Here is a 59,559-nt window from a genome sequence, read left to right as displayed (position 1 = left end):
AAGATTGTTAGTATCCTGTGCTTTATTGCGATAATTATGTATATTGGATTAGTTGTCTATGAAAAACATTTCATGAGAAGTGAACTGGACAGAATGAATGAAGAGGGATATGCATATTGCAATAATACTAATACAGTAACGTTACATATATAGTTTTATTAGCAAAGTTTTCAAGAAAACATGACTGAAATATATATTGACGAGAGTCATTAAACAATATACAATTAAAAATTTAACAATGATTAAAATTATAATAAAAATAATAGTAATTTGATCCGACATGCTATATGAACTGTATTGAAAAAAACTGTAAGCAAAAAAATGTAATACGTTTAACAAATGACCTATGACCACCTGAATACCCTAATCCTATCTTTTTGTCAAATTTTTTTTTTTAAACTGTTCCTTCTTTTTACTATAAAAATTGCTCGAAATGTACCAGTGTAACTTATTATAATTAATGTATTAAAAAAAATCATTTGCATATATTAACATTTCCATTTCTAAGTCTTAAATATTCCATACAACAAAAGCGTATTACTGCAACTTGCTAAAAATTTAGCGTAAGTCATACGTGCGAGATACTAAGTCGTACGTACGATATAATTAGTCCCTCGTACGATAAGTACTAATAATGCGTACTAATAATTAGTCGTAAGTACGACATAATAAGTCGTACGTACAAGACAGTAAACGTACGTATAAAATGAAATAAAATGTTAATAGGGTCACAGTCACACCTCGGGTATTTGTTTATCAGAAACCAGTCTGCAACTATTCATAGGTAGTGCTTGGGGTCTAATTTGGGGTTTGGAATCTTCTTTGCTGGCCGCTGGGCTCAAAATGGACTATACACTTGGTGTTTTCCGATGTTATTCGTTACATGACAGCCTTAGAACTATTTCCAGTATACGTATCAATCCTTGTATTGCACCGATGGTTATCAAACAAACGCATATTTTCCACATATGATATGGCGGTTGTACAAGTCATCAACACATTGACATTTAAGTCAACTAGGTTAATGAACATTGTCAGAAAACCTGTTCTTCTTACTTTGCAACACATCACAATTAAAGCCAAACACATCCCAACAAAACTGAACAAAACAGCTGAGGGTATTTCTCATTCACAGTGGAGAAAGTTTCGCTACCTGGCTCCAGAAGCAAAGATGTGGCCCACACAGCTTCTCAAGCAGATATCGAAGGTTTCATAGATTTCTCAAGCAGATATGGAAGGTTTCATAGATAAAATCCAAACGTCTTATAAATAGATCTCCATCAAAAAACCCCCAGAAGGCCTAACGGGCTGTACGGAATGAATTCCTACCATTTTAAACATCTCAGGCTTTCAGCAAATCTGGCTCCTACACAGTAACACATTACTACATTTTAAAAAAGTCACCCAATTCAGTGTCCCTTTACATCAACGCATTATCATAATTCCACATAAGTACCCATCTACCTGACCCTACCAAGTCCTTGCAAACCAAAAAGCGCTACAAGGCTTAAAACGCAGCAACATAGTGGCCCGAGGAGTTGTTTCTCAATTACCATACTAATTTTTAAAAAGGTCGTCACATCGCTACAGTTAGTGTGTCACTCTACCTATGAGGTCAAATTGCACACTTGTGCATTTTCAGTAGTCAACCCAAACACACCAAATACCTCCCATTGCATACAACTTAAACATATTCAAGCTCATCAACGCAAGCCCTATTTAATGCTAACAGTACTACACTCCAAAACCGACAAGGTTTATTAGAATACCTCCTTCATTATCCATAACTAGCCGCTGGCTACCCTGTGACCAGTTAAAGCTACTTTGGATTATATCGAATGTAGGTCCCATATCCCTATCAAACACAGCTTCCTGATTTATCTTGATACAAAAGCATTAAATAGATACCAATTCAACCAGGTTATTAAAACATTATACCGACACCAGGTTATTTATTTTGGCACACACAGCTTTCGAAATGGGAGGGCAACAAAACTGGCATTACAGTGCACGCTTGATTCTGAAATTCAGAAGTTTGGTAGATGGAAACCAGTAACTTTTCTGACATACATAAGGATTATGTACAGTGTAACTTGGATCACAACCACATCCCCATACCTATGTAGAAATACAGACACGTATCAATCTATGTGGGGGATATTTGAACATGAATATAGTCAATTTACACCCAAAACTGACAAACCCAAAGCATTGTAGGTTTAAAGATATGGATTGTAGGAGCAATCATTCCTTACTGGGCAGGGAAAAAAGCCGAACACTGCCCAGGGGGACAAAGCCTGAACCTCCCTTCCACACTGCTATGGAGAACACACAGGGGGATAAAATTGCAGGAACGAGATCCATAAATCCTACTGATCATCAAGCAAGAATCACCCCTTAATTACTTAATAATTAATTTAGGATCTAATGATTTGGATCATGTGTAACTCCAAACCTAACTAGCCAAAAATTAATGCAAGAGATTTAATGCAGCTTGTAATGCCCTTCTCCCAAAAACTAATTTGGTGTTGTAACACTTCCTACCACGCCGTTATTAGCACGGAGCCCCGTTGAAAAATGGTAAAAAGATAGACAGGAAGCACAAAAGAATCAACAAAAATACACATTTATCTAAAAATTTGTAAAAGAACTGGGTGGGTGTGTTATTTCACATGCAAACATATCCGTCGCCAATATGGACTTGTTTAGATTTGACAGTACCCCTCTCTCTGAGCTGGAAGTTTCTTAAATAACATACACAGTTCATTGTGGTCCATCATTCAAAGAAGGAAAAAGTATCCCCTAATGTAAAGTCATGGATTAATTGATTGTATATTGTTTAACGTCCCTCTCGAGAATTTTTCACTCATATGGAGACGTCACCGAATGCCGGTCAAGGGCTTCAAATTTTGACCTTTACTCGGCACTCAGGGCTTTTTAGCAGTGAGGGATCTTTATCGTGCCAACGCCTGCTGCTGACACGGGGCCTCGGTTTTTAAGGTCTCATCCGAAGGACCCGTAACTTTCACTTCAAAGTGCCAAGCGCTGGCGAAGGAACAGTCGCTACCCATTTTATCGACTAGGTCAGTCGCGGCCGAGATACGAACTCACGACCTCCCGATCACGGAGCGAGCGCTTTACTGACTGAGCTACCCTGAACGGTAAAGTAATGGAGGAACATTATATCGATGTCTGTGGTGGGTCCAGAAGTATAAGTGGGAGGGCCTGTGAACATATCTGGCTCATTGTTTCCCTGCTCAGCCACCAGACAAGTTGGTTGACACATTATCTGGTAGTTTGTCTAAAAAGTATCCAACCTATGGCAATGTTTAATGATAGTCAAGTAAAAAGTTTTTCGATTGGGGTTGTAGCCATGTCTGCACCTTGGGCCCCCTCCACCTTTTGTAATAGGAGGAAAGGTTTAGAACTGGAATACTTGTATGCTGACTAGAAGCAATCACCGGGCGCGGAAGCAGGATATACAGATGTGCTCGCAACTCTTCCGGGTCCAAATGTTTAGTGCCTAAATTTGGGATCCCAGGCATCTGTGAAGAATACAGGACCACTGGTTTTGCATGGTACTCTTGAGTGCCAGTTTTCATTCCTGGACCGTATTTTTGATTGTACATTTATGAATTGCGGTCATTTGACGCTTATACTCCTTTTAGTTCATTACACGTATGAATAACGCAAGATTGCACATGATTTTTCAAGTCTTTAATAAATGTAATGAAAATCATAAAACTGTTGTCTATTGTTAACCTTACATCAGGAAAGGTCATGGTGACCCTATGTGCATAAATACTCAAGTAAAATGCATTTCAGGTCCTGCAGGGCATTGATAACCTGACTGATCAATTAATTACCGGTGTTGCAATATACAGAACATAGCTGTTTTTATTTCTCATTCGCTCATCAAAATGACGATATATATCACTATCTGAAAAACAAAAACGAAAACATCATTCAACAAGCTTTTTGAGTAAGATAACGACGGTGGTACAAAACTTTATCAAAAAAAAAACTGTGTGGTAAACCTATGTGTTAACCCTAACAAAAATACTATAGTAAACTATACTTTACTCATATCTGTAATTCTCTGGGTAAACATTTGGATACTTGTGGAAATAATCAATTCACTTTATTTCCTACAAACTTTCAAGTGAGTGATATTCGGAGACGTAAAAAAACAAAACAAATCATGTTATACATATGATCAAACATAAACTAAACAATTGAGCATAATTTAAAAAAAAATGTATTAATTTTAATTCTTCAGTTGTTCCGCTCAATAATGACGTATTATACATGTAATGTATCTGAAGATTTAAAATGACAGCGCTTAAACTATGCAAAAGGTTTCCGTTGTTCTTTCTTTCAATGTACCTGTTATTTACCTTGCATTGTGGATTTTTTCTGTTTGTGGCTTTTTTGTTTGTACACGTACCAAATTATATGAATGTTGACTCTTCATTCTCTCGGGCATGTTTTTTCTGAGTTGTCTGATGACCTGATCTCTTTTTACAGTATAGTAATGTACATGTAACTGCACCGGACAAAATCACAACGATGGACACAGTTGAAGTTGTAATCACAATAATCCTTAACAAAAACAAGGTATTTTAATGTCGAATGAGAGAAAAAATGAAGCAAGTCTTTGTTTTTATCCTTTTTTTTCACAATTATTAAAGCATACATGACTTATAATTGAGAAATTCAGACAACAACAAATAGAAAACATCCTTCTATTTGTGTTAAAACTTAAAATAAAGATCTTTTTATGAATTAAATAATTTGATCAATTGTATTTCAAAGATTTCAAATTTAAAAACAAAAACGAATTATTGACTCCAAAAACAGGAAAGAAGATATATGAACGGAAAATTAAGTTAAAACACACTTTAACTACAGAAATTTCAGATTATCTTACTTCCAAAAAAATTAAAATTTCAATTTTTACATACGTTTACATAAAGTAATGTAGGACTAGCATATATCATGCGTATATACAAATTTCAGATAAAGTTCAGATACGTCATTTGTAAGTCCGCAGTACATTTACTGACAACATTTGAAAGGAGCTTACGTCATTTCTATCTGTTACAATCAAAACATTCATGATATACAATTAAATGGACAGGTAGAATTCAACGCGGACGGCCGAGAAAACATTGAATGTTTTGATTGTAACAGATAGAAATGACATAAACTGCATATTTCCAATCTTGCCAGGTAATGTTGCACGGTCTTATCTTTAAAGTTTGATCAGATAGGGACAAAGTGCATTTCATAATATATTTTAAAAATATACACACTCAGACTGTTATTTTTTACGCATTACATGTGTTTAGACATGCAGATTTTAACAATTCAGGAGATTGTATACATGTAACATACAGAATTGATAACAGAATGCATTAGTCAGTGTTTACCACATACGAATACCATGGTTTATTATGATTGCCCGGGGTGATTTGTTAAAAAAAACAAAACATTTTTTGGAAGATTAAAAGGTTGTTGAAATATTTTTTCAAAAGATTTTTTTGTGCTTTTATCAACTTATGTGCTTATTTTACTTTATTAGCAATTAGCCATTTGTATGCTTTTTTCGGCATGTGTGAAAAAGAATAATAATAATAGAATTTGTTTTGTTACTTTTGTGCCATTGATGTCGGTGCAGCAGTTGTTACACTATCGTTGAAATAAATTGACGGGATTGTTGACTGCATATCATCCAGTAAAATATTCATGTAGCACTCTTTGTCTAAAATAAAAAAAAGAAGATTGTGTGTTCACAACATTGTCATGCATCCTCTTTCAGTAGATTTATGGTACATATTAAAGTATTATTCACAGACAATTTAGTTCCATGGTTAGTCATGTCAGTAAAACATTCTCTTTCACACTCTCATTCATCTCTATCTTTCTCATTACATTTGTATGCTTCAGTCGACATATACAAAAATGGACAGGTTGTGCATTTAACACCACTTCTGTAATGTTCTTGAATAAACTGGCCTCCCGTGTTAAATTCTGCACAAGCAGCACCTAATGAAAATAAAGCAAATATTCTGAATCATCTACAAGTTTATTAAGGCAATATTCTGAGCAGGTTAGATCATGTGAAAGAATTACATAAATATCAGAATATTGTATAATATTCTCTATCTCTCTCTCTCTCTCTCTCATACACAAACACACCCACCCTCCCTCTCAGGAACACTCCCTCACCCTCTCAAACTCGCAATAGTCATGATGTTAACTAACTTCTGCAATTTAATGAGATTCAATGGGGACTTGTTTAACATCATATTCATCATACGTCACTAAGTAATCGTAATCAGAATATAGCTTGGATAAAAAAGGACCTTACATATATACTCGTATGCACTTGTTTCTAAAAGTATATTTTCAAAAATGGATTATGCTCAACACTTTTCATCCTTTACAATGGAATTGTTGGTTCTAATTCTGTATTGTTTTGTCTAGTGCTACAATGTAAATCTGAAATAAAATCTCGCCTTTACCTATGATATGAGTTTCCGGGGCACATACTTCTACAGTCCGGTTTCCCCATTCATTTAAAACACAGTGATATTTGAAGTTTGTTTTTTCTGTGCAATTTTGTTCCATTTCGACACAATGGAATTCATTTGCTCTTGCTTCCAAGGTTGTTTTATCATATGGGCAGGATATACCAGTTTTCAATGTCTTTAATGATTTTCCACATGAACTTCGCTAAAAGAGAGAGTTTACTAAGTATTTTTTTTTTAATTTTTCGGTCTTTTTGGTCAATGTTTTAGATTAATTGCTATATTTCAGTTTATATATATAGTATCTACTATGCTAAAGGTTTCGTGTTTCTTTTCTTAAAATTTACCTTTTATCTACGGAGCATTGTCATTTTTTTGCTGTTTCAATAAACATTGATTCATCTCGACAGGGAATAAAAACTAGCTAAAGAAATGTTTAAAATTCAACGATTCAATGAAATAGAGTAAGCTCTCTTTGTTTGTGACCAAAATTGTTTGGGATTTCTTATCATAGTTGTAAATCTGCATGTACATCATAAGGTATTTAGTTAGCCTTCGAGTTAATGGAAATCTCTCTCTTTCTCTGCGTGTGTGTGTATGTGTGTGTGAGAGAGAGAGGATGTATGAGGGAGGGTGTGTGTGAATGTGTAAAGTTTTGTATGTGTGTCCTTTTGAGTTGTTTTATTGCATGTATGTCTGAGCATCTCCTTACTATAATGGGGCACTAGTTAGAAATGAAATAAAACCTCAATCTTATCAATTTATAAAATATGTACTTAAAGGAAATCCAGTTGTTACAAGTAAACATGTACTAAAAACACCAGCAAAAAAAAAAAAAAAAAAAAAAAATCATATAAAATAAATAAAAAAAGATGAATATATAAAAGTTGACAGAAAAAAAATAGAAAGAATAAAAATTCAAGTTCTTTAAGTATTAGAATGTATACCTGTATTCCTCTTTCTCTTCTGTTCAGATTTGTACAAACAGGCAAAGTGACATTTATAATAATGAATATAAGTTTAGAGTGTTCCAAGTACCCCTGACGCATGGTTTCTGCGTTTCTGGCTTAAACGCCTTCATCAGAGGGGAGAACTATAAAAAAAAAATATATGCTAAATCAATTCTTTTAAATAAAGAAACAGTTGTACAATTTCTATTTTAAAAGTTCGATTGATTATGTGTAAAAACAAGCAGTATTTAAATTAAAAGAAAAAATATCATAAAATTATGGAAAAAAGGAAATGAACATTATACCTTGTAAAAAGTCACATCTCTCTCTCTCTCTCTCTCTCTCTCTCTCTCTCTCTCTCTCTCTCTCTCAACAAATCTAGTATATAAAATACTCAACACCTTTTTTTCAATGCACATTTTACTTGGTGATAAATAACAACCATGATGCATATCTGTATTACAGACACCTTTTAGGAAATATTCTTTTCTTAATCAATTTAAATCTCCTTCATCAAGGTGTATTTAATCTTCATAACATAGGAAGGGGTGCATCACATATTTTTTTCTGTTTATAGATACATGTATGTCCTTTTTCATCCATAAAAATATGACAATGATATTTAATTGGCAATGCATAGAAATACTTATATTTAGCAAACCAGTGAATAAATTTTTTTTTATCAAAGAATAATTTTTCTAAGGAAGAAGAACAATCCTTTTTTCTTTAAGCAACAACCTTCATATGTAATCCATACGAGCAGTTTTAGGTCCAGTTTTCAGAAACATTTGTAATTTTACAATTGGTATATCCATTAACGGCCATCAATTTTTTTCCAAAAAAAAAAAATCCAGTCACATTTTGTAAAAAGAGTATGGAATAACAATATATTTCAGGTGCAATAAACGACTTTGTTTTTTTTTTAAGTTAAATATCCTTCAAGGAACTATTTCTTTATTGCAAATATGGCGCACATCAAATCTAGACGCGCAGTAAGTTTGTTTATATGTAACCATGAACACATTGTTTTTTTTTTTTAATCTATTTATTAATATTTTGAAGTTGATAAAAATGAAATTGTGGGTTTTCTAAATGATATTTTTTTATTCATTTTTTTCCTTCTGAGTCCTATATCCGTTTTTTTTTGACGGGAATAGCCGAAAAAAATAAAAGAATGACTGTAATGATACAGGACACCATATATTAAAGCTCTTTTTCCTGTTCAATCCGTAGTAGGCACACGAGAATTTCTTCAAATAGGGCGCAGAGAACCAATGAAAAGGACAATGATATTCAATCCGATTCCATGCAACATTAATTTTCACAGACTGTTGAATGTGGTTTTCAATTGCTTTAGTGTCTCAAAGGAAACACCCTAATTACACATAAGAAAATTAACCAAACAGAGTCACTCAGGCTTTGATTATATAACTGAAAGCTGGTAAGAAAGCGAATATGCCACATTTGTGTGACAGTTTTGATATGACTGAATGCAGAACAAGGGACCTTCGTTTTGTGTAACAACATCCGGAAAAGGCAAACATTCTATGCGCACGCCATGCATTGCTTTTTCTAAAAATAATTTTTGTGAGGTATTTCAGTGATGTCATTTGTCACCATGTTGAATACCTAGTGACATTGTTACTCGTACAAGTACGTGTAAAAAAGGATAAGTAATATTTATTTTTGGATTATATATTGTGTTTGTTTTGTGTTGTGTGTTTATTTTCGACTGTGTTTGCAGCTCAACACATAGCTTTAATTGTGTTGTCCATCTCGACTGTATTTATATTAATTTTTTTTGGTGTATAAGTGATGGATCTAACGCATTCTAAAGTGATTAAATCCCACTCGGATTTCTGCTGAAATCATCAGTAGATGGCTTACTCTTTATTTACATTTGTACCGGAATGGAAAAGGTAGTTACACTGGACATGTACATGCGTTATACAGAATTATTTATTTATCTTTTAGTTTTCATGTATATCAACAACACAACTTGAATTTATCCCCCATATAAACTGACATTGATCTCTTATTTTGTACAACCGTGAGAATTCAGGATTGAGGAGACCTTTTATGGAACAAAATGTACATGTTATACTTCTATCTATCACTGTTAAGTGATTCCATACAATCTAATTATTTATGAAAACCGATCGATTTTTTTAACAAGTTTTATTTTACCTTGTTTAAGGGTATCAAAGCTACCGTATTGATAGTGATTTCAAATAATAATTATAAAAAACTAAAAGGAATTTGAATGCGAAAACAATGTATTTTCCCTGCAAAAATATATTTGCACCAGTTAAGATCTTGTGGTATTGTAGCCCTCTTCTGAAAGCATCTGTGGTACAAATAATGGAGAGATCGCTATTATCGTGATTATCGTAGCTACTTAGCTACAAGGTGAACTGTAAATACATGAATTTTTCTAGGTATTTAACCCCTCATGACTTTTATTCTAATAATTAGTTTTTTTAATTAAAGAAAAAAGATTATTAAACATTTCCTTGAAGAAATACTCATGTTTATATTCAGGTAACAATTAAAGACTGGATTAAGTCTTTAGATAAATGAAAAGAGATACGTGTTTGATTACAGGTATACTGCTTCATTACACTAATTTTGTATTTTTGGCATTCGGTGCCGAAATACAGGATGATAATTTTTTTTTCTTTTTGGTACTTTCATTTTAATGAAGCATTAACTTTTTTCAGCAGGAACAAATTCCGAATGTTAAAATGCTCGATTGTGGACTGAGGCTTAAAATCTAGGTCGGTTAAGAGCACAAAAATTGATTTCATTAAATGTTTTCTTTATATGACAAAGATTTTAAGGATATTTAATATGATTATTACTAGTCTAATGATGCAGTATATTTACGTTTTCTGACCCACCATTTAAAGCAAATAAATTCTTTTATAATCCACACAATCCACATATCCACATGTTCAAGTCATACACGTATGCATGTATACTTTTCGTGTATGGATGCCCATACAGATCAAATATCATGTTATAATTGCCTATCTGTCATAAACTTACAAAAAGTGTTTTAAAAAAAGGAACGATTAATAACCATGAGACCTTTTGGAGGAGAACAATTTATATAAGAAATGTAAGTGAGCTTTCAATGTGCGGTTTGAGAAGATGTATGTATCGAAAAGTAAATTTTGTGATACATTTATACCCTCCGTTGCGAAGTAAGAGGGTATATAGTAATCGTTATGTCAGTCCGTCCGTCTGTACGTCCGTTTAGCTGTCCGTCTGTACGTCCGTCCGTCTGTCTGTTACGCTTTGGGGTACACATCTCTTATCCGCAACAGTTTACTCCTCTTATACCACTGTGTAAAATTTAATAAAAGTTTCAAACAATCTTTATTACATATTGCCATTGTATGATACAGCTCCTATTTTACTTTTTGGTCAAACACATACATGTATTTATGGTTTCCCACAGCAAAACATGAACACTGTATTAAATCCATTTGGGAGGCGGGGATATCATTTAATGAGCTCATTACTCACAATATACGTAGATAGATAAGTGATACATGTAGTCATTATTTACAACGTACGAGGAAAGTATTTGAAAAATTAAGACCTTTTTTATAAACAAAGATCCTTTATTTAAAGAAATGCCTGGAATATTTGTTATTTCATATAAAGGGTGAATTGTGTTGTCAACGCTGTTATGGTCATATAACGTCATCATTACACTGTATAGCTAATGCGTATAAATTGCACATTGATGCTTCAGTCAAGTTCGTCATTTATAGGAACATTATAGGTCAAAAGTTTAAATTAAGTTAAATTTTTAATTTAACTGAGTGTCTTTTTACATGCCTTCTTATTAATAAGTAACATTCACGTAAAAAAAAATTTTCCATCATAATATGAATATTCATCGTGATATCGAAAGCACCTTTTTGGTACATATTTACAACTTGAATCTGACATGATAGCAGGTTGTCATTTACAGAGAGATTAATAGAAAATGCATAGAAAGCGGGACAACTTTAACTCGCATTCTGGGACATCACACACAATTTCATTTTTTTTATTTGATGGAATTAAATGAAATAAAGAGAATTATCTATTGAAAAGTTATTTTAGACGTCACGTTTCCTTTAAAATCGGTGCACGATAACATTAACGGACTTCCATATTTGATTTTTACTAAAGGTTTTGTTGGCAAGTTGTGATTGGCTAGAAATGTGGGAAATATTATATTGCTCAAAATAATTCAAAAGGAGTGTACAAATTTGTATCTATTCATTATTTTTTTTATAATGCGGTGTTCTATAAACGCCCATAATATATGGAGCGATTATACCAATATGTTTACTTTTTCAACGATCGAGGTTCTTTCTCAAAAACAATCTCAATCTGATATTAGATATACATTGGAGTACAGTTGTACAAATGCCAGCAAACTGACAAAGAATAAAAATTTTATTTCGATACACAGAACAAATAAGTTATAAGTCAATCAGTTATAACATGAGGTTAGAAACTTTAAATAACCAGTGAAACAAAACATGACCAAAGCTTATTTGCTAAATGCAGATAGTGTTCGTCGAATGAACATAAAACTTTGTAAAGAAACTTCAAATGAATAAATTTTGCATTGTTGTAATACATTTTATGAAGCACATTTTACGCATCGTGAACACTTAGTGAACACGTGTATACGGTTTACTGTAGCATTCCGATAAGGTTACCTACCATGCATAATAACCTACTTTTTTTATGAATGAACTCATCTGGAGGGAAATGCGCCTGTGCTAAATGTTTGCGGGTATGTGTAAAACACGAAACGAGAAACAAGGAACTGAGATTCACATAAAATAACAAATGACCTTAAAAATGTGAACAAAGTGGGGGAAGCTTGTGCCTTTGATTTCATTTTATTAGAGAACAGATGCAGAGTGAAATGAAAATATCTTACCTACGTCTGATGTAATTGATAGTCTGATTGTTGCGCGTGAACTTTGTTCTGATAGGCTGAAACAAAAGTATCAATATCTTTCTTGTTTTTCGACAAAATCCTTTGAAATTTTGAACATATTCATACAGTATAAAGATCCAAAGCAAGATATATAAGAATTTTCATTAAAACATCCGCATGCACGTGTGCTGCAATCTGATTGGCTGAAACTTTAAATGTCTGTAACTTTCTAAGTTCTCAACGAATCGGGATGAAATTCAAAATATGAATAGGTATAATTGATTCCTACATTATTCTTCTATCGAATTTGAATGCAAGGACATGCATTCATGCACGTGCGCATGTGCAATACGTAAAATCAATAATATCGAAAAATTGTAACATTTATATTTTTATGATATTTGATTGATTCTCACGATATAAAGAAAGGTTAATGGTTTAAACAACATGCCTTGATCATCTTGCATGTGCGTGCGCGTGCAATGCGTTAAATGGGATATAGTTGATATCATTGCAGTTTTGATGAAATCCTTTGATACTGAGCATAGTTTTTAAAAAAGTCTTACAGGAAAATGGAACAAGACGGGAGTTGGGGAGCGTTTGCGGAACATCTGTAACGGCCCCCGTTACAATTAAAACTAGTTATTAGAATATGTGTTTCAACATATGAATAAAAAAGAAGTATAAATGTTCTTAGCCTATATATATAAAACAGATGTATAGATAATTCTTTTACAGATATTTTATGTTTTGTTTATTCTTTGATTATTAAACAACCAGATAATAATTTGAGGAGAGTAATTAAATCATCATCTTCGCTAGCCGGGGTTTTCTGTCCATTCCGCTCCCCAAACATTTATTTATGGGGAGCGGAGTGGACCGAAAACCCTTGGCTAGCGAAGATGTTAATTCACGTGCTTTTCAGCTGTTGATATTTAATTAAATTTATCATGACTTTATGGGTTTAGCATGGCCCGATCGCTGATGTTTTATTTGGCATCTGTTTTCTAAGTGAATGAAACCACTGCAAAAACTGCTCCCAAAGCAAACGCACATTCTCGAGCATTTCCGATAATAGCGGAAAAAGACCTCGAATGCATATGGTAGACGCCATGACAACCTTCCCTTTTCACTGTCTTTGAAATAATTGCTTGGGGACCTTTTATTTATGAAATATGGAGTTTAACTTTATTCAGTTCCATAGATGATGCGATTGCTCCCTTGGTTGACATTTGTAGGTTTTTTTTTTAATTCTGTTGTTTTCCGTTTCTTGTCTCTTGTTTCTCATTTCTCGTTTCGTGTTTTACACATACCCAATGTTTGCACAGCAAAAGGAAATGGATTTACAACTTCTTCAGATATCTTTAAACTTGTTTTTTAAAAAATCTGGTAAAGTGCGCTCTGTTAACAAATATCTCATGTACAACTTTTACGATACATACTTGATTAAACAGGGTCGATGTTTGATAGTGATTTTGGTTATCAAGTCTTATGATTGTTATTGTTAGCACTACACTCTAAGAATTGTGTAACGAATTGAAACACTTTTCTATACACATTTTTTGTTTTTAATTCCTAAATATGAAAAAATTTCTCAATACAAGGATTGTTACAACCCTCGAAAAGTTTGTGGACTAGCGCCATAAAATTTAAAACCGCTTAAGATACATCAATTAATCTTTCAACGTTTAGTAAGCATCATTTATATTATTATGTTCCCCAAACGAAGTTGGGAAACATACTGTTTTTAATCTGTTTCTTTTTATTATTAAGGTCTTCCGCTCAGGCGGAAGACCTTCTACTGATTCTGATGGTTGATTAAGGTCTTCCGTTTCCAACGGAAGACCTTCTCCTGATTCTGTTGGTAAAGATTATTATTCTTTTTTTTCTTCTACTTCCTAGACCGCAGCTTTGAGGCCTCATATCTCACTCATTTCTCAACGGATTTCTCTCAAATTTTCAGAGGTTATAGACGTTAATATACTCTATCAGAATGCTGACTAAAATTTCAAAAAGTCACTTCCGGTTTTGAGTTATTTCCCTTTAAACGAAAATTTATAGGCTTTCGTTTCCAAACAAAGGCTCAGAGACGGCTAAAGCTGGAGCAGAAATTCTACTGATTTTAGATAATGGAAGAATTGAAGTTGTGCACATCGGTTTTTGTTTTTCGATTTCTCTATTCAAAATGGCGCTATATAGGGGTCAAAAATTAGAACGCTTAAAAGAACCAAAAATTTCTCATATTTTGCTTTTTACCTTCTAAACTAAAAATATTTTGTTAAAATATATAGAACATAATTTGCGCAGAATTAGAAGATCTTCCAAAAGATATGTCGGAAATTGAGTATTGACCTGTATACATTAGTGAGGTCAACATAACCGCTCTTTGATTTTTACTTGAGTCCTAGATTTAAGATCAAGAAAATATGCCATTTGCGCTTATCGTAAGAATATTTCTATACACAAATATAAAGGTTTTCTTGAACATGATTTAAAAGTGTTGAATGTCGGATTCTATTCTTTGCCGAATGAATAAAATGTGCTGCGTTACCCGCGCTTTTCTCATCTGCTGAGGTATCTATGGACGAGTTCATCGGTTACACTGAAGGGTGACACAGGATGACCTATCGATGATTCTGCCAAATTTGATAGTGATTTTAATTGCACATGTACATAAATTAAAGTTAAATTCTACCCTTGTGAAGTCCATTATAGTCTCGTTATTTACAAAAATGGGGATATCAATACTGCAACTTGTTTTTGATTTGTACGGATGATTCTATTATTGGAAAGGTACACATGTAGTACGAGGATTTTTTAGACCCCATCTCCCCCTCCACTTTGATGTAATTGCAATCGTTACATGTATACATGCCTATATCAAGTTATCAAAGACCTATATATAATAAACAAATGCTAAGTATTTAAGTTTACTGTTTTATTCGAGTTGGCAGGTATTGTCCACAGTGGTCTACACAACAGTGGGGCAGCCGGCAAAATGGCATACCCCCAACATCAACATAAGTTGTGCCCTCCCTGACGGGAAAAGTAGCACGCTGGGTTGACCTCAATCGTGCTACGGACACATTTCAACACAAATTGTCTTTTAATTATATTATTTTGCTTTATATTTACATTATATAAGATATAATTTTCAAAGTCAACATCACATATATCAACATCAACCATCACATATATCAACATCAACCACAAAAAGTCAACAAAATCAACAGTTCAATGGTTAAATTGAAGGTGACGATTTCGCCAATACGACCACTGTGAAGTATAGTCTACTGTCTTTCCCCGAACTCCTTGAAATCATGGATAAATCGCCAAGTTGACACCTGTCACGCATGGTATTCGGTCAGAGATCATTCCAAAGGTCCTAGAATACGGAAATAGCGGGCAATTCTGATCAGCACCGTCAGTCTCCTTCAACGAAATCTCTAATACCTGAAAAGACAAAAACAAAACCCCACAGCAGAAAAAGATTCTCAATAACATTTCCATAACTTTAATAAATTGGCTATACCTAACCCATGTAAAACAATGTAAACGTAAATTAAACAAACAAAAGAAGAAAGAGTATATACTTAACACCTAGCTCAAGGGTTGAGGTGGGAGGGTATTTCATAATACAGAAAAATAAATCGGATACTTTCATCACCCACCTTTCACTTTCATTGATGCATAGAAAAGGGGAGATAACCCGTAAACCTAGTAACTACGTACTGACACTGCATGGATGGATAAATAAATTCCGGCTTATCTCATTTATTCAATTTTTCACAAAAAGGAGGTGAATGATGACATATAATTAAAGGATATAGAGCTTTGATAACGACGCATATTGTGAGATGAACTCAAATATGCGGTATTATCCAAGACCTATATATAATAAACAAATGCTAAGTATTTAAGTTTACTGTTTTATTCGAGTTGGCAGGTATTGTCCACAGTGGTCTACACAACAGTGGGGCAGCCGGCAAAATGGCATACCCCCAACATCAACATAAGTTGTGCCCTCCCTGACGGGAAAAGTAGCACGCTTGGTTGACCTCAATCGTGCTACGGACACATTTCAACACAAATTGTCTTTTAATTATATTATTTTGCTTTATATTTACATTATATAAGATATAATTTTCAAAGTCAACATCACATATATCAACATCAACCATCACATATATCAACATCAACCACAAAAAGTCAACAAAATCAACAGTTCAATGGTTAAATTGAAGGTGACGATTTCGCCACATGGGCACCGTAGGTGCCAACCGCCACCTGGTGGGGGTAGGCAACTTCAATTTAACCACCCACCATGGACTCCTAGCCTACTCAAAACCCTCAGCAACCCATCTATCGTGAACATCACTCTCTCTCATTTCCAACCCATTGTAGATTTATGCTGCATTAAAATAAATCTGGTTACCCTTCAAATTTACCGTGCTTTATCCCCCCCCCCTTTCCCTGATTTTATATCTTTCGAAGTTGTATTGCTTTGGGTCTATATTTCTATTACTAATATCCAGCTATTTTACTCAGTCAGAAAGAAAGAACTAACTGGACTAATGTCAGAAAATAAAGTAGAAAATATGTCTTATCTAGATTTATCCCCCCTTTTTTTATTTATTGGTTAATTCATTTGAATTTTATTTCTTGTTCATTTTTAGGTCATTTGAAAGAAAAATTTGTAATATACTTTCATGCAAAGATTACAAACAAGATGAATGAGATGAGCAGCTATACTCTCTACCCCCCCCCCCACCCCCCTTCAGCATGATTATGTTGTTCCTGTATTGTAGACAATAATTTTAAGTGTTCACATTCCCACTCTGTCAAGTGCAGAACATGTTTTGTGATATTTTGTAATGTTTCTTGCCAGTTCTGAAGAAATGAGCTTATCTAAGTACTACTTATTTTTTAATCCAAGCTCTTCCGAAGACCATGTAAAATTGATTAAATCTTGTATATACTATTTACCTTTGAAGCCAAGAAACACAATAGGGTACTTTGTATTTACCCCTAAGCATTTGTTAATGTAGATGGACTGCACAAGACATGTAAGGCACATATGACTAAAACCTTTATTCTAAATCCCTTTCCAGCTAATACTCTATCAAATAGGCATGATTTAACTACACCTTAAGCTTCCTACGTTGGGAATTTTGGGGAGGGACCCCCCCCCTTTCCTCCTGCAAAAATATGCTGTGGAATGGGTTATTAAAAATATAGACTTCAAAATTCTTTTTAAGGCTGTAAAAAATAGCTTTATGATAGAGAGCATGAAAATTAATATGCTAAGTTAGTGTAAACCTATCCTTTCTATAATACCCTAAAATGCTGTCGAAGTTTATCTAATCTTAGCACTATGAAACGTTAACTCCTACTCACTTGTGGATTTGTATTTGTATTCCCTAGCTAACCTGTATTTTACTCCAGCATGCTAGAGGTTCACGACGAGATACTTTTGACTTGGCTCCGAGGTACATAAGGAGCGTAGGGACGTTAACCGAGGCTCTTATACATGTAGGAGTAACCTGTATTTGTACCCATTAGCTGATGCATGGATGTAAACTACATGTACATATGCAATTATGCACCGACTAATGCATCTTAATCCCATATGAGATTAATGTGTAAACAGAAAATAATTCAGCTAACTGCTAACATGAGGGATAAACACATACCATATTACATGCGAATGGCAACTGGGTTTGAACTGATATTTTCAATGAAGAAATGCCCCTAAGATATGCATATGTGTCAGCTAACAGTAAGCGCCTACTATTAAAAAGAAAATATTGTAGGAAATGGATCAGATTATAATCTAGCCTGTGGTACAATATGTATCTAACCCCCCCCCCCCCACCCCCCCGAATTTGTATCTCTATGCTGTTAGGAAATCTCGCCTTATGCGGTTCTTTCATCTTATTTATTTATTTATTTTTAAATCTTATAATTCCACATGAATAAAACCAATTACCTAAACAATTTATCCTTTCTGAGTTTAAAATCTGTGAATATAGAATTTTAACTGAAGCAAGTTTTATCTGTGTGAAAATAGCAAATCTTTTGTATCTAATAACTTAGAGACACAGCAAAAACCAACACTGACAAAAATTTAAGCCCCATTTTAAACCTTATACTGGAAGTCTCATTATAACCCTCTTTATTTTATTTATTTATTGATTTATTTATTATTATGACCATTTATACAGCATATGCCATAAGGAAAATACATAGAAAGACCAGCACTGCGAACCTTATTCAAATGAGCCTGCATTGACTTTAGCACCTAAAGAACTCTGTAATTTGTCCCTCATCCCTTTCCGAAACTGAATTACTTGATTAAAACTGGTAAAAGTTCAGGGACTTGAAGTTGCATTTCCCATTTTGAGGTTCACTTTCCCTGATGAGAAAGATAACTCAAAGGAATAAATGTTAATTTACTAATAATTTTGACAAGATAAGCCTATAAATTATTATTTATTTTATAGTCTTTTATTTGTAGAATTATATTTAAATACCTTAAGATTTTCTTCTTGTATAAGTCTTAAAGAACATTGTCAGGAAATAAAAGCCCGTGCTGAAATTAATCTCTGTGTGAATTATCGACATTTGTGAAATAGTCTATATAATAAATTTAGTAAAATAAGTTTACCTGATTTTTTATGTTAACTTAAGATGGTACAAAACTTTTCATTTACTAAACACAACTATATAAAATACAAGGCCTTTATGCAGTTAAGGGGTGAGAAGCCATTAAATGTATGTGTCTTTATTGTGTTATCATGATATCATCAAACCTACTTAAATAAGGTACAGGCCCTGTTAGAAAAATTCATAATTATGTTCATATACACTGAAGACGGCTTCCAAATGAACAAACAGCCTGACCTTCATTTATTTCCTTTATTTATAACTTTAACCAAACCAACGAAAATGTCAACACAGAATTTATATGTGAAACAAGCCTTTGACCCCTCTTACTTAATCTGAACACTTATATATACATATATTAACTAGCAAAATAATAGCTAGACTTGCTAGATAATAGATATCTACATGTACTTAATTAAAATAAAATTCGGGGAATCCTATCTATATCAACTAGTGAACCATTGAGGCCCTAAATTACTATGCACACATTGTTATTGTTCTGGTTGAGTCTGAAGTTGTCCTCCTTGTCAAGCCCCCTAAGAGAAGAGATATCCGAATAGATGAGGATGCTGCTGGTCCTAATATAACTATTAATATGTAGATTTGACAGACAATGTACAATACAACTTGGGTGCATAGAACCTATGCCCCCAGCTTTTACAGCCTGAATTGTTCATTGCAATGCTTCCATCCAACTGAATTTTTTTTTTTTTTACTCAAAATCTATTTAGTCATCATTCGTATTTACTTACCTTGAGTTTTGTCATAGCATGTGTACATGTACAACTGCAAATATGTATAAACAAATACCCATCTTATTTCATGTTAAATTCATATACATAAAAATGCATAAATTGTAATATAACATTCAAAAGCACCACAATTTGTTCTTTATTTTACTTCGAATTATTTTATTTCACAATTGATTACTGCCTTTGTTGCAATTCCATACCTTTCATGCCTCTCTTTGGACCATTGTTAAAGTTGAATGGCCTTGATTGAAAATTTATATCCTTTAATTAGAGTTCTGTTCCTATGTGAATCAGGGTAAATAACATTTCTAAAGACATGATACAATAGCTTTATCAAACTTTAATTTATTCTCAATCTGTATGTTTTCTATTTATTCACTGTTTTAAGGAAAAGGTTTGTTTTTTTTTTAAATGTCACAAAATATTTTGAATAAACTGATAAATACAGCAAGCCCAAAGTTACAAAACCATACTCATATTGTAAGAATTATAACTACGTATATTCCCATTTCTAAACCCCCTAAAGATAGGCCAAGGGACCTACATGTAAGTATCTAAATATAGGCTACCATGTGTACGGATGTTTGACCAATGACCTTGAATAACATGGACAGAATAAAGTTGAAGTTCAAACCTATTTTTAGATTAGCTCATTTTATTTAAATAATATTTCCCTAAGTACGCTTTTCTTCATTCAAAATATACCGATGAAGTTGGTTATTATTACCATACTTGTATATCTTGTACCATGTGCCAGTGTTTAAAGTATGGACGGGAGGCAAATCCATCTGTTTCAATCCAATGAAATATTTGCCATCGAGCAATATCAATGTTGATAAGATAATCCATGTTAATTCTTTGACTGAAACTTAACTTTAAAAACTGGAAATTATGATAAAATATTTCATAATACAGAAAAATAAATCGGATACTTTCATCACGCACCTTTCACTTTCATTGATGCATAGAAAAGGGGAGATAACCCGTAAACCTAGTAACTACGTACTGACACTGCATGGATGGATAAATAAATTCCGGCTTATCTCATTTATTCAATTTTTCACAAAAAGGAGGTGAATGATGACATATAATTAAAGGATATAGAGCTTTGATAACGACGCATATTGTGAGATGAACTCAAATATGCGGTATTATTCTAATTGCTTTATATCAGAAAAATTTGCGAAGTTGTTTAAATTAGCAAATACAAATAAACATGGCAAATGCGCACAATAAATTGTAAGTGGAAGTGACGTTTCCAATACTCATGAAAATCGAAAATTAAATGAAGCAACTTTGAGTTTTGCTTGAATTGATACATAACTTATAAGACCTGGGGCCCGTTTTACAAAAGGTCGTAAGTCGTAGACTTGGTCGTACGACCGAACTTACGACATAGGACCGTTTTACAAAGATTTGAGACTTGCGAGTTACGACGAAATTCGGTCGTAAGTCTACGACCACTCGGGGGCTGTCGCAAGTCCTAAGTTTCGCCTCAAAGTGTTCTATAAGTCGTTGTTACTATGGTAAATAAAAACATTGATAATGGGTGCTTTTCTTTTACTTGATGTTGTTAAAATGCACAAAAAGAGAGGTTAGAGAGGGTATTTCGGGACAGAAATTTCCATTGGACTATTTGTCCGATGCCGAGTTAATCGAGGTACCGATTGCCGAGACAATACCCCCACGACATCATAGATATAATGCGGAGTTCTGTAGAAAGACCAACAAGAAAAAAGTCATGCTGTTCCCACAGAAATACAAGTACATACCTTTATTATCATCGATGCATTTTATTGTCCATTCATTCATTACACTGAGCCACAAAACGTACGTCATTTCCTGATTATGTCGTCATAAGTTTGTGTGTATGCCGCAAAGGCAGGGATCAAACAATTTATAAGCGACAGGTGCGTGTGAAATATATCACTCCGAGGTTAAGCCGAGAGACATTTCTCATATATACCACTGGTGTTCAGTTTTAGTACATGTACAAAGGTACATACGATCAACTTATGAAACATTTCATTTTATTTTATTTTATTTTATCATCAATGTCGCCTGAATATTTTTTTTTAATCCATTTTCGCAAAATTAAAAAAAAAACTGTCTTGGAGAAAAAGAATATATATAATTTACATAGATATAGATATACATAGGTCGGTATGATTTTATTTAAATCAATTTTATATATTAAAAAAATATGTACAATATCTTTTTCTACCCCTCCCTCAAGAAAAAAATAATTCAAGAATTTTTAAAATTAATTTTATGAAATAATTCAAATAATAACAATTTTCGAAATGTCTTCTCATTAATCAAATTTAATTTGTTAATGACTCCCAAAAACGTTACAATTTGGAAATGTACCTATTATAGAAGGATTTATTAATGATAAAACTAAAATCCAATGGGAGGGGCCGGTGCATTTTTTTCTTTTAATTTTTATGGGGAAAAAATACATAGTTCTTCTTATCTATTCCTATTTATAAGCAACTGCGAAGTGATCAATCTTACAAAATTCTTAATCCGTAATCCAGTACAATCATGTAGATGTAAAATCGACGAGAAAAAAATATTTGTAACTTCATACGTAATGCATTTAATATGAAAAAAATATGTGCGACTATATATTTGTTTACTTTTTCACATGTGATTTTTGTTTTGGTCAAATAAAATAAATAAATAAATACTAGTATAAGGCATGAAATATCTCCAAAACTTCCCCCAAGACTGGAGCTTTTTTTCTCTGTCGTCAAAAATAGCAAGAATTTTCTTTTTATTTTATGAATGGGATCAACCACGCAATAAACAAGGACAGAGATCTCTTCTTGTCGCCAATTTACTTTTTTAAAAGACATTTTGGATAAAAATTGTTTGTGCGTCATCGCGCAGTAGTTGGCGCGGTATCTAAGTTATTTTTACCTTTACGCGTTAGAGAGTTCCTTTACGACTTGCGATGAAAGTTACGATTTAGGAGTTATGACTTGCGATTACGACGCGTTTCGTAAAACGGTCCTACGATTTGTCGTAAGATCGGAAAATTTAAGACTTACGACTTACGATTTACGACTTTTTGTAAAACGGGCCCCTGTTTACTCTTACGATTTCGCCGTATTTTGTACGGATTTTTAGTCCAGAATTCATCTCATCTTTTGCTATCATGAAAATACGGATATAAGAAATAAACACTTGTTTGGAATTGAGAAATTTGTTTTCGTTATGATCTATCTCAGTTTCACGCTTTTTAATCGTTAAAAAGATTTCGAACACAGTTATGTCAACTTGACTTGTGTTATGAAATGATCATGACCATGTTATCAAACCATGTTTTAGTATTTAGAAAAGCAGTTGTTCTCCATTTATATATGTAATATTGATTGAATGTGAAGTCTTGCTGGCAAATACCAAATCTCACGGACAGTCTAATCAAAAATGCTGAGAGACAATGATATAGGTAAACAGGTCTGCTTATAATTGTATTGTACCGAATGTATTTCTACTAGATACTGTTAGAAAGTGGAATGCAATTAAAATTAACATAACGGAGGCAACTTCTGTAAAACTTCTGTGAAAAGTTTTTAAAAATGCTTGTCAAGCAATATTGTAAAACCTCCAAGTATTTTTCTTTTGGTAAGAGATTTTGGAATATTATTCACACAAGGTTAAGACATGACTGTATTTTCAAATTCTGACCTATTTCGCTGTAATTTAATTGACAGTCCGAATTGCTCATGTTGATAAATAGAGGATTCCTATCATTTGTTTTTTGTTTGTAGAAAATATGCAACAGCAAGACTTTCTCTAATGAATAATTTATTATCATTCAACAATTTGTACATTATAGATGTCCATCTAATGTTATGGGGTGTTGATTCATTCTCTGATCAACAGAATGTAGAAATTTTTAAAGTTATTCATACCTTTTTAAAAGAGTGTGGTCGATTCTCTGAAAAATCTTAATTTCTTGTATATATAGTATTGTGTTCTGGTATCAAGAGTTTACTGTCTTTGACACTACTAATTGTTACTGAAAATAATTGTTCTTTATTTTGGCAATATTATAAAATTTTGTATAAGGAGAAGACTATCTAAGTTGTGTAGAACATGTGTCTTATCCTTTTGACTTTAATTGTCAATAAAATATGTTCAATTCAATGTATTTCTTTTATTTCCTCGAATTAAAAGAATATCACTTTGACACGATATTACGGGTACATGATTGTAACTAAGTACATGCTGTTTTACACGGAGGAGCCCCCAAAATATATATATTCCGAGCTTTCAGAATACGATGGAAAAAAAATGAATAATTAGACATTTTTTAACAAATGCATTGTAGTTGCATACAAATATTCCAAGCCATTCTTTCGTGTTTATTGGACTAAAAGAGATTAACAAATTTCCTCTCATCGCGATACGTAACCCCCTTCCCTCAAATGATATGTTTTCCTTCAGAGTCGAAAATGTCAATTGGTTTGTTTGTTCAGGTACGTACATGTCAGGACTGGTGTTGAAATCCATGATTAATCCATATCCTATTATAATGTTAACCAATAGTCATACGTGACATTTTTTTTTATTCGCAGGTAGTCAAATAAATGAAAAAAAAGATTAGTATGCGTCACTAAACTTTCCTATATATAAACGTTTTGATTTCTAAAACTTGTACCGATTAGAGTGTTCAATCGAGCATGTACTACATGTATTAGTTTCTTTGGGTAATGGGAGGTACCATTTTTTGCTGCATTTAATTTTGCATTGCATTTCCGACACTTAATAATTTCAACACTGTAACATTCAAGACATTATTTTCATTCTGGATTTTACACAATATTTCAAGCAATTTAAGGTTAACAAAGAAGATGGAATCATTATTTTAATAGAATATATTTGGTTAAAGTATCACATGTGAACTTGTGATGAAAATTCATTAAACGAAAGTCAAGCAATAAAAAGTTAAAGTTTGTATTTTGAAAAAATAAATCAAATCAATTCACAGAAAACAAAGACAGGTTGTAAAGCTCACACACCGACACACACACAAACGTTTTGGTTACTCGGAATAGTCTAGAGTAAAACTATATTTTCTTGATGACGGAATGTCCAGGCCCCGCCGTCACCAAAATTCCTCAACCTCACCCTCAATACTCAACTCAAACCCCTTGAGGTTTCCCTAACTGAGGATTTCCTCAATTCACTGTCACCAAACAGACTGAGTATCACCTCAATAGAGGTGATTTTTTTTTCCTCAACTCAGTTGAGGTGTTACATCAATAGATAGTTTTCGATAGGCCTGAATTTAGCGAAAGTTACCTCCCGTTGGCCGCCATATTGGAGGTCGACTCAGTGATTTTCCCTCATTGTCTTACCAAGTTTAAGAAAATATAGCAGAAATATTTGGTGGAAAATCTTTATCAAATAATTTTTTTTAAATAAAGGAGGCTTCCAAAAATTTATATACTTCAGAAAAATAATGATTTCTAATTCAAAATAGCAAATATAAAAATTTTAATTGGTTGAACAATGAAGGAATATGAGCATTTGGACCTCCAGTATGGCGGCCAACGGGAAGTAACTCTTGGTCAATCGAAAACTATCTATAACATCGCGCACTTTCGCGGAATTTTTACGTAATGATTTTACGCAATAAATATCTGTCGTCTGTGTGTTATTTTGTATGAAAATGGCTGAGAAAGACATACTTGGGCTGATATCAGGGGGTAAAAGGAAACGGGTGGCTCATTGGACCAGCGAGGAGGAGATAACTTTAATTGAAGAGGTTTTAAAATTCGAACAACAACTATTTGGAAAGATGAAAGGGGCGGGGGTTAAAGGGAAACATGGAAAGGTAAAAGAAGAAACTTGGAGGTCCATCACTGACACACTGAATTTGTTAGTACTGTTATATCAATCTGAATTCACTTACTTTTTGTTTTGACCATGACCAGACGATTCTCGCTGTGATCTCCCTTTCTAGGTGTAAACACAAATTTTATCCCAGTATATTCCAGTCCTAAATTAATACGGACAATGTTTTCTGTCGTAACTGTAAATGCCCACAGTTAATCATAATTCCTCTGTTAATTTAATAAAATCTCATCTTAAACAGCATCACATATGTTGGTTACATCGTTATGTCGTGTATTATATACCATTTGGTCATAAACGACGAAAGCGGGTGGGGGCTCAAATATAGGTACAAACCACTTCAGACCGCGGCTTCAGACATTAATAATATTGGAGATTAAAGAAATTCATTTTAAAATAAAAAAATCAAGTCCCAAATGGGGGGAAATAATTTGACCATCCTACAGATTTTTTTAAAAATAGGATACAAGAAAACAAATATAAATGACTACAAAAATTTTTTTTTTAACAAACAAAACAAAAATATAACTATTTTAATAAACAAAATATAATTATGTTTAAGTATATTCTATGTGATTATCCACTATTATATTTAAAAGAAAATGTTACACTTTTAAAATGAGATGTCAAATTTGTCAAACACAAATTAGAATTTATCAATGTTTTGTTTTTAATTTCATTTATACAGACAATTTAAAAACGACAGAACATCTGACTCCATCTACAAAAAGTATGACAACATCAAACAGAGAGGTAAAATGTTATTACTTTTTTTTTTTTAGAGTTGAGCAAAGTATTTTTGGGAAATATTTTTCAATGAGAAATGTTTCAAATCGCCATCAATTGTAGCAAAAGAGAAAATTTATGACATACGCAGGCCCAAGACTGGGGGAGGTCCACCATCAGCGCCCCTCACTCAGGCAGAGGAGGCATTGTACCAGGCAATGGATACTCGACCCAACATTGTTGGCCTGGTGGGAAGCATTGATACCGATGGTAATTTAAACAATGTCACTTATTTCAGAGGTAGAACTTTGCCAGAGTAAAATTCTCCTTCTCTAGTAGAGTTAAGATTAAAAAAATGTCATATTTTGGGACCACGGAAACCTTTAAACATTTAATATACATGTACATTGTAATTATAGAACCAATAACATCTGTCCAAACACAAGCGTTAGCAGCAGTTGTTGAATGAACCGGTGATGCTTCAACATCCTCGAAGAGCTCCGGTTTAAGTTTATCATTTAGTACAAATTCAGGTAAGATACCTATCATTTTAAAAATATATTAACATTAATCTTTGACAAGATGGTACATACGCAAGTACAGTGTATATATTTGCATTTATATTTTTTTTGAAAGATGTACGACCTAAGGAAAAGAAGAGGAAGATGGTACCACGAGAGATCTTGGATGATCTAGAGATAAAAAATAGTAAACTTGAAAATGAGAAGCTGACACAACAAATAAACAAGCTTGTTCAAGAACAAAAGAAATTAGCCTTAGAGGAGAAAAAATTGCAAACGGAGATTGAAATGCTTGAGATTAAAAAATCATATTTATTGTGTAAATTAAGTTCTGAATTTCCAGAATTCATCATAAACCCTGTTTGTCAATGACTTACTACTTTTGAGAGGCTCTGAATAGATCACAAACTCTTGAATTGGGATCAGTAAATGTGAAATATTTATTTTTTAAACTATAAATAAACGTATGTACTTCAGTATATCAAATGAAATTCTGAAACATATGTCACTATAAACCGTCAACCACTTGAAAATGACCTGAAATAGACAAAAAATGTTATATAAATAATTGTCATTGATTGAATCAATGTATAGTTGTATACATACATGTAAGTTGTGTGGTCTTCGGCATTATGAATTCAAAAATATGCAAGTGTTTATGAATATGTGCATACCTACATGTAGCTCTACCCGAAATACGTCTGTGCGATATAGTCTCGCAAGTGACTTCCCTCTGGAGAATTGCACACAACTTGGTGGGACGTCGGGTCAAATGCATCCTCTTGCTGGTCCAATCTATCTATCACATCACCAGTTCGAATCCCATTATGAAGGATGACGCAAGCGACAACGTATGCTACTGCCTGTTCAGGGGCCGTTCTGTAAAAAAAATCAAATTAGATTTGAATTTTAAGTTAATTAGATGTATTTTGATTGTGATAGTCCCCAAGAGATGGCTGTCAGTATTTTTAGTTGGAGCCAATATGAAACATTTAGACGGTTTATCTGTTAAAAAATTATAGAGGGTATTATTTACTGAATATAGCAAAATATGTTTTTTTAGAAGTTGCATGTATTTCATCTAAATAATGCAAAGCTTCTTTACCTCAGAGTTCCTTGAAGACAGGAAAACCTCCGTTTCAGAATTCCAAAACTTTGCTCAATAAGAACTCTGGTTCGACACAGAGATGCATTAAATCGTTGGTGAGCGTTTGTCTGCGGGTTGAGGTATGGTGTCATTAAATTGCGTGGACAGGGGTATCCAGAATCGCCCAACAAAATGCCATTGTGTTCACCTAAACGTACAAGAGTTTCTTAATTGAATTTCTAGAATAATAACCTTCAACATTTAAAATTTATTTCTCTTCTCCATCGATAAACAAATGTATCAATATTTTTTAGTAAAATATAAATAAAGTTGTTTACCTCTTTCGAATTGTCGACAAAGGAAGGATTCCCGCCAAATCCTGCTATCATGGACACTACCGGGCCAGCTGGCACACACACTCGTGAATTGGAAGTTGGCATCACAAACCATCTATTTGAAATCAAAATGAAGCCCTAACTTTTTAAGATGGCTGATAAATTGCATATAATGCTGCAAAGTTAAAGAATTTAAATAAAAATAATATTGATATGTAGTCTCGTAGCATCAGAAGGGGTGTGGGAGGCAACTTTTTGTTGCAGTATAGTCAGCTAAATATGATTTAGTAATTAGGAGTTCAAACGACTTTTAAAATAAAATTCTGCTTATCAAGTCCTTTTTTCAGGGGAATAGATTTTTTCATTGGCTGCCCCTTTCAAATGCGACGCTCATATCACTGATGTTTTGATTAAATAATCTATAACTTCAACATTGGAAGCATTTGATCTGAGATAAAACAACAAAGAAAATAAAGAAGAAATATAATACTGACCTGTACATTCAAAGAATGGAATCCCTTTCTTTTCACAAAATCCGGTTCATTTTCAGTTGGAGCCATAATTCTAATGAATGTTCCATCTACGCATCCCAGTGTGTTCGGGAATCCTGTGTAAATTTATTATACAATGTTTAATGTTTAAGTTTTTATTTATTGTCTAGCTTACAATGTGTGGTAAGAATAGTACATATATATATATATATAGATATGACATCCCTTTAAATAAACATAGTCATAAGCAGAGGTGGGATCTTGTAAAGGCTAGGGGAGGGGGGCAGTTTGAGGTCGGGGTAGAGACCCATCGCCATACACAAAAAATGATTTATTAAATCTTTTAAATCGTGCAGGGGGAGGGGGTCAAATAGAGTTCCCTTGTTTCGATGAATTATGACAAATGAAGTAAATATATTCTGAAAGTCCAGGAAAAAAATTGTGACAATTTTTATAGAAAATTGACAATTTTTTCGTAATATCTAAAAATTAACATCATATACCCCCACTTTTGATGTTATTTACTGAATATTAAAGATAACTTTGACCTATCAGCTTAAATTCAGCAAAAGTTTAAGACTTTGAAAATTTTTTCTTGCTTATCAAATTTTTAATGCCAGAAAAATCACATTTTGTGAGTCCAGGAAGGTCAAATAGTTGATTATGCATATCAACTTTTTCTTAGTCACAATTTTAAAGTGTCTTTATAAAAAAAGACGTATAGTTTATCTTGTTCCATGCTTTATTTGGATAAGAATATTAGAGGGAAAACGTTGAAGATGTAATTTTTTATAAAGACATAAATTTCAGTGCAAAAAGGTCATATTTAATGCACTGTAGCGCCAAAAGAACATATTGACCCACATATTTTGATTTGATTTTTAAATAAGCTACGTGTTTAGAAAATAAAAATATACTTGACAAAAAAAGTTTAAGACTTTAAATATCAGGATCAAACGTCGTTAAATAGAGATGCACCAAATTTATAGTCTCTCGCTGCTCCGCCTACTCATCAAATTCCATTTTTTCGCCGTTATCGGAATTCTTAACGGAACATAATTTATTAAACGATCTCAGTTTTTCTGATCAGTATCAGAATTCTGACAAACTTGCACAACATGTAGTCACAATAAAACTGAAATATTATAAACCAAAATTGAATTGTTTTCACCCTCATTATCGGTCCACCGTACATTTGAACTTTGTTGTTTCATATTTTAAATATCTTATTTCGTGACTGGGATGGTACCCCTACCATTGGCATATTTATAGACCATTGAAGATACAAATTTAAATATTTCTGATATATTTTCAGCTTTTATAATTCTTGGTGTTTGTCAAAATTATTTGCGAATTTTCACCAAAAAACGTTCATTAGAAGAAAGAAAAATATAAACAGTGTCTCAATAATTTCCGAACAGCCCTCGTATATCATAATTTATCCTTTGCTTTGTGTGTACCTAATCCTCAATGCCACAATAATTATTTTGTTTAGTATACACAACTGATTATTCACCAACTTGAATTTAACATTTATTTGAATATTATTTTGTAGGTGTAACAGCATGTATTTTCAATATTGTTGAGAATATTACTTTTACTCGATTATTAAATGTTTTAATAAATGCATGAAAATTCGTCAACATTTTTTAGAACATAAAAAAAGATGAGAAAATTAAATTTTTTAAGGATAATTAGACAAGTTGAAGCGAAATTATAATCATGCATATGTCTATCGACCTGAAGTATCATCGCTACGTCATTTTAATGTTAAATCAGCCGGAGATTTTTTTTTCGCATTTCAACAATATCGTTTACTTTTCTTTCTCTGTTACATCACATATACATTTCAGAAATCATAATTTAATGTCTTTCGTTCAAACGATTTCTTAGATATATGCTGTCGCTACTCTAGCGTAAATTTCTTGTCATACATAATCTACACTTAAAATCATACACTTTATAGCTACTGATTAATGCACCGCAGATCTACATCTACTTATTCAGTCAAGTAATAAGTGACGGTCATTCAGAGCTTAAAAATATTTTATTAGAGTGAACCCTTAGAAGATTTGTTAAGTGTATGAGATAATGTTTGCATAAAACAAGTGATCAATTAGTTATCCTCACGTAAGCATTAAAAGAAATATATCATAGCAATTAATTCCCAGATATCTGAATAGAAATTAACTCTACAAAATAAATGAAATTTGAAACATTCATATCATTTACATTTGTTGGATGACGATATATTTCCAAATCATAATAAACAGAAAGGAAATATTTATATAGAGAAATATGTCCATAATACAGAAAAATTTATGCATCAAACTATTTAAAAACAGCCTGTAGAAAAATGTTCATCAATGCTTTATGACAATAGTGATTTATAATACTTAATTAATGGAAAAAAAACATGCAATATGTTGAATTCAAGAAAATGACGATGAAAATACGCAGGAACCACATACTACGATTCCACATTTGTTCATTACTGTCTCTATTTGATGTATTGATATTGATGATCAGAAGTCTCATTCAATCACATAAGGCTTCTTCAATTGAACTGTCCTGTAATAAATAAAAAGCATTTTATTTAGAACAATTTTCAAGGGGTTCTATTTTTTAAAATTATTTTTGGAAAACCATGTATACTATTTCTTTTTTTTGATAATTGTATATAGATATTTATGAACAGGTACATGTTATTGTGTTTTATTTCATTACCTTAGATGGTTTCATGTTAGAAGCTTTTGAACAATAGAGAAATACGGAAAAGGAACATAAAAACACCAGGCCAAGAATCCCAAACACTAACAAAATGGAGTATGTGCCACCAGGATTGCTCCTAAAATTATGAACATTAAGAGATGTGACGTAATTGTATCATTGTTTTGGTTAGTAAAAAGAGAGGTAATAGAATTTCTAAGTCGTTAAATACATTCAAAATGACCTATTTGTAGCATTCTTACATGTATGTGAAATGCTTCATGCACTTAATTGAAGAATATTTGGCTTGCACTAATTAAACCCTGAAAGATACATATAAAGGTACACTTACTTATGCGTTTTTTCCTTTGAATATTTTCTCTTCGTATATGTTGAATGAGGAAAACACTCTTGATCTATTGAATGCAAAGTAAGACCATTAATGTCAATCCTTCTCAATGAAATCATCACTAATAGTCAAAAGATCTTACATTCGAACAATGTAGACGAATCATACAGGAATGGGCAATTTTTACAATTCTTTGTATGGAGTTCCTGAATAAGACCTCCCCCAAGGTTGAACTCTGCACATACTCTCCCTTATAAAGCAATGGAAAAGAAACAAATTTAAAACAATATTCATTGTTTACTGTATTTTGTATCTTGATTGTTGTGAAATGTATCACTTGACAATTATTGTAGTTTAGCATTTTCTTTCAATCTTTTTCTTTACAGGAAAGGATTAGTAAAGTACGATTCCATTTCACAATTGAAACTTGAACTTTATTGCACAACTAATGTAAAATCGAGACTAATTCTTTTCTTATTTTCAAAATACATGTATTTTACCTAAGATGCAGACCATAGGTGCACAAAGTTCAACAAGTTCCCCCCTTTCGTTCATAAGGCAGTGATACTTGAATTTAGCAGCTTCAGTACAATTCTGGTTTATTTTTTCACAGGCTAATAATCTTTCTCTTTCCTCCTTCTCTTCTTTGTTGACTGGACAGGATTTCACTGTTTTAATCGTGGGACATGTTGCTAGACAAGCTGTTGGCATCTTCTATTAATCATTACATTAATTTTCAATAGCTAGTTAACTCATTGCTCTTGCTTGAAATGTAAGCTTTTCACTTAAGTATATACATACATATAGGCTTCCGGAGTAAATTATGGGTAAGAAGACTGAAACAATGATGCATAGGGACAAATACATCTTATGTTGAGCTTTCGCAACAGTCGTCATGGTTATCTGTCAAGAGTACATGTACCACAATGTTAAATAGTTAAATCTTTAACGCAGGGGTTTGTTTAGAAGATCAAATGGTCATAATATTATAATACATTTTACTTTTTCAGAAATAGGGAATGTGCCTTGACAGAAAGTACTATGAAAGGCTTTGCAAGAGATGCTTTTGAATTTGACAAAATAGAAAAAAAAATAACGAAAGTATTTATTCTCATTGTAATCAAATGTTGAATCATGTTTTTCTCCGAATATGCATTTTCAAAAACGTATTTATTTTGATTGTTGTATTGATTAACGCCATGCTATTTTTATACGGCAAAACGAAAGTGGTAAGATATATATAAATAATTTATTTTTATTGCGTAGTCTTTTTATCAAATGCTATATGTAATATATATTTTTTGATATGAAAGACATGAGATTAAGTTAAATACTTACATATTCCAACTTTTGAACAGTTGTTCATGCTTGATTTTGGGTATTCAAAGTTTTGTTTTAACTGGTTCCCCTGCTAATTGTGTTTGTTGACACACGTAAGCCTACAGGTCTGTTTAAAATTCAGTATTGTTTATTTATATTCATAACATCTGGTTAAGTGGTATCACAATGAGATCTCCTGAACAGTTAGTGGAATAAAATATTGTATCTCTATGCAAGTGTTTATATTGTACATTTTAAACTCTAACACTGGAATAGGAATTTCTTTAAGCACTAGTACAGTATAACACACTGTATTTCAAGTTTACACGTATATATGCTCGTACATGTAGATGGAATTGGTGTCAGGATTAAAAGATATAAACTATATATAATGTATATTACTTATTGTAATGAAGTTCATCAAAGCGGCCATATCCTGTTATAATTAAAAAGTAATTGGTTTTGCCACGGAAGTGTAAATATCATTCAGATGAAATTAGTGACTTATTTAGCAATTTAGAATTTAAATTTCATTTTTGATTATAATTCTTTGAACACAGAAGCTATTTCCATCATTATGTCAACTGAAAGGATCCCAAAGATTGGCCCCTGTAACGGAAGGTATTTTTAATTTATATTAGATAATTGTATTTGAAAATATTTTGTTTTAATTTATAGTTCTGGGGCAATTTTATCTTGCGTTTTTTTTTTGTTCTGAGTCTACTTTCAGTCACTTTTGTTTATTTGTGTCTTTTGTATTGTGTTCATGATAAGCTTTTTTATTTGGATAGTTTTAATTATTTTAAAAAAATTTATTATCTTTCTTTTATTGCTATTAATTTGATTCTGTTTTGAGTTTTCGCATGTAAAAGCTAACTTTATGCAATGAATAAATTTTCAACCTTATCCTATATTTTGTTTAAGACCCTATGGCTGTTGTCGTGGAACTTCTTGGAACGCCTCTCTTAAGAAATGCACAGGTGAAAAAAATCTTTTTAAAATAATTTTCTCCATTTGAATTTCTTAAATATTAATAATTCATTAATATTATGTAAATATCTTAATTAGCGACTTTTCATATCGCTCTGTAACCAACTTTGTATTTTTCTGAGATGAATATTTGAACAGAATGTAGACCAGGATATTTCGGTTTACACTGTGAGATGCCCTGTGAATATCCATATTATGGACCATTTTGTCTTAAGAAATGTTTCTGCACAGAATCCAAATGCAATGTTTCATTTTGATGTTCACATCATTTCTCTGGTAAATGTGTACTACCATCTAGTACTATATAAAGCATAAAGACAAATACATGAAATTTAAAAAAAATGTACTTTTTAAAAGATATTCCTTAGTGTTCGAAAATATTAGTTTATCAGTTTTTGTGAACCACCATTTAGGTTGCATTTTTAGTTTAAATCCCCCCTATATTTTGTTTTAACAAATATTCTCTTCTACTATTTCACAGAAACCGTTTCAATGACCACCACGAATGGGATGATAGCTACAGAGGACAATATTTCTTTCAAATCCACAAGTATGGATATTTTTGAATCAGTTTCAAACAACGACAGTAATAACATTCACGTCCCTACTTTAATTCTAATTGGTATATGTACATCCTTCCTTGTTTTTTGTACAATTTTACTGATATTGATGATTGTTAGAAAGTATAAAAAGCACAAATCAAACACAACTAACACAAGTGCCTGTCTTTATCAGAGCTCAGTCAATCAATCGGAATCAAGTTATACGTATCAGCGATTGCATTCAACTAATATATTTTCCGGTGTTTCAAATGTGACAATAACCTACGAAAAGTCATTAAAAACTTATTCAATTAAACTTCAGTCTGAAAACGAGGGAGAAATTGCCACCAATGAAAATCTGGACAGCTATTACGATCAATCGGAAGAAATTAACGACAACAGGCACATACTAAGCTCTGAAACAGACGGCGATAGATCGGTATATAACATTGCAGAAGAAATTGAAGAAACAGAATTTAATTGATGGCATGAAGAAAAAAAAACTGTTCAATAGGTATACCCTTGTGAGTAAAATATAACAATACACATTGATGGTAGAGAAAAAGAGTCTAGAAACATCAGAGGTGGGGTGAGGTGGGGAAGATGACTAAGCGTTTCTTATCAGTCATTTAATACCTTGTGAGCGCATTCGTTTTCTTGATTTGATATACCGAGAAATCTATCAGTAAATAGATTTCTTTAATCTATCTATATTCTTCTTTTTTTTTTACTACGAAAACAGTATTTGTTTCCATTTTAACTTTTTTCAAATTGTTTCTTTGCTGTGTTTTGTACAAATGTAGCAACCTTCAACGTTTTGATTTTGCTATTGTAATAAAACATTTTATGATTAAATCTATAGTCTTTGATTTGCTGGAATCCAACATGAATTTTATGAAAGGGTGCGGAAAAGGGGTTGTCCGCCCCTTTCCAATATATTTCTTGTGAAATTCAGTTTTATTTTAGTTTTATATAAACAGTTCATTGAACTCCAACCTTTCTCCAATAATAATGATAATAATATCGATAATAATAATGAGTATTGGAGTTTGAGAGATCTCCAATTTTTGTGTTAAAAATATTTTGAAATGTAAATTATTTTTCCACACAATTTTTCCATCCCTCCTTTTCATAGATACAACGATACTTTTAATGCGTCTGACATTAATTAAGAAAAGAAACACATTTCTATTCTTTTCGCTTTATGTTTCATCCTCGCATACCAAATGTATAGATTCAACACGTACGTTGTGGTTACACCCCCACCATATTTCACTCGAAATCTTTGTGCTTGCTTTTCTCATTTAGAAGCAGCAATAAATTAAAAAAAAAAGCTTTCAAAAATATATATGAAAAAGAAACCATTCAGATGTCACCTCAAATGCACGTGTTAGAAGTTTTTATCGTAGACAACATTTAGCTTAATGTCACTGATTTTGAGATAAGAAAAACAATTAAGTTTTGCATTTTTTTTCTCAAAGAGGTCGCTACAGTTAGCCACGAATATTTAATAAAATATGTCATGTGTTTAACGTCTACTTGTTGACTCGCTTGCGAGGATGATTATGCTTTTGCTAGAACTTCAAAGAGAATGTAAGGAATGAAAGTTACATGAATTGTTAAATGTGTTCGTTTAATCTATATACACTGTAATCTTGATATGTTGACATCATATTAATAACATTCATTTAATTTTTTGAAATTTTTATTTACTGATTGTAAAATCGATTATGAAATTTACACGGTTTTTGCTTGTAACGATGATGTATAGGACACGATTTTGTGAAAAACGTGTGAATACCCATATTATGGAAAAATATGTATGAGTAAGTGTCTGAGTAAAATGTATTTGCAATTTTTCTACAGATTGACAGAGGAAATTGCTAAGACCTCTCTTTGAAACTTTACTTTTTTAAAGCCAAATATTTCACCGAACTAATCTCGAGGAAATTCTGTTCAGCTTATAACTTTTTGTTATACAAAAAGATATACTATTTTTCAAAATGATATATACATTTAAGGAATTAATTTAATAGCTACCCATTTTATATGGTATTAACTGGGTTGGGGCAGTTTACGCTTTATAAACCGCGAAGCGGTTTATAAAAAAGCGTAAACTGTTCCAACCCAGTTTATACCGTATAAAATGGGTAGCTATTAAATTCATTGCTTATAATTTAATTTTCATTCATTTTATGTAAGAAAAAAGAGGATTGTTCCAACAAAATGACTTCAATTTGTACAAACTTTGAATGTAACGTCAGGCGGATTAATACGTTTTTGACGCAAGTCATTGTGACGTAGGCAACCCATTTAATACAATATAAAATAATTTTTTATCCAATCAAATACAGCGTTACAACCAGAATTAAATTATTCTGAATTATAATGTACTATAATGACAGTTACTTGATTGAGTTCCTCTTATAGTGATAAAATTATTCTAAAAAAATTATTTAAAAAATTGTAAGAAATGAAAGCAAAAAGTCTCTACTTTAATCTGATATATGGAATGGGAAAGATGGTGGTAGTCAAATAAGTCATTTCAATAGATGTTGGCTTTGTATCTATTTTCAAAGCAAATTAATTGAAAAACTGCTTATGTTAAATAAAATATTAACACCGTATATAAAATTATTTCTTAATTGAAAATCCCCCTTCATATTTTTAACATGTAGTGATCTTATTCTGCGTGTTTTTATTGGTTCATTTTTAATCGTTTCATTTTGCAGCATGGTTCATTTTAACTGTTTTCCGAGTTTGGTAAAAAATGGAGACTACACTTTGAAGGCACTATATCTTAAGACTCATAAATACAGGATTAACCAGTATAAGAGTAAGAAAGACTTTTATCTGATGAAAGCTTAAAACGGGGTTAAAGCATGTAGACATGTAGTTACTGTTTCATCACCTCTCAATTTGGAGTCACATTAGGTATGCAAATGGTTATTAGAGATTTTTTTTGTTGGTAAATTCAATGTTATTCTCATTTACATTTCTTATTATGCCGTAAAATCTATGAAAGAAATTTTCACTATTTATTTTTTTTAAATTAAAATAATTTAAAATAAATGAAACACCTTAATATTAAAATTTGTGAATTGAAATGTACGCATATTTTTGTCATTTTTTCTTCTACTGCTCTGTAATTCTTTGAATATTTTCTGTATTCCACATTTTTACTAACCTTATAAAGATCTGAGTATTTACATTCTTTTTTTTTCATTCTCATTTTTACACACAATACCTGATAAGCAAAAGATGACCTATATTTTTTTTTTACAATCGTTAGATGTTTAAACTGCTCTACAAGACAGGAGAAATAACTCAGAAGAACAGTAAATACAATTACACACTTAGCTCTACGTTCTTATTATCCTTTGCTACATGTAGTAAATATAAAAGATATATACTTGTAGTGAATGTATTAAAGAGATCACATCAATCATCAAAGATTTCTGTACATACATACAAATTTAATATTTTTAAAATTGATATTTGACATTTTTTTTACACCTGGACTTGTTTAATAGGTTTTATTTTAATAGTGGAAAACAAAACAATACAAATTTCATATATACCCCAAATACTTGACTTAAAAATTAGAAATACATTTGTTTCTACAGTACCAACCAAAAAGAAACTGATATGAGAGAAAAGTTCAAGATATCCCATTTGGATTACAAATCACTCAAAATTACTTTAATTCCTTATTGATCCCAGCAGTGGGAAAAAGTATCGGAGATATAACATAAATGAGGAGGTGGAAATTATTATTGACATTTATGTAACATCAAGATCAAGTATTTGCAATTTTTTGTACATGTAACGGTGGTTTTTTAATCTTTTTTTTTTAATTATAAAAGTAAAAAAATGTAGGGAAAGGGGCTTTCACATTAATTTATTCAACACATTTGGTCAGTTAATATTACAAAAATGCTGTCATTTTTAAACCTTTTTATTCCATGAACATTTACAAGATGATCAACGAGAGACAATATCAAATAAATGCTGTAAAAATTTCCTCTTTATTTATACAAAGCTGAGTTATTTACATCGTGAATATCGGCATGAGTGTCACTGTTTACAGATATTATAAGTGATATGTAACAACATGACTCCCAAATAACAAGAGGGGCCAATCTACCAAAAATGCCAATCCTTTACAATAGATAATGCTAGTCATTTAATGTAAAAGGCAATGCATGCAGTTTAAACGTGTATCTCTTTTTACTAACAATTGTAAAAGTATACAAACTCAGGTAATAAATTACATTCATTTTGTGATACTTTCAACAATAATTTCCCCGGGTACTTTTTGTAACTGTAACTGGTAGACAGTGTTTTCTTTTACTGTAAACCAACTTTTATTCGCGTGCGAGAAATATCCGCGACCTCCTTTGTCTCGCGAATATTAATTGCCGCGAACCATTAATTTTGCTAAGGATTTGTAGAAAATGTTTCCCTGCGCGCGGAAATTAATCGTCGCGGATTGGTTTTAAACGGACGAATTGCGAATAAAAGATGTCGCGAATAATAGTTGGTTTAAAGTAATAATCGGTCAATATTTAAAAAGATAAATGCATTTTCCTCATTGATTGATTGATTATTACTGCTTAACGCCGAGTCGGCCATATTTCAGCCATGTTTTCCTTAATGAAAGGAATAACACAGATTTTGAAATCCGACATTTCACCGAAAACAATAATTGAATAATAATTTTGATAATAGTTATTAAACACATGTTTCTTGAGAAAAAAATGCTAATTAATAAAAAATGCCCAAAAAGAGTTAACTTAAGATTTTAAAATAGTAATGAATTACAAATCTCACTGTGCTTGAAATTATATGTACTTATATATTCATACATTTCCAGCCTAAAGCATCTTGCAACACCTATCATTATATATAACGATGTGTTTCAAAGTAACATTAATACATGAAAAAGTGAAGACAAATGATGAAATCTTTTATTGATAGCGAGCTCCATATACAACGTCTATGAACAGAAAATTTAATCTGCTGAAAATCTGCACATTGTTCAAAGAAATTTTTATCAATTTATTTGGAAAAAAATTCAAACTACAAATAATCCTTTAGGACGAATAGCATATCGTGGCCTAGACAAAGCAATAAAATTCTTATAAAAGACGTGTATTAAATACAATTTTCAGCCATAAAATTGTTTGCATTAACATTAAACCATATGCTCGTCACTTTAACGACTCTGTGTTTTCGATTTTGTCGAGAATTACGGAATCTCGATCCTGATTTATTGAAAGTTTCTAGAATATATACAAATTTTATGTCAATATCGTTAAAAAATAAGAAGCACCTTCATATACATTACACAGTAAAGAGAGTCTTAAGAAGTCTTGAAAAACAGTTTCACTAGGACTTATTATATATGACGCTTTTCCTAGTATTTAAGCTTCTGATTTATTAATGCACTCAGGTAATTGTAAAATTAGCAATATTTAAGGCATGAGATATGACTTTCACAGTTAAAGTTAAAGAATATGTAAAGAACACTTGTAACTACACTCTTTAGATATTTAAAATATGTCTAAATTTACAAAAACATTCACCATTAAACTTATTTACTTCTTAAAAGCACTCTGAGAAATTAAAATACGTTGTTAAGAAAATTAGATATGATATGTGGAACATAAGAATCAAATCCACACACTGTTAAAGTGTGTTGATCTTCAATGTCTCCGATAGAGACATCAGAACAGGCCAAATTACAGACAATCAGTTTTGCATCAGGACTGTTTGAAGATTGTCGATAGAATTTAAATGCTTGTCCCGGATGTGGGGTTCCGAAAGTAGCAAAAGAATCTGTGTAAATGATGAAAACATCGCACTTTTTTTTATTTTCAATTGCGTACTTGAATGGCAAAGCAGCATCAGCAACAAATTCACCCGTTGGACTTCTCATTTCTTTTATTTTATTAGCTATCCCATCGATATCATCATCGGGCCTGATGGGCAAAGCTGTTGCTCTGTTGTTCGAGAAAACTATTGCATGGTAATTTTCTTCTGTTCTAATTGTAAGTGACAGCATAAATGCAGCAACATCTAGTGCTTGTAAAGATGGTGATCCCGCGACGGTAACACTTTCTTCTATCGATCTACTAATGTCCAATGCCACCAAAAAACGTTTATTTGTAGGCTTGATATTTCTAAAAGATAAATACAATCCCTCTTTAAGTGCAGAGCAAATCTGTGGATAAACTGGCCATTGTAACGATTTTGATCTGTTTTCACCTTTTTTATACTGGTTGATTGCTAGCATGTAGGTAAAAGGATGTACCTTTTCTTTAGTGATTATTTCCTCGTTCTTCAGTTTCTCAAGTGCCAAGTATTCTTCAAAGGATGGCTTCTCCTCTGATGTGCCTCTTTCAAAAATTTTAAGCTTAGACATTTTCCCTAAATTTCGAATCAATGCAAGAATTGGCATGTGTCTTGCAAGTGCTAACCAAACTTCTCTGTCGTTTAAAAAGCAGGTTGGAATATGTTCCCTCACTAATCTGTGCTTCAAGATAAGCTTCTTAACTTGAGCGACATCCTTTGTACGTTTGGCCATTTCTATCGAAGATAGAAGGTTGCTTATATTTTTCAGAATTGACGTCTGATAAGAATCTCGATTTTTTTGATTCTCCATAAATGGGGTAGAATCTGCATATTCTTTCCCTTTCATTGCAAGAATGACCAGATACTTCAAGGCTGGATCTTCATCATCTTTGACTTTGAGATGGGCCAGGCGCATAACGGCTTTGTGTCGCCATCCATGTCTTTTGGGGTATTTTGTTATGTGAAGTGCCAAAAGTTTTAACTTGGTTTCTGAAGTTCCATAACTATGATACCAATCACAGATTGCTTTCCGATGTGCTCTACCCCAACCTTTAGATTGAAAATTCCCCTGATTTATTTTTTGACAAAAATCAAGAAATTTAAAAAGATGTGTTGGTATTCGACAAATTGACGGAAGTGCAATATATCCAGCTCTTTTTGTAGCCGTGTCACTGGATCTACAGCACATCGCCAATACAAAAAGTAATGGGTCTTGTCTGAATGCGCGTGGCCGGAAATGAAGAAGAAGTTCAACAACCCTCTCCCCCAGTCCATTTTTTATTAATCTGCAAAAGGGATTATTATATATCATTAAAAAGTGTGATGAAAACAGGACTGATGTTAAAAAAGCTTTTGCAAGTATTATTTAGAATTTTCTAAGTTTTTACTCTATTTCTGTTTATCTATAGTTTCCAATTAACTAGTTTATTTATCTATTATTCTTTTAGATAATATTGAGAGAGAGAGAACAAGAAAAAGCAAAGAAGACAGTAAAAATCATCTACTTACTGAGAAACGAAAGCTACGTCCTCTAATCGTATCTCTCTACTCCTTGTCCTATAATTCCTGCTAGATGAACCAGTACAAATGAAACTACAAAGCTGCATTTCAAGGGTTGTCTTAAAGACATAACCACCATCTTGATTTATGACTTGATAAGGCGAAATTTTAGTATCTTGACTTTCACATTCTGTTGGTTCCGCTTGCAGTCCATGAAATTCGACTTCCATATCATCGAGATCACAAGACGCCATTTTATTCTGGCTGGGAAATTCCTACTTTCGTTTTAATTTGATACTTAAACTATGGAGGCTCTATAGTATAAAGCGCTCTAAGGAAACCTAAAATCCAATTATACAAAGACCAAGATTGGGTTAAGAAAAAAAACATACATGTAATTAAATATAAAGAAAGGGAAAATAAAGTATATAAAAAGCAAACAAAAATATTTAAAAAAAAAAAAAGAATGTAGACGAGAAAATGGCATAAAATCATATACAATTCATGTAATATGTGATTAAAACAAAGAATTGATGTAACCATCAATTGTTGCCCGGGAAATAAATAAAGTAAACAATGAAAATGAGTCTTGGTCATCAAACCCTTTACATACAGTGCAGGGAACTAATTTTGATACATAAACCAGCATCAGGATCAGCATAAGTAGGATCAGGATAGAGCTAGCATCAGCATCAGCATTTAAAAAAACAGCATTACTTGGATCAGCATCAGCAAGCAAAGGATAGAACTAGCATTGACCTATTTTAAAACCAGCATTGACCTACTTAAAATCAGGATTATCCTGGTTTACTAAAACTACAGATCTGATTTTCACAAAACGAAACCGCAAAATAGACATTCCTATTTCAGTCGGAAATAAAATACAAAGAATGTATTTCTTGCAGACAAATTGGCCAATATAATCCTAAGATTATTATTAAATTAATTCAATAGCAATAACCCCGTGATATTTTCAAATCTGAATCAGCTGATCACCAAACGGAAACGTTATGGAGTCTACTGGTGAGGCCACGCCACGGATTGCTGATTGAGATCGGTGATAAAGGGGTAAGTAGTTAGGCATGCACATGAAAAATCAGTTAAACAATACAATAAAATTATGATATTGTGAGTATGACTAATTACTACAAAATTCCGTTGGGTTTTATGGGCATACACATGCTACGAAGTTTTTCAATCCGAATTTCCTCTAAATTTACGGAAGTCAGAAATAAAAGTCGCAGTGCCTTTGACGAGATTATCTGCAAGCAATTAATCATAGACTGAGGTGTAATGAACAAAACGTAATAATTAATCCAATGCAATAGTTGATTTTATGTTAATGAATCTGGTGTAAATATTTTTTTAATGCGAAAGTTCTAATCTTTATAAAAACTTGTGCAGAAAAATGAATTTGTGTATCTACAAAAAATCATTTTGAAATAGCTAAAATAATTATGATATATAGGAGAGAGGATCTGTGCTTGAAAATATGCAAACATTTATTTTAAAACTTTTCACTACATATTCTTTTCCTTGTTTGATGAATAGCATCTTAATTCATAGTGGAAAATTGTGTATACAAAGTAGTTTGTATGTCCTAAGCTGCAGATCTGTAGCTCTCCGAAAAAAAAATATATTGATAGACTGGAGAGCTACAGTGCCACCCATTGAAAAAACTGTATATTTATTGCGCATAAAAAGTGTGCTCGGTTCTTGATTAATTCTTCCAAATTCTTACCTCAATTGCAAAGATTTTTAAAAATTCCTTTATCCTCAATCAAGTACTCTCGTAGTTGACATCTTAACGAAGCATATTGGACCGAATTATCTTTGAAACCAAAATGGCAGTATAAATAAGCAAAATGTTCGATGACTACAATATCAGGTGCAGGAGGATTATTAACAACAATTATGAGGAATGTTTGGTTGTGGAAACAGCGAAAGAATATGTTAGGAACACATGGTTAGTAATATGTTGAGATTACAGTTTTAAAAACATGGAGAAATAATTTGAGAACCAAGCGCACTTTTTTGTGCGCAATAAATATACAGTTTTTTCAATGGGTGGCACTGTATCTCTCCGGTCTATCAATATATTTTTTTTTCGGAGAGCTACAGATCTGCAACTAGTATGTCCTGTATGTAGAATTTATTTTTTAAATGTACTTGAATCCATTTATACCCTTGCAAATAAGATCTCAATTCAATTAAATACACAAACTTTAATCAATAGGAAGTCTATATAATTATATATGCTATAAATAATTATTTGTGTTTTTCCCAAATTAAAATTGTTGGAGATTAAAAAAAAATAATTACCGGTATGATATTAAGGTGATCAATCATCAATAAATAAATCTTGTCTTCTTTGTACTTTTATAGAAATGGAGTGCTATGAACAGTCCACAGTTTTGTTGCTTCATCACTGCACATAACTTTAAGAATCTAGATCTAATTCATACATATGAAGACGCCAACACGTTCCGGTGAAGGGCTGCATATTTTAACCTGTACTCAGCACTAAAGCCTTTGAAAAGTGAGAGATCTTTTTCGTACCAACACCTACATGAACTGCGACACTGGAACTCGGTTTATATGGTTTCATTCAAAGGACCGGACAATCTACATGCAGTGATGTCGGAGACTGATGATTCAAACAAAATTCTGCTTTTTAAAAAAGACAAGTGTTCTTCATTCCTAAAAGTAGAGGACAGGGACAGTAGAGGACATGAACAGTATGATGTAATGGTGGATTTATAACTTACAGAATAAAAAAATTCTAGAAAGTGAATTTGTTGAAAGAAACTATTGGTGATAAAGAAAAAAAACTTCATTTGTTCAGGTGAACACCATGATTCTATTTATTTATTTTTTGACTTTATTGACATAATATAATACAAGTGAAAAAGAGTGAATATGGGACATACACTGTATTGTAAAACTATTAATCTAATAATTCCATGATTACACAATTTCATAAAATTCTAAAAGATGTTATGGGACACTTTGTAATTTCATTTATATTATAATTTCATTGGTTAACTTGGCATTGACTATAAATAAATTGTAATTTTTAGACACTGGAAATTTTGTTTTTATTGTTTCCATGAAGTTAAAATTTTACATGTGTACTTTGTTGTTCTACAACAAACATAAAATAATCTTCATTTTGTCTCCTACCTCAAATATATTGTGCCCTAATACAGCACTATTAGCTTCTAAGGAGTGGTAGAAGAAAAATTTGGTAAAGATGATTTAGGATTTTGTTAATTTTTCAGAAAATGAACATTTTACCAAGGCGCTTAATTAAGACAGAACAGAAAAATGGATAGAAAATGTTAATGTAAATTTCATGTTAAGTTTTCATTTTCAAAATTGTGAAATTTGTTTTGTACGGTACTTAAGGGACTCCGACCCTCAGCCAGGAAGGACAACTCTTTAATTTATAATTTAATTCAAAAAGTCTTCAGATGAAGCTTGAAAATTAAATATTTTCATGCAACAAATTTCATTATATGCCTCTCAATGTGCTTCAAGGTTCTTTGCAAAGCTCCATAAATCAATTCTAATTTCATATCATGTTAATAAACATTGGTATCTAAAAATTTCTACTTTTAATTAGACCTTTCTGAGAAGTTCAAATAACCTTGAAACACATTGAGAGGCATATAATGACAACTGTTGCATGAAAAGATTTAATTTTCGAGCTTCATTTAAAGACTTTTTGAATTAGATTAAAGAGTTGTCCTTCCTGGCTGAGGGTCGAAGTCCCTTAACAGTTTTAATTTCACATGTATATCATCAAGATGAAAAGAATTATCTGGCTAGCAGCAAACTCTTAATCTATGGTACACTAGAGCATATATAAATATTGGATGATTTAAACTACTGGCTTAAACAATTAGGAAAATGTATTTATTACACTTCTAGTATCATGATGTAAGGGAAGAAATATCTACACAGTAAAACATGGTTATAACGAACATGCTATAAGGCCAAAAGAAAATATACTCTTGTTTCCTGTCCCCTGACCAAAAAAATTAGGGTAGGTAGGTAGGGAAAAAATTTTATTTTGGGAAAAAATTTTATTTTCAAAACTCAATGAATGCAGAACTGCCAGAACATATAGTATGTAATAACAAGAAAGTTAGTTAAAAAAGATTTATAAAGTAAAGGTATCCTGTACACTTACGATGTATTAGTTCTGTAAATATTGTTGGTCAACTTTAGTAAAATAGTAACCCAAAAAATGAAAATGTAATAAAAACTTTTAGGGTCGGAGGGTAAAATGTAGGGTAGGACGGGTGAAAGGAAACAAGAGTATTTTTGATTTCGGCCTAATGAATTCATGCTGATGGTGGAGTCATTTTCATTCCCTGTACTGGTTTAAAAATCCTATAGATAGTGAACATAATTTTAAAATGTCAAAAAATGTGTTCCCCAGGCACTTAAAATACTACAAGCTTATTTTTCTGTGTATTTAAATGATTTACTTCAGTCTAAAATACCCTACATAACAATGTGTTACCCTCACATTCAGTTTCTTATTGCAGATTTATAAATATGGAATTTTCCAATTGAAGTTTTAAATGAATTAAATCCAAATAACGAAATGTTTTTATTTATATTCAAAATATTAAGAATTAAATGAATCAGGACACACCGGTATTACTATTTTTGTAATTACCATTCATTAATCTTGGCACATCAGTGAAAATTTTACCAGTCATCAATAAGTGTTTGATATTCTTTTTCAAGTGATCTAAAAAATCTATTTTTAGAGTATTCATGAAAATGCAATTAAGAATTATATATGCTTCATTCAGCTTCAATAAGAATACTACATGTAACAGAAATATTGCCTATTTACATGGAATGTTGGTGTCCTCAAAAATAAAATATCAGGGGAAGTAGTTTTTTTTCAAAATGTATATACTAAAAATACAACTTGGACAGAATATCATATAAACATGTATCTCTCAATTAGTACATTATACTTAAAACAAACATCACACTATATTGTAAAATATATGTTTTCATTTATTCTATAAAATCAATTTATATATGGACAATCATCATGAACAGTTGTAAGATTGTACAAAAGAGCAGGATGCATTTCTATTTACATACATCTCATATCTAAATATGTACAATACACAAATCACTTGAAATCCACTTTAAACTTTAAATTCTGTCCATTTCATTTTAGATCTAAGTGGGAGATAACTTTAAAATGTATATATGTATGTCATCAATGGATTTGGCGCACATCATCAAAACGGTTTTTATGCCACTGTCTGATTAACAGAAGTTCCTGGCTTGAATTTTCACTATTTTAACAGATAGAATTTCATCAGCTGGATTTAGGTCCATAGAGAAGACCAGCATACTTTAATCCTGGAGGAATTTCTGCTTTGTTTACTCTGTCATGGGCCTGAAAAATATGAAACATTAATTAGGTTAATTTCAAGAAATGCCAAATATTAAAAAACAATGCTAATAATACAGTTTTAACTACAGTTGTTAACTTTATACAGTGAGTCATGTGTACATCACACAAATATACAAAATACAAACTTGAGGAGGAAATTATTTAATATTACACATTTAGAGCAATTAATTTTTTTTTACAGGTAAAAGAAAATAAATTGTCACTGACTACTAAAACTTATGCTATGAAATAGGGGCACAATGACAATAAGTAACTTTACAACTTGAACATAATTTGGCTATTAAATATCAAAGTTAAATGATCACAGTTTCAAACACTCATCTTTTCTCTTTTAACTCCAGTAAAATTTAAAAGGAGCCATTGAGGCTGAAATGATTAATCGATAATAAAGATTCTGTGTGAGGATTAAGTACACGTATATCAATATGTTTGTAAAAATATTTAAATATCGCAAAAAGAATAAGGCATTTTTTTGTTTATACTTATATTTTGTGTTAATTAAATTATATACGATAAACATATTTTAAAATCAAAATTTTTACATAAAATACATACCAGTAATAATTCTCACCACTTATATAAAATAATTTTGTTTTACAGTGGATATACCATGTATACAGCTTATTCTTTTAAATCAAATGAAAATTATTCATAAATAATTGTGAAGAAATGGTTTGTTCTTAAAATTTTTATGCCCCCGGATCACAGGCACTTGTTTCTGTAAAAAAATTTTGACCCATAGTATGTTATTATTATACTATGGGTCAAAATTTTTTTACAGAAACAAGTGTCTGTGCCCCGGATCGATAGATCTGAGGCGATAATTGTTTATGTCATGTCTGTTTATCTGTTCAGCTGTTTGTCAGTCTGTCTATTGTCAATTTGAACATTCGCCATAACTTTTTAACTCTGAGAGGTAGAGACTTGATATTTGGCATGCGTACTCAACTTAAAAAGTTCTTCCAAAAGACACCAACTTCAATGACCTTGTGACCTTGACTGTGATCTATATGCTTAAAATAGTTCTTTCGAACTTTTACCATAACTTTTGAATCATAGGAGATGGAGACTTCATACTCGGTATGCATATTTCACTAATAAAGTTCTTTCAAACGACATTGAGATCAATGACCTTATGACCTAGACTGTGACCTATATGCTAAAACAGTTTTTTTTAACTTTGTTACCGCCAGCCGCACAGTGTTTCACAAACACATCTTGTTCAATACAAAAAAAGACTTCCTGATGAACATGACCAATTCAAATATTTGATACATATTGACATTGTATTGTAGCTCAAATATCAGGACAGATACATATCTGCCTTCTGAAAAAATTATATATCTGTTTAAAGCCTTTTAAGTACAATCTATATTCTACTCGTAAACTAGACACAGGACAGTACTTGATAGGGAACAGCCTAACTAAGACTGCAAAGATAAAATCCGTAACCATGCATACTATTGTTTAAGAGTTGACTTCTAGATTGGTTCAAAAGTTGAAATACATGTACTACGTTAGAGTGAAGTACATTTGAGTGGACTTGGTTATCAGTCGGTCAGGTTATATATGTACATTACCACATTGTTGTAAGCGTGAAGCTCTCCTGCTCGTGGCTGCTTGATCAAAAAATTTCCTAATCTTTATCTTGATGCCTCAATCTTTATTGTGACGTCATATGACATTGTAAGTAAACATGGGTTTCTTTCCATCCCAGTTGAAATGAACAATTTACATTCATTCAACAGTGTTTCTTACGCTGCGACTGGGTATCATTATCAAAGTAAAATATCTTACTTTGCTTTATTTGCAAATGGTCAGTATTTTAATGAGCTACAAAATACTAATGATCGAGCTACAAAATATTCTTTCTCATTTGACCACGGTCAGAATGGGAGAAGGTTGTACATTTTGGCCATGGTTGCAACAATGGGTTATGTATAATTTGACTTGATACTTTGTAGATTAACTACAGAATACTGCGTCTGCAGATTCTAAATTAAAAAAAAATCATTTATTTTTTACTCAATTGTAAAAATTGACCTTTAAAATCACATGGGTTTACCATGTTTAAATGCCTTAATCGCTCAGAATTTTGAGTTTTTGATTTTTTGTAACACATAATCTTTACCATTTTTATATAATCTTATTTAAAAAAAAAAAACATTGTTTACATACCCTCTGAGTGGTTGTAGTGACTGTACTGATGATCTATCGGTTCCTTGGATTACGACTTTTCCATTTAGGCTAAAGCATAATATTTTCGCTAAATTATTCACAGGACACGCAATAAATTTTCATCTGGATTTGACATAAACTTCATCATGTTCATTGTCCATCACGTTTCCATGCTTACACGTTGCACACACTAGGGCTATTTCACCTACTGAAATCGCATCACAAAAAGGATAAATCATCGCATTTTAGCTGCAATCAATATCAAATAACTATGTTACAATAACTTCGCAAGATGAAGATTTACTTCCAACTTCCACTATGTCGCCATTTTGTTTCTTTACGATTGCAATACGACAAAACGAAATTCGTTAAAAATCGCTAATTTTTTCGGTAAAAAGTGAAAACAGATAAAGGAAAGTCATTAAATACATATTACAAATAAAAGTTACCCCAAAAATTATTTTTAATGGCTTAAAATAGCGATGCTGTTTTTGAATTATCCACTTCCGGCAGGATAATCCTACTTCCGGTAGCATTACTAGCATTGACCTAGTTTCAAACCAGCATCAGGATAAGGATCAAACCAGGATCAGGATAAGGATAACTAGCATCAAAAGCAGCAAGCAAAGGAAGCATCAAAATCAGCAAGCATAGGAAGCACCAAAATCAGCATTGATGCTGTAACAAAATTATTTCCCTGCACTGTATGTGTGAAAAGGGCATGCATCTGAATGATGGAGACAAAAGCGGAGGATATTTTGAAAACCTATAGTCAGATTCAAATCGAACAAAAGCGATATGATTCCCTTTTAAACTTTATCAATTAATTCCCCAAGTAAATGGAGGCTGCATAAAATTGGAACCAGGCGAATGTATCACATATTTTCAAGGAAAAATGTATTTCACTTTAAGAATATAAAATACGAACTGTGTTAAGAAGGTTTTTATGCGATAAGTAAAATTCCATATTCAAAAAAGGGACCTGTCGATTTTTTCGATAGTAAATGATAAACAACTTTATATATTCACCGCAATAGAAACGCAACACTCTAATTTTAGAGTGAAAATTATATACAGATTATAACTATGTACCAAAAAAGTTAGGACATCTTTTTCTTTGCCAAGTCAGTTATTTAACGGTTGAATGAATTTCTTTCCATTACCGGAAGTTACTTTTTAGCCCTCTTCACAGAATTCAAAATTTTGTATTTTAAATAAGATCTAAACAATATTTTGGGTTTTTAAGGTTTTGAAGCTTAACATATGTACTGTACTAAAATGCCGGGGAAAAACCTTCTTAAAAATGAATACATTTAGGTAAAAAGTAAATTGACAAAATAAAAAAAATGCTCCATTTAAACATTAAATGTTATTTTTAGATCTTAGAAATAAACAGATACCCGGTAAATCTTAAAACATCCCTCTTCCGAGCATTAAATTTAATTGTGCTAGTCCGCCATATACAACAAATGCAGCCCGATTTCTACCATGCATTATGTTTATTAATATCTTAATCTGAGCGAAAATGAATGTTTTATAGATACTGCGGTCGAATTTTCTCTAACATGGCGTAGTGTAGCAACTTTTGGACTTCCGGTCAAGAAACTGTCATTTATGCTATTGAAACACATGAGCCGGAGTCGTTATATAGAGTACATTTGCATCCACACCTCTTTTCTTTCTTTATTTCGAGAATTTCCAGCATTAGCAATGAAAATCAATCATTTTGAGGAAATATAGGAATCACATCCGGTAAAGAACGAAGGATCTCCCCGGCATTTTAGTACAATACTTATGATTAACAGGTACAAAACCTTGAAAACCCAAAATATTGTTAAAAATTTTATTAAAAATGCAAAATTTCGTTTCCTGTTAAGACGAGTTAAATGAATTCGGATTACGTTTATGAAAACTATTCAGTGATTTTATTTTATATTACTCTTCTCCACACAAGGTAGGAAAACTTCGTTTTCGAAAATGAAAATGACAATTCTGTAAACTCTTTTTATTAAATGTGATAAACAGATTCGACAATGTGCTTAGTCTTGCTCTTATTGTCATAGAACCCCATTTAGCCTTGTTTTTTTTTTCTTTGAAAGGGGACAAAACATTTTCGATTTTTTGATTAAAATTATAGTAGATTCCTTTTGATTTTATTATTCAAACTTTATTTTTTTATGATTAACACTTGATATATGTAATTATTAAAAGGACTTTTTGTATAAATTTGCATGTCAAGAATATGCCTACCAAAGCAAGATTTTGTATTTAAAATGACATGAAGTCATTACAATCCACAAAGAGCCATAATCTCTACAAAAATATAGGCCTTCTCTTTTTACCGACTAGGGAGTAAAATTTCTACTGAGAAAAGCGGTTTCCAATAAATATTTTACGGGGTCACTTTTCTTCGTTCAACTGGAAAAGATTGCAAATAAATGGATAAAGTTCGCGACAGAAAGATATATTATTAGGAAATGTACAAATGTATAGAAATCCGTTTAATTATAAAAGTAGATAAAGGTTCAAGTTTAATACAACAAGTACTAATTACCATAAGCACATGTGTCAAATAATAATTTACAATAAAGATTTTCTGGACATGTTTTATATACGATATATGTACAGATTGGATTTTCTATCACAAAGGCTCGTTGAATGCCACAATTTATTTTCAAAAAAGTTCAAAGTATTGCATAATTTTAACATATATCCTTGTTCAACAAATACTAATAGAAAACCCCTATTACATAAATATGATAATAGAAATTTGATATATGCTAAAGACATCCCTTCCGTGAAACTTGTTCTAATTTAAAATAACTAATACTCAACGTGTGCCTTTTTTTTTTTTACAGTAATGACATATTAAAAAGAACCGACTCTCACATTTTATAAAAGTAGCGAAATAAGGACAGACACAATTATCATTTCTTTAGTACATGTGCCGAAAAGAAACATTAAATACGAAAATTTAATACGACAGTAAAAAGTTTTCTCGGGAAAAAAAGTAATACTTAGAATTGAAAACAAAAACAATGACTATCACAGAATGGTTACCAGTAATTTTCATATGAAACAAATTTTAACAAAAGGATTATTTAACTATACAGGCTTTTTAAAGCATAAATTAAATATTTTATTAAACAATATCGAATTGCATTGAAATAAAGTTTCACACAACATTAAAATACGGATCAGGAAAGAGACTTTGCTGGTTTTCTCCTTACTTGAAACCGTTATTCAAATGACATACGCGTAAACACTTTAAGCATCAGTGAGTAAAAAAATAATACAGTAATAATAGCAATTATTGAATATACAAAAAGCTTTTCTTTTACTTTTGTTTCAATTCAAATAAGAAGGTGAAAAAAAAAAATTTCCTTAACACTATTGTAACCTAAGCATAAAATTGTTTAAGGGTAGGTTATTGAGAATATTTTCTTGCTACTGTTTACATGTATATATTTTTTTTCAAGAAAATTAAAAAAAAATTGAATTAAGGTGATAAAAGATACGAAATTCTTTGTAAATTTAAGCACAGAGAATTGAATACTTAAATGGAATTAAAAAAAGATCACTTAATTAAACTGATGTTTTATACTGTATACAGGGATACTTACACCTCCAATTTAGCGCCCTTTTGTCCTTGACACAGATGGGCGAATTGAAGACGGGACAATTCAAAGAAAAGTAAAGTCTCTTTAAAAAAGTCTCGAAGAGCTGTATTTAAAACAAGGCATAATCTATTGTAATCGTGAAAATAACACAGGGCAAAGATAACTCTTTCTACATTAGCTAAATTTACGCTGAGGAGTGTCTATTATAACTAATTTTCGAAAAAGCCTTACTCAGTACCTTAAATACTCAACAATAAAAACAAAAATTGTAAATCTTGCACAATGTTTCTTTTCTACGATAATATTTCCAGTAAAACTTATTGTCTTAATTTCGGTCAATGTGTCCACGTGCCAAAGCCAATCTAATTAACAATTCCTAGTTCAGAATTACTAAAACTCAGTATTTACTTTTTACCAAAATATGTCTTTTTCACGTTTTAAATGTTGTTTTAATTTTCGAAATGAAATATATATAAGATTTACTGGTAACACCCCTCCCAAAGATGTATTTCTTATGTTTATATTAAAACACGTCATTTTCAATTGTTCATTGACATATTGTTCAAAACCAAATTGTTTTTTGTTGCTGGGTAATGGAGATATTTAACATGCGACATTTGATTTTGGAAAATATGTTCAAGTTAAAGAAATCAAATCACCCAAAAAATAAACAGTAAATACGTTTTGAAAATTCCTTATGGATTTATTCCCATTTTGGATATTCGTTAAGTATCTGGTGACCCAATTTAAATTGTAAAAGCAACAAAACTAATCATTGCAGAAAGTTAGTTATTACTTGAACTTCTTTTTATATATATGCTGCTTAAAAAGTATTAAAAACCAGAATTACAACATTTTCATAGAAGCATTAGTTAATGTACTAAAATTAATATGATTACAAATTTTGCTTTATTTAAGTAGAATATGAATTTAAAGCACGATCTATGTATTCAAGCATTAAGTCATCAATAGCAAGGTTTCCATAACCTCAGTGTTAAAGTAAGGCTGAGAATGCACACAATATTTCGCATACATTACTAGTTGCAGCTGATAAATATTTGTAAATAGTACATGAAGCTAAATTTTTGTAATTTCAAAATATTTCTTTGAAATTGTTTATTGGATTTCGTTCATTTTTGTCTCAAAATACTTCGACTATTTATTCACCATTAACATTAACCCTTGTGCTAAAAATGGATAATTTCGAATGTTCGTTAAATATTAACAAACTAATGACTATATTTTTTTTTCAAACATACAACCAGGTGCAGCTTTTCAATTTGTTTAAGTTAACAATTTGCAGATCATATAGAATAGAATTGAAGATATTAAAATCAAATACCCCCCCTCTCTCTCTCTCTCTCTCTCTCTCTCTCTCTCTCTCTCTCCAATTGTGTGTTCTTTAGGTAGACTATTTTCCTAGTTCAGAATATTAAAATCAAATACCCCCCCCCTCTCTCTCTCTCTCTCTCTCTCTCTCTCTCTCTCTCTCTCTCTCTCTCTCCAATTGTGTGTTCTTTAGGTAGACTATTTTCCTAGTTCAGAATGTGAATTCATCATGTTTCTTTATTTACACTAAATTTTGGTTTCCCCCTTGCATTTTCTGTGTCTCTTACAAAGGGGCATCTGCTGTTGAGCCCTTTATGTTCAAAAATGGCATCATCTCCCAACTTCCAATCATCCTTCTCACAACCACATTGAAAACAAGTTGTTGTGGAATCATAACCTATGAAAATAATAGGAAAAAAACTTTGATTTCTTATAAATAAAAAAATATAAAAACAAATAAGCATATTCGATATTATGTGCACATACGTTAATGCTTACATGTAGGAAGAATAAACTACCTGCATAGAAAAAGCCGGCACTAGCTAAGTTTTCAACCATTTCCTGCGGTGAGAACCCAGAAAAGGAGAGCAGTCTGATACTTTTGCTTGTATATTCAAGGAATGCAGGATTTTCCTCTTCAGGAGTAAAACTGTAATCGTGGGTACTTGGAATGTATGGAGTATCTAATTTTGGAGAAAAAAATCACATGGAAGAATTTTTGTTTTCGTTAAAGCATTATATTTATGGAGAGAACGATCATAGGCATATATGCCTGCCTTTCAATCCATTGCAATGAATAAAATATATTTGAAACTGAAGCATTATATTAAAATCAATGTTAACAAATATTACTGAAAACAAATCGATCGAGAATCATATAATAATGTATCAGTTGAAATTTTCCTTTCGATTGCAGTCGCTATGATTAGTTTAAATTTAACTTCATCATTGGCGTTGAGGACAACTTCCATAAAAAAAAACTGCATATAATTTCAGTGGATAAGACTTACGTTTTTGTCCTGTTCTTGAAAAATAACCTGCGTGGAGTGGATCATGGAACGTATTCACTTCTTGATTTAGATCTAAAATTATTTCATAATATTCATTTAAAGTAACTAGATTTTATTGTAAATGCTGCAACTGTTTTTAAATGAAAATCAATCAAAAGAAAAGGTAGGAAATCTAATATTGAACCAACGTTAAAATATATCACATGGAACAATGATTTTTTTAAATAAATCAGTTGCTTATAGCCAATCTGTTTACGAACGGTATAAAAAATTGCTTCAAGTAAGAGTTTTATGACTGCAAGTAAAGAGTAAAAATAAATGGCTAAAAGTACCTTTAAATGTATCTTCATGCTGAACGAGTGTGATGTTTTCCTCTTCATAACCTTCACTTTTGTGGCCTAGAATTTGAATAAAATCGAGAAATATCATTGAAAATATTTTTTGAAAGCAAATCATGTTCACAAAGAAAAACACAAGAATAACACTGTTCAGAAATATATCGAAAAGTATTTTAAGGCTGGGAAAGGATAGCGTGTTTCAATCTTCTAGTTTTATCTTCAAAAGCCTTAAAAGCAGAATAAGCTATAAACAAAATGAAAGTTATTTGGGATACCGAATCAGTTAAGGAATTATCAAGGAATAATCAGTCTAAGAAGAACAATCTTGAGTAGAAAAAAATTACATAGAAATCTTAAATTAGAAGTAAAATCGGATTAAGAGAACAGTAAATATCATTTAAAAGGGTACATTCGCCAGGTTTTGTTTTTCATGATTGTGTAAACAAAAAACAATTATACATATAGCTCTTCTTGAAAGTGGCAGTTTTCTTCATTCCATCAAACCCATATTGCTTTGTGGCAACGCACCTTGAAAAGCTTTTTTCAAAGTGCGTTTAAATTGGGACAAAATCAACGCACTTTGAAAATTTTTTTCAAAGTGCGTTAAATTTCGGACCAACTCAACGCACTTTGAAAAATTTTTTCAAAGTGCGTTAAGAGTCTACATCAATATATTTTACCATGGAGACACTTAACGCACTTTGAAGAAAAAATCATATTTTAGTCATGGAAAGATTTTATTTGTTATTTATCTTTCGAAAAACTAAGCCAAACCTAACCTCAAAAATGAATTGATTTACTCCCGCGTCGAAAGGAGGAGAAGACGGGTATAAGATCCCTCAGTCCAAATCTTTATCTTTCCAATACATAGGTGTCGGTAACAAACGGGGGAGGGGAGCAATAACCTAAAAAGGGTACGTTGCATTTTCAATGCTTATACGATGTATAATTATATCATTTCAAAATAAGTGGGGGGGGGGGGCTTTACCCCCCATCCCCTCCCCTGGTCCTTCGCCCAGTCTCGATGTCTATGCTATACTTAAAGCATTCATATAATTATGTATTTACCTAACTGGTATGACGTTGAAAACTTTCAATAATAAATGAGTTAATTAAAACAGATGAAAACTAGAAATTTTTAAGTACAGTAAAACGTATGAGAGAAAAAATTTTCATACTTTTGAACAATCAAATTAGCCCCTTTTTTATGATAAACGCTAAGTTGCTCGAAGCTGTCCTCTGTTAGTGTCCCCTATACACCTTTACATCTATTTATCAAAGACTAGAATAAAAAAAAAAACAAATTAATAAACTTAAACAATCGTCACTCTTTTTTGCAAGACCCTTTTATTTTTCCTTTTATTTTATCAAAACCTTAAATATTTAAACCGTCAATATCTCAGGTCCTACAGTGACTTTATTATAAAAAAGTTATCAAACCAGGATCTGTTATTTATCATACCGATTATTTGAAGGAATATTGATCAATCATTTACATTTTTTCAAAGTGCGTTATTATGGTCGATATTAACGCACTTTGGAAAAAAAAATTCAAAGTGCGTTAGCTTGGTCCCAAATTTTAACGCACTTTGAATTTTTTTTTTAAAGTGCGTAATTTTTCAAAGTGCGTTGTAACATTGCTGTTACAAAAAAGGAATTCTATAAAACAAGCTTGACTGGAAATTACTTTATTGGAGGGGACGAAACAAAAAAAAAATTAAGGATGGAAAACGACTTCTATAACATAAAAGCGGAATTATCAGTTCAAAAAGCTTTTTGCACACGTGATACAAATATGAGATGAGATTTTCTTTGTATTTATCTGTTGTCACGAGAAGAGGATACATGTCTTTTCTTGATTGATTAAATGATAGATATGGCAAATATACTGAACTGGGGCCTTAAATTGCAAAGAAAAAGAACGCAGTGCTTCGAAGCTAAATACCCTTTGGCCACTTTATTTAGAGAGACATCAGTCTCTTAATAAAAAGTCCAAAAAATGAAAAAGTACAAATATAAGTCGTACATGTAGTATTTTTTTTTACATATATAGAGAACGCACCACATTACTTGAGAAAAGTGTATCATCTACATTGTATTTCAATAGTAAATTCAAATAAAAGTTCAAACGAAAAAGAATGTGAAAAAGTTCGTTTACATAAATTCTACGAAAAGAAAGAATTGAAAGAGGTAGAAATACTCTTGTGAAATTTATCAGTTTGAAAGAATCAACTTTACATAGTATTGTAGATTCTTAATATAAAATCAAAACATATTTGGCATTGGACGTACCTTTGGAATCTGTCTCTTTGTTTGGGTGTCTTTCCTGGTTACTAGAACTTTTAACATCTTTTCTTCTTTTTTTCTTGTAAATAACAAACACTGAAACTGCTGCAATAAGTAGTATAACGGCTACTGCGATTCCCACTGCAAAACCTAACGTAATTGCAGGACATCCGAATCCTGAGCAACCCTCAGTGCTGAAACATGTTATAGATAAAGGCACATAAATAATACGCTGATTTATTGGAACATAAAGTTCACATATTATGCATTATCAAAATGGCTATTAGTAAGTACTGTAAGATCGTCATACCTTGCAAGAGTTGTTTGAGTAGATTCGCTGGAAAAGGTTTTGATATACCCAGTTTCAAAGGAACTGTCTTTCTTCAATTCGAAACATTCTCTATCTGAAATTAAAATTTTAAAATACGTTTTTGGTCTTGTTCGCAGAAGATCTACGTGTAATGATATATTTTTTGTAGAGTTAAATAAAATATTAAAATTCATCTTAATACTTCTTAGGTTCAAACAGCGATTTGCCCAGTACTTAAGAGGACATAGTAATACATAAGGTAGGATTTGGATAATTCTATTTATTGAATTTTTCTTTAATTGAGTATTAGGTAAATTTCTAAGTAAATGTAATATCCTTTCAGGTGATAATAATGGTGTACGTTCTCCTTAAAGAAAAGCAAGAACGTCTCAATTGAAATACAATTATGCGTCTAATTACAGGCACACCTCCCCTCAAATTGTGCGTATAATATGTGTATAACATATGGAACTAATGTCTACATTCCAATCCTATTTTCTAAGAAAAATTTACATGTCGAAAACTGGTTGTACGATATACGTACAAGTAAAGGAGGACTGTACAAAAAACATAAATGTGGTACTAAGCACTATTTTACAAAGAAATCAAAATATGGAAACATATCGGACACTAAATCGTGTCCTTCAAGAAAACAATTCTGAGATTGATGACCACAGACACAAGCTTCTAAACATTCTTCCATATTTATTTTTCATTTACTTATAGAAGTACATGTATATATAATATTTCTTTCCTAGTCTGGTAGCATATGTAGAATCCAAAATCATTGGAGAGAAAGAGAAGTGCCGATATTTTTTCTCTTTTTTTAATATTTTATCTACAGTGTATTTGGAACTGAAATATTTGAAAGATTTTAATGT

At 31.8% G+C, this 59,559-nt stretch overlaps 6 protein-coding genes and 1 long non-coding RNA gene across 8 annotated transcripts; 2 read left to right on the top strand and 5 right to left on the bottom strand.

The window, feature by feature from the left end:
- Positions 1-5,651: 5,651 nt before the first annotated feature.
- Positions 5,652-7,530, bottom strand: LOC134233137 (uncharacterized). Its single transcript, XM_062715157.1, has 4 exons — positions 7,481-7,530; positions 6,528-6,738; positions 5,935-6,048; positions 5,652-5,764 (listed from the first exon to the last, which is right to left on the bottom strand). Exons 2-4 carry the CDS (start codon positions 6,631-6,633, stop codon positions 5,652-5,654), a joined length of 333 nt encoding a protein of 110 aa, XP_062571141.1. The 5' UTR covers positions 6,634-6,738; positions 7,481-7,530.
- An 18,011-nt stretch (positions 7,531-25,541) lies between these two features.
- LOC134233234 (uncharacterized) lies at positions 25,542-27,345 on the top strand. Its single transcript, XM_062715248.1, has 4 exons — positions 25,542-25,750; positions 26,415-26,479; positions 26,576-26,722; positions 27,089-27,345. The coding sequence occupies exons 1-4, from the start codon at positions 25,542-25,544 to the stop codon at positions 27,343-27,345; spliced, it is 678 nt and encodes a 225-aa protein (XP_062571232.1).
- Positions 27,346-27,397: 52 nt separating this feature from the next.
- LOC134232978 (putative nuclease HARBI1) lies at positions 27,398-28,970 on the bottom strand. Of its 2 annotated transcripts, none has more exons than XM_062715001.1 (5): positions 28,890-28,970; positions 28,399-28,510; positions 28,079-28,268; positions 27,648-27,852; positions 27,398-27,510 (listed from the first exon to the last, which is right to left on the bottom strand). In XM_062715001.1, exons 1-4 carry the CDS (start codon positions 28,953-28,955, stop codon positions 27,660-27,662), a joined length of 561 nt encoding a protein of 186 aa, XP_062570985.1. In that variant the 5' UTR covers positions 28,956-28,970; the 3' UTR covers positions 27,398-27,510; positions 27,648-27,659. The 2 variants fall into 2 exon arrangements, with proteins under 2 accessions (XP_062570985.1, XP_062571053.1); XM_062715069.1 differs by having other exon boundaries at positions 27,652-27,852.
- Positions 28,971-30,486: 1,516 nt separating this feature from the next.
- Positions 30,487-33,417, bottom strand: LOC134232886 (uncharacterized). The gene is made up of 7 exons (XM_062714906.1): positions 33,283-33,417; positions 32,746-32,847; positions 32,445-32,658; positions 32,087-32,194; positions 31,948-32,011; positions 31,614-31,734; positions 30,487-31,457 (listed from the first exon to the last, which is right to left on the bottom strand). Exons 2-7 carry the CDS (start codon positions 32,839-32,841, stop codon positions 31,425-31,427), a joined length of 636 nt encoding a protein of 211 aa, XP_062570890.1. The 5' UTR covers positions 32,842-32,847; positions 33,283-33,417; the 3' UTR covers positions 30,487-31,424.
- Positions 33,418-33,530: 113 nt separating this feature from the next.
- LOC134232820 (uncharacterized) lies at positions 33,531-35,593 on the top strand. Its single transcript, XR_009984867.1, has 4 exons — positions 33,531-33,885; positions 34,189-34,244; positions 34,393-34,530; positions 34,736-35,593. It is a non-coding gene; the product is annotated as an uncharacterized LOC134232820 (long non-coding RNA).
- Positions 35,594-38,778: 3,185 nt separating this feature from the next.
- LOC134233427 (RNA-binding protein RO60-like) lies at positions 38,779-42,495 on the bottom strand. Its single transcript, XM_062715429.1, has 2 exons — positions 42,162-42,495; positions 38,779-41,938 (listed from the first exon to the last, which is right to left on the bottom strand). Exons 1-2 carry the CDS (start codon positions 42,404-42,406, stop codon positions 40,423-40,425), a joined length of 1,761 nt encoding a protein of 586 aa, XP_062571413.1. The 5' UTR covers positions 42,407-42,495; the 3' UTR covers positions 38,779-40,422.
- Positions 42,496-54,864: 12,369 nt separating this feature from the next.
- LOC134232720 (uncharacterized) lies at positions 54,865-58,772 on the bottom strand (the record flags this gene model as incomplete). The annotated part of the gene is made up of 6 exons (XM_062714735.1): positions 54,865-55,131; positions 55,253-55,417; positions 55,745-55,816; positions 56,077-56,142; positions 58,375-58,562; positions 58,679-58,772. Coding segments are annotated over 6 exons (755 nt in total), but the record flags the coding sequence as incomplete, so codon positions are not given.
- Between the last annotated feature and the right edge of the window lie 787 nt (positions 58,773-59,559).

Source organism: Saccostrea cucullata, unplaced genomic scaffold, assembly GCF_032062105.1.
Source record: "Saccostrea cucullata isolate Sc308-1 unplaced genomic scaffold, CSIRO_AGI_Scuc_v1 ctg795, whole genome shotgun sequence".
NCBI lineage: Eukaryota > Metazoa > Mollusca > Bivalvia > Ostreida > Ostreidae > Saccostrea > Saccostrea cuccullata.
Note: the sequence above shows the minus strand (reverse complement) of the source record. Positions and strands in the feature narration are given on the sequence as shown.

Coding starts and splice junctions, on each gene's coding strand:
- LOC134232978 (XM_062715001.1), bottom strand. CDS start 28,955: ATGGCTCCAACTGAAAATGAACCGGATTTTGTGAAAAGAAAGGGATTC. Junction 28,269..28,398: donor TTGTCGACAATTCGAAAGAG/GTAAACAACTTT, acceptor TTGTACGTTTAG/GTGAACACAATGGCATTTTG. Junction 27,853..28,078: donor TGTCTTCAAGGAACTCTGAG/GTAAAGAAGCTT, acceptor TTTTTTTTACAG/AACGGCCCCTGAACAGGCAG.
- LOC134233427 (XM_062715429.1), bottom strand. CDS start 42,406: ATGGCGTCTTGTGATCTCGATGATATGGAAGTCGAATTTCATGGACTG. Junction 41,939..42,161: donor GACGTAGCTTTCGTTTCTCA/GTAAGTAGATGA, acceptor TCCCTTTTGCAG/ATTAATAAAAAATGGACTGG.
- LOC134232886 (XM_062714906.1), bottom strand. CDS start 32,841: ATGACGACTGTTGCGAAAGCTCAACATAAGATGTATTTGTCCCTATGC. Junction 32,659..32,745: donor TTTACTCCGGAAGCCTATAT/GTATGTATATAC, acceptor AATGATTAATAG/AAGATGCCAACAGCTTGTCT. Junction 31,458..31,613: donor CTAACATGAAACCATCTAAG/GTAATGAAATAA, acceptor TATTTATTACAG/GACAGTTCAATTGAAGAAGC.
- LOC134233234 (XM_062715248.1), top strand. CDS start 25,542: ATGGCTGAGAAAGACATACTTGGGCTGATATCAGGGGGTAAAAGGAAA. Junction 26,480..26,575: donor TGACAACATCAAACAGAGAG/GTAAAATGTTAT, acceptor CATCAATTGTAG/CAAAAGAGAAAATTTATGAC. Junction 26,723..27,088: donor GGGAAGCATTGATACCGATG/GTAATTTAAACA, acceptor TTTTTTTGAAAG/ATGTACGACCTAAGGAAAAG.
- LOC134233137 (XM_062715157.1), bottom strand. CDS start 6,633: ATGGAACAAAATTGCACAGAAAAAACAAACTTCAAATATCACTGTGTT. Junction 6,049..6,527: donor CCCGGAAACTCATATCATAG/GTAAAGGCGAGA, acceptor TATTTTCATTAG/GTGCTGCTTGTGCAGAATTT. Junction 5,765..5,934: donor GTCGACTGAAGCATACAAAT/GTAATGAGAAAG, acceptor TTTTTATTTTAG/ACAAAGAGTGCTACATGAAT.